We start from the raw sequence: 71,784 nt of genomic DNA, 5'->3' as shown, positions 1-71,784 counted from the left end.
CGAGGAAGGCTTCACAGAAATAGATGAAGATTGCGATATGGCAAATGGAATTCGGGTTGAGATGATGGAGCTCAAGCCCGTAGAAATAAAGAAGGCCACGGAAAAAAGAGCAAGAGGGGAGGGCCAGACCCCGTTCGGCAAAATGGTAAAATATGACGATTTCATCTACATTTTCCATAGAGAAAGGTTCGCGAAAAGAGGGGCGCCAGTTGACAAGACTCTTATCTTGGAGCAATCCCTTGGAAACAAGTTTATTGAGATTGTTGATGGAGCACTTACTGTGAGTCCACTCCCCAGACGGCGGTTGCGCCTCCTTCTTCTTCCCATCCTTCTCAGATCTCTTGGGCGCCATTTCTGGATCTGCTCGCCACGAGTTGCTCGGGGGCTGCGGGGAAAGGGGCGGGGAGATTTGGTTGGATTGGGGCTTTCCAAGAGGGTGAAGACGGAGTGCAGCTCTGTTTTGGGGGATTTGGAAAGTTCTTGGCGGATTGCAGATTGGAAGCACAGTTTTTACTCGGCGTTACCGCAGGGTTAAATAACCAGCGGCTGGATATAGTTTTACTGTTCCGAAGTTGAAGAGTCGTTTCAAGAAATATTCGGAAGATGAGGGATCATTTGGTGGATTGTTTAGATAAAATATTCGATTAATCATTTTTTCAGGGTTAATTATCCCCAAAAAAGGGGTTTTTCGAATTCCAAATCTAACTTCCATCATTTGTACCATCACACCAGTTATTTATTATGGGAATATTTTTTCACTGCATGCCACGACTTTTAGATCCTTATTTCCAAACCTGAGAGATTTGGATTCAAGACTCGGGGGCTGCAAGATATGTGGCATCGACTACTAATTTTTTGAATTTATTTGAAAAGTAAGTAAAGAAGATTCAAAACTAATGCGACCCTCAGCCTGATTCTCCGATTCAACCTAAGGCTCGGGGGCTACTCCATATGAAGTGCGATTTTTCAATTGCACACCATACCAAAGAAGTTATTCGGGGTATGAGCACCTCATAGCTTCGATGCAGCTAAGAAAGTACTCGAAAAAGAACTTCAAGACGGAGCTTCAAGAGAAGCCGAAGACTGCTTCGAAAGTATTCAAGAAGCCTGCAGTACTCAGCTACGAACAGCTCGGGGGCTTGTCAGACCCGGAGCCACGGGACTGTGTACATAACATAGTTTAAACAGGACTAAGAGATAAAGCCTGTCTTATCTCTTATTTATGTTATTTTCTATTCGTTTGAGTAGGAGATAAAACTAGTCGGTACAGAGGGAAACTACTCGAGTTATACCCGAGTACGATTCCTTGGCTAGTATTTGGCTAGGATCCATGTAACCCTGACCTCCCGGATATATAAGGGGGCAGGGACCCATTCAAAACAACAACATCAACACTCAAGGGAATACAAACCACCATACTGGACGTAGGGTATTACGCACCTCGCGGCCCGAACCTGTCTAAATCTTGTGTTCCTTGCACCTTCGAGTTCCTAATCTCGGCGTCTCCTCACCTAAATTTACCACCTTGGGTATACCCTTCGGTGGGCAGCCAGTAAAACACCGACATTTACGATAATAAAATAAATTTTCTGCAAGCAATTTGCATCAATATACATATATTAGTTTCAAGATAATACTTTTATTGTATGTTTTAGAGAGTGCTTATGCTATTCAAATACGGAAAATATAGGATATCTATCTACATCCACATTTACTTCGAATACGAATTCGGATGATAGGAAAATGAATTCTAATTTATCCACTTAGAGTACCACATTAGAAACGAATGCACATACAGATGTCCGCATTTCACACGAATTCAGATAACTGTACCACTTTCTGCACCTAGTAAGTAGGCTGCAATATCTTTTACAATTAATAGATGAATAATTTGTGTCTTCTGGGCTTCAATCCTTCAACAAAGAAATAACAACACGAATGAATGGAGGCTGCTGATGCGTAGACGCACGATTTTGGTAACCCTATATTTGCCCTTTTAGGAAAAAGGTCTTGTCCGAACAATTATCCAAAAAAATTATTGGTATGACTTATAAGAAAGAAATGTTAAAATAACTTCAAAGGAAAAATATTTTTCAAAGAACATTCAAACAATTTTTTTGCAAAGTTTCTAGTAGCACCTTTTTTGAAAAAGGAAAATTTTATGAGATAATTTTCTCCTTGTACACAATTTATTCTAAGAATCATTTTCACAATAATCTTGGAAAAATCATCCTATATTTTTTGGAGCATATTTATTTTTTGTCTGAATCCTTTTTAATGGCTTTATTGTGGGAAATTTCTCTTACATTCTTCAAACATTTTTATTCTCTGTTTAGAACAACTTTCTGTTTGAGGAAATATTTTTTATTGTTCTCTAGTATAATGGGCTCGCAGGTGGATCAGTTCTGCAACATTCTTAGAACATTTTTCATCTTAATTTCGATTTTTCAATGGAAAACATTTTTACTTTTCTTTGGCATACGTTTTGTAATTGATTGGAAGTGGAATAATTCTTACGAGATTCTTTAAATACTTTTATGTATTATTGGAATGTTCTAGTATCACTTTTATAAATTATTAAGGGAAAATATTTTTACAGATCCCTATCTCTTCCAATACAACTACCATAACGAACATATTGGGAGAGCATGAACTCATCCTTTTATTTAGAGAGAGTTACGGAGTTAGGGTAAAATATTGGGATAAACCAATTATTTCGGAGAAAAGTGAAAGCTTATTGATGAACGGTCTGAGTACAATTTTTTCCTAATAGTGATAGATTATTGGGGAATGGGGGCAGCTAGAGATACTTTAGGCATAGCAGGCATAAACTTCATGGGGCCTATTTATTCCAGCTTTGGATTATGTTTTGTGGATTTTACAACCCAAAGCTGAATGAAACAATCATGTAGCTTTTTTGTTCTCAGATTCCACAACCTTATGTTCAAAATTCACAATCCAACAATGTATCTCTAGACAGATTCCTTCATATTATGACATAAATATTTACCCGCCATGCCATAATAAACATAATACGAGTGGCCAGCTTTCTCGGTTCACTCCTCGCATGTCATTCGCACTCTAGCGTTGCTCTGTGCATCTCGCCTACCATGTGCCACTTGATCTCCTTGTACGAGCAAGAAATGGAAGGAGAAATAGAGAAAATTTATAAGAGAGGCCATTCATTCCAAAATATAAATTATTTTGACTTTTCTAGGTTCATAGCTTTTATTATGCATCTAGACATACGTTATATCTTGGTGCATAGTAAACAATAGGAATTTAGAAAATCAAAACGACTAGATTTTGGAACCGAAGTAGTTTGCTATTATGCTTGGGATACACCGAAACTGTAAGTAGAGAAGGGATCAGGATACCTACCCATAGCTATGTGTGCAGGTGGAGAATAAAAAAGAGGCAGGAGAAAGTAAGGTTACAGTGCTCCAGGTCCTTACGGTGCTTTTGTGAATTGGGGCAGTTGCATTCGTTTGATGCATCTTCGACTGTTCAGATGGAGCTATTGTTGGACTGAGCTCAATTCAATGAGAAGACATGGGCTAAAATGCAAAATGTGCATCAAGGTCATCCTACTGATGGAATCGGCATGGTGCACCGGCTACACCTTTCAATGTGCACCTAACGGGTGCAATTTTTTTAGAGCAAAGGTTCCCCGTTTCATTCCATGAACAAAATGTTCAGACAGTGAGTTCACTTATTCGAAGCGCGCCCGCTACAGGTTTGGAACAGCATGAATAACATCTGCATTAGCATTCTCGCTAGACACTAGAACTGCACCAGAAGTTGATGAAGAAGCCCCTTGGTCCATCCCCTGCGTTCCCTGCGGCTTTCTCTTGCCTTTTGCTTCAGCGCCTCCACAACCTCTTCCAACCGGACGCTTTCTGCCTCCTTGCAAAGAACTTTCCACCGCCGTAGCATCCCGGCCGCCTTGATCAGCACCATCTTGACATCCGACCACACACCTCCCTGAAAACACAAAGAATTCCTCAGTTTTCAAATACTCCAAATGATAGCAGAGGTGCACATGTTAGTAATGATGTGTTTTTTACGGCACAACCACCACTATTTGCCACTGATTCAAAGTCAGACAGCTGAACTTGCAGGATGTCCGAGCAAGTCAGCCAAGTAGCAATCAAAGAAAAGATAGGTAACTGATTCGGGTTCCACACAAAATAGGCACGATGTATCCTCCACGTTCCTCCTCTTCCCCAGGTTATCCCTGGTGAGAATTCTGTTGTTGCAGAGCAGCCACAAGAAAACTTGGACTCCAGGTGGAATCAGCAATTTCCACACCACCGGTGTGTGAACCTGTTGGACCCCTCTAAAACTGATTGCAGCATATAAAGATTGGACCGAGTAAATACCATTAGAGTTGAAATGCCAAATCACAGTCATTAGCACTAGTGAAGTGAATAGAGCTGGCAATACCTAGAATTTCCTCCCACATTTGCATCAGCTGGCAATACCTAGAATTTCCTGAAGGAGAACTTCAGTTCTACCCCGTCCCAAGACGTGGCAATCGTTTTCCCTTTTTCATTAGCAATGACATATAGAGGCCAATATTGAATGGCTAAACTAGTAGTGCCAAACCAGCGATCCTCCCAAAAACAGATCTGCTGGCCATTACCGACTCTCCAAGAATAACCCATTTGCGCTGCTTTACAAGCCCAAAGGACACCTTTCCAAAAAGGAGAGGAGCCGGTTTCGGGGCAGCAGAACAAATTAGGTTCATTAGTTTTATATTTGAAGTCTACTATCTTCCTCCAGAGAGCACTATCATTTAAATGATAACGGGAAACCCAAGAGGCAAGCAGGCACATATTGAAATGCTGCAGATTAGGGATACCCATACACTCAACTTCCTTCTTTTGTGCCACTATCTGCCAATTGGCCAAGTGGTATTCCCCCCCTCCCTCATGGTTATTCCATAGGAAGTGAGCCATTTGGGAGTCTATGGCCTCAATGGCCCATTTTGAGAACTTGATAACAGAGAGGAGGTAAGTAGGGATGCTGGATAAGCATGATTTAGGTAGGGTCAGCCTCCCCACATAAGACAGGAGCTTCCCCCTCCAGCCAGCAATTCTCTTGATGAATTTGTCCACTACAGGTTGGATATCTTCCTTTCTTAGCTTAGTGTAGTGCAAAGGCACCCCAAGGTAAGTGATTGGAAAGGCGCCAATCTTGAAACAAAATAGATTTGCAAAATGATTGACATCAGAGTCCTCAAAACCCACACCTATCATATCACTCTTTTAGTAGTTAATTTTCATTCCTGACAGCTGCTCAAAGCAAGCCAGGAGCCAGTTAAAGTTTTTGGCCTTGTCCAGATTGTTTTCAAGAAAGAGCAAGGTGTCATCCGCATATTGGAGGCTGATGACACCCCCAGGGCATATCTCTGGGATTAAGCCCGAGATCAGCCCTGCAGCTCCTGCCTTCATAAGCATTTTAGTGAAAACGTCTGCCACAAGATTAAACAGCAGGGGCGACAAGGGATCTCCCTAGCGAAGCCCTTTACCAGTTTTGAAATAATTACTATCCTCATCATTGACTCTAATACACAGGGAGCCTCCCCTCACCACACTTCTTACCCAACTAATTACGATGGTATGCCATTCTAATTAATTTCTTCTTCTAAATTAATTACGCACAATACTATTCTGGTTCATTTTATAAGTTTTCTGTCGACACAACGATCCAAAATAAATATAACTCGCATCTCTAGTGGCCGGAGTTCGCCGCCTTGCACGGCCTCACCGGCGGGGGGTGGTTCATGGTGCTCCGGCACCACGGCGGCGGCGTGCTCACTGTCAAGGCGTTCGACGCCAGCTGCTGCCTGTGGGAGTTCGGCGCTCCGGCTGCAGGTAAAAGTTTGTGATCTTTCCATGCAGTCAGGTAAAATCAACGGTGATGCTGAATCGAGACTTTAGCTGGATAATATCATGCGCTGTTACTTGTATTTTCCCCTTTAGTACTTCTACAAGATAAAGGAAATTATTTTGGTCTATTGAAAATAAATGCCTATCGCAGTGCGTAAGTTTTCTCAAATGTTATTAAAACATATAGTTTCCTGCAAAATCCATATGACATTCATGTGTTTCAGATCCGTCACAAATGCAAATTATGTTTCATTTCAGTGTTGGTGATCTGCTCTGATTCTGAAATTATGATTGTAAAGTACTGCGAGTCCTTGCAATGTAAGGCTGATTCAATAAACAGTACAAAGCTGGGAAACTTGCAAAAGTATTTTGTTACCATGTTTTTTACATGGACCAAGAGACCTGTACCAAATTGTGATCTTGTTAGTTTCTAATTTTCCAAGACTATTTAGATGTAATCACTTAATTAGTTGTTTTTTCAGTTTACTAATTATTGATAGCCGTATTTTCTCCGGTTGAAGCAACAAGGATCAGCAAAGTCGCTTCACATAAGCCACAGTTCATCAGTTTGCTTCAGCGGGATAATTTCACGGAAAAGGTGGTTTGGGATTTCTTCATGCTAATATGTTTCCACACTTTGTTTTCTCAATGGAATGATCAGACTTCACCTTTTTTTTGTTCCTAGTGTATTCTGCAGCCAATACCTGCTAATTTGCGCAACGCTACATCCCCGAAGAGCACTTAAACAATCAAATCGCTGTCGTTGTCAGCCCACTTGGCAAATTTTGGCGCATTGGGCTTGAGGTGAACCAGTCAGGCATGTCCCCCGCAGGTGGTTGGTCAGAGTTTCTCTCGTTTCATGGCATCATTGAAGGAAATGTTCTTCTGTTAAAGTATCAGAGTAACATGGTGTTCACTGTCAAAGTTTTTGGGCCGGATGGATGCCAGATGCAATCCAAACGCAAGGACACAAGAATTCAACAAAGTCAGCAAAAGCTAAATCAGATTTTTCTCTATATTTATGCATCTGTTAAAAACCTGATTGAATGTGTAGCTAAATAATGATATGCACTGGCTTTTGTTTGTCTTATGAAGCTCCAACACTACCGGATATTGAAAAGCAACGGGAGTCACTATCAGCTTCTGCAAAGAAACGTAAGAGCAAGAATGAAAGGTCAAGCGGTGAAAGACTGAAGAGACCAAAAGGCTCCATGACTTCTTTGGATAAGGCATCATTGCGGAGGAAATCTGTCTATGAGATTGGGCCACAGTCATGGATAAAGAAGGAGATAAATAAGAATACACTTGAAAAACATCTTGTAAGCACAATATTTCCATATCGAGTAAGATAAACCTTTTTGAAACTTTAAAAGAATATGAGCTGACAATTTGCTAGGCTACAGCGTACCAGATTTATTTCAACAAGCTTGCTTTGCATTATGGGAAACAGAAACAAACATGCTCATTTAGTGCTCTAAGTAATTATAATATGTGCTTGATAACAAGAATAAAAAAAATGAAGCATTGAAGTACTGGTTTTCATATAATCAGTCTTGTATATTGTCCCAGAAGAAACAGATTTATGATCTAGCACTCAGAATTTATCCGGTGTGGAAAACTGAAAACGTGTCGTTGACTGCTTACTGAAACCAATGTGATTGCAAGTAGTCTTTGGCATCCACTATGAAAAAACTGAAAATGAGTCTTTCGACTGCTTACCGTAACCAATATGATTGCAATTTTTGCAGTCTTTGTCAGCAGCCTTCTGCAATGTGATTGGGCTACGGGAACCTTGCATGATCATGCTAAAAAACTCAATGAACAGCACCAGGTCTTGGCAGGTGCGTTGTAACCCGTACAAGCATTGCAGCTACCAGATTGGGTCGGGTTGGAAGAGGTTTTGCCAGGATAACAGACTCAAGCAAGGTGATGTCTGCACCTTCAATGTCATCGAAACCACTCTGTGGCATGTTGATATCATGCGCGGTAAGTAATAGATAAATCAGTTGTAGCATTTGGTGTTAAAAGAGATTGATTAATGCGAATTAAATGCTGAATCACCCAAATAAGTATTGCTTTTGTCTTATCAAAAATCAACATTAACAGATGTTCAAAATCAGCAAGAGTCACATTGTTTTCCAGCATGAAGAGTAAGTGCAAGAACAACAGTTCAAGTTATGAAGGACAAAAGTGGCCAAAAGGATCCATGAATTCTTTGAGCAAGGCATCATTACGACCGAGATGTGCCTACGAGATTGGCCCGCCGTCTTGGATAAAGAAGGAGATCAACACCAGCACACATGATAACGGTCTCGTAAGCGTAACCAGTTACTTATTGTTTTTTTATAAGTACCCAGCTACCTATTATTATGACTTAGGAGCAAGTTTAGGATTTGGGTGAACTTGTTAACTTTCTGCGAGAATGTGAACTGAAAAGTTCAGGATAGAACATGACATCTAAGACTTTTTCCACGCATGCATCTAAGACTTTTTTCAAGCTTGCCTCTCATTTTGGACAACTGACACTACCGGAAACCAGCACTTTGCCGAGTGCAAAATAACGGGCACTCGGCAAAGAGACTGTTTGCCGAGTGCCGCACTCGGCAAAGACAAACACACGGTGAACTCATCCTTTACCGAGCGTCGGGAACTCGGCAAAGAACGTTTTGCCGAGTGCCGTGCACTCGGCAAAGGATGACACTCGGCAAACAGGCGCCAGGAAGTAACAGTAGTTCACGCCGTGACTCTTTGCCGAGTGTCTGGTCCAAGACACTCGGCAAAGAGAACTTTTGCCGAGTGCTGCGGCCAGACACTCGGCAAAATATACAAATTTTTTTCTTTAATTTCTCTAAAATTTTTTCTATTATCTTCCTACAGTCTCCTGAACAAGATATGTAATTTAGGTTCTTTTATCGAAGTGTTTTCTATATTTCGATAATTTATTTCATTGTACTGAATTTCTTGAATAATTCAAAATTGAACTGCGTGGTCATTTGAATAGTGGAAAAAATGTATGAAAAATTGTTATTCATGTTAATGAGCATGCTTTGAGGCCTTAACGAAGAAAGGACCATAAATTTCAAACCTACTATTCACGAAACATGGCGACTAAATTATGTTCAAGTCGTGTTTAAATTGTATAAAAGATAAATTTGGTCGGAAAATTATGAAACTTGTCGAGATATCATGTTATCATGTGAGGACATTGTGATAAAATTTGTATAAGATTTCGTGAAAGTTTGACATCTACGATGCTTAACACCTAATCGGATCTCACATAAAATCATACATCTCTTTGAACAACTTTCAATTTATAAGCATCGTATGTTTTAACTTCCACGAAACCTCATCATATTTTTATCATAGCTTCCCCATATGATATCATTACATCTCGACAATTTTCATAATTTTCCGATCATATTTGCTTTTTATACATTTTAAAAATAACTGGATATGAAGTTCCTCGTCATGTTTCGTGGACAACAAGTTTGAAATTTCTGATTTTTTTCTTGATAAGGTCTCAACGCATCCTTCAATAACGTGAATATAATTTTTTCATTCATTATTTTTCATTTTTCGAGTGACTTCTAGCTCAAATTTCAATAAATACAAGAAATTAAATAAATTGGCAAAAGGGGTCTGAAAAAATGTGACCTCTTTGCCGAGTGCCGCCCGTCTGGCACTCGGCAAAGAGGGGACTTTGCCGAGAGCCGCCCGTCTGGCACTCGGCAAAGCTATTGAATATACGGCCCGGCGCCGCTCCCTCGCTCCCAGCACCTTATCCGCCTGTACGCACTTACAAAAATTTTGCTCCCACCCCCGACCCTGCCTGCTCCGCGCACCCACCCCCGCCGCCGCCCCCGGCCCCGCCGCCGCCCCCGGCCCCGCCGCCGACCGCGCCCCCGCGCGCCACCGGCCCGCGCCCCCAGCCGCCGCAGGTACTGCATCGTTCATGTTCCACCAGATGATGCATGTGTACTTGCGAATATGTTTGCTATGGTATTTGCGAGAATAAACTAGGAAATTTTAGTTGTCAATGCAGCCATGGCGCGCAGGTACTGCTATGTTTGCTATGGTTTGTGGCATTTGCGAATATGTTTGCTATGGTTTTTGGCATGGACAATAACGAATGTATGTGTGTGAATGTCAGTGCGAGAAATGGTACTGAAGTAGAGACAGGTACCATTTTGGACCATTAAATATATTAACATAGCGTAGGAGCCTAGGAGATCGCAATGTTTATAACTTTAGTCCCTTAGTCATCTTTTAGGCTAAAGAGTGTGAATGCATTGTGATATACAAAATGCTAGAGAGTGTGTCATGGCATTGTGATGAAAACTTTTGTCATATGAAATTGATATTACTTTCCAATGCATATGTTAGAAGATGGAAGACCGTGACTGGATGTACACTGGCCACTTAAGTCGGGGTCAAGTCACCGATGAGTGGATCAACAAGACCGAGTCCTTCTTGGAACGGGTGTTTAGCGAAGCTGCTAAAGGAGCGAGTAGAATTTTCTGTCCATGCAGCAAATGTGCAAACAGGAAAAGACAAACGAAGAAGGTCATGGGTGAACATCTTTGTTTGAATGGATTTACGGCAGGCTATACTGGAGTTTTTACTCCTGGCCTTGATGGGATCGAGTATTATGGAAGAATTGAAGAAATATACGAAGTCAGTTTTTATGGTTGCAAACCTCTTAATCCTCTCATATTCAAATGTCATTGGTTTGATCCTGAAGTAACGAGACGGACATATTTTAATCTTGGGCTAGTGGAAATTCGACAGGATTCTGTCTTCCCTGGAGACGATGTGTATATTGTGGCCCAACAGGCCAGACAAGTTTATTATCTACCATATGCGTGCCAAACCAAAGAGCATCTTAAGGGTTGGTATGTTGTGCACAAGGTATCACCGCACGGTAAAGTACCTGTTCCAAACGATGAAGACTACAATTTAGACCCAAACACATATGACGGAGAGTTCTTTCAAGAAGAGGGGCTAGAAGGGCGATTTGAGATAGACTTAACCAAAGCGGACAGAATGGATGTTGAAACGGTTGTTGATGAGGAGGAGGATGAGGTCCAATATGTGAAAGACTTACAAATGCTAGAACGATTATATTTAGGCAATGCCAATGACGACGTTGATCCTTCGGATACTGTTGATTATGATTTGATTGATAGTGATGATGAGACTTATGATCCAGCTAATCCCGATTATGAAGATTATTTTTAATCAATATAATACTATATTATTATGCATTTATGTTTAATTTATTTTGCATCTCTTTCTAAGTACGTCTTGTTTATCTGTACTTATTACTTTACTCTTCTTAATTGCAGGTGATTGAACAAAGATGGTAGGTAGTGGGTTGAGGAGCGTTAGGTCGCTTTACCAGAGGGCTAGGTCAGCTACATCTGGGTCGTCTGAGAGGAGGAGGGGGAGGAGGAGGGGGACGCCGCAGGTGCCCCCGCAGGAGGCAGAGGAGGAGGAGGTGCAGGTGGGGCAGCAAGACGCTACGGAGGAGGAGGTGCATGTGGCGCAGGAGGAGGAGGAGGAGGAGGTGCAGGAGGAGGACGAGGCGCAGCAGACCGCCTCTAGTTCTGGTGCCTCTGGTTCGTCGAGCGTCTACTTGCGAGGTAAGAACCTTTATATGTTTTCATTGCTTCTTTATGTTATACGTTCATAGATAAAGTTGAAACTAATAATTTTTCTTAATCACATGTACAGGTCCCGCCAGTGTCCCTAAGCGACCGATACCTCGTGAGAGGCGCCCGTTGATTCGACCCAAAGGGGAAAAGTAAGTAACTTTTCATATTTTCATTTCTTCTTCTTGTTATATGTTCAAATTCAAAGTTGAAACTATTAAGAGGTCTTAATCATTTGTGCAGGTCCTGGACGATTGTGCAGAGTGCAGGTGCTGCTCACAAACGCTCCGTCAATGGCATCCTCGGTCTTCTGTGCAGGGAACACTTCCCTGGCTTGGTTGAGTACGGTGGAGTGACGGAGCCGGCCTATACGTTCGACCACTACGCCGCCGCCTCTGATGCTGAAGATCGGGATGGCAGGGTATTCAACGACAAGACGGAGCGGGTGAAACAAGAGCTGTGGGTAAGTGCTAAATACATTGCATTCATTTCACATTCTTAAAAAAATAAATGGTATACATCGTGTTTCCATGCAGGATTTCTTCAGATGTGAGGATAGATTTGAGGACAAAGCTGATGTGGTGGCCACCAAAGTCTGTAAGAAACGAGTCGTGGATATGCACTATGAGGCGCGTATCCAGGCCATTATTAGTTTTCACGGCAACGTTCCTGGGGAGAAGGTCACCAAAACGGAAGCAAGAACCATATCTTTGACTGAGGAGCAGTACTTGCAGGTAAATAAAGAAAATTAATATGCATTCTGTTTTACATTAAGCAGGCTTAATTTCATCTTCGAATATTTCAAATACTTGATGCCCTGTAGACGACTCCTTATTGGTGCCTCGGGCATCAAGAGTGCTGGCGACAGATGGTGCAGAAGTGGTGCTCCGACGAGTGGGAGGAGTCGCACAACGCTTGTCGGGAGCGACGTTTGATGATGCCAGGTGCAACACACCATCAAGGCAGTCGCAGCCTCAGCGGATACGCAGAAGCATGGGTACGCGAATGAATTTATTTAATGTAACACTCAATTATGCATGATTTTTAATCGTCTTGCTTGTTTTCTTGCAGTCATCGTCACATGGTGGCCAGCCTTGCTCCCTCTTGAAGGCATATGCTATGTCCCATAAGGGCAAGGCGACGTCTGACGTCAACTACAATCCGGAGGACGGGCCTGAGGCATACAGCAACCCCATGGTCCATACCCGCCTCAATGCGTACACAACGATGGCAAGGGAGGTCCATGGTCCAGAGTTTGATCCGGCCACCGAGGACCTTGACGGAGAAGTCGTCATGAGGGTTGGAGGAGGTAAGAATCATGGACGGTATTGGATTGCCGACAGCGCAATCGACTCGTCCTCTACTCCTACTCTATCTCAGATTAGAGCAAGGAGCACGAGTGCGAGCCCAGGCATACGACCTCGGCAAGACACTTCACAGTACCGGATACAGGCACTCCAGGTCATTTCTTCTTTATTCGTCGTTCATTGATTATTGTATACCATTTCTTTGTATTATCATAACATTGGAGTGAAAATTTTGCAGGCCGAATTAGAAGAAGAGAGGAGGCTACGTGTGGAGAACGAGCACAGGATGAGGGATATGTTTGCCTACATGCAGACTCTTGGTGCCGCAACGGGTGTAGCTCCACCACCTTCGTTGTTCGCTTCACCTCGACCTCCTGCGAGTATGGATAAGTTTTAGCCATGTCTAACCTTTACTTATCTTGTCTTACACATGCGATCGCTTCTCCTCTTTGCAGAATCAATCGGCGGGCCTCAAATGACCCTCATGTTTCTCCAACTACGCCGGTATGGAGGTCGCCGGGTTGGAGGTCTTGATCATGATTCTTATCACTTATCCTGTTTCTGTAGACTTCTCATGTTTTTGGACATCTATGGACTATATTGTGAGACATGCATATTTATGGTCTGTAATGATAATATGTGTGTGAACCGATTTGGGATATGTATGTGAATCAATTGTGTTTGTAGTATAGATGTGATGTTTGTGATATAGATGTGATATTGGTGGTCTTTGTGATGATATAATGTTTTTCTAATATATATGTATATGTGTGGATGAAATCGAAAAAATTGGGAAATTCTGGTCACTTTGCCGAGTGTTTACACTCGGCAAAATCAGAAGAATCTTTGCCGAGTGTAAACACTCGGCAAAGACTGAAGAATCTTTGCCGAGTGCCGCGAATCTGGCGCTCGGCAAAGTAACGATCTTTGCCGAGTGCCAGGCATCTGACACTCGGCAAAGTAACCATCTTTGCCGAGCGCCAGGTTCACGGCACTCAGCAAAAAAAAAGTCTTTGCCGAGTGCCGGATCCTGGCACTCGGCAAAGCGTCCGTTATATGCCCTGTTTCATCACGGCGCTTAAAGTTTGCCGAGCGCGGCACTTTGTGCTCGGCAAAGGGTTTGCCGAGTGCCCGACGAAATGCACTCGGCAAAGTCCCCTTTGCCGACAATCTCTCTTCCGTGTGTCCTTTGCCGAGTGCAACACTCGGCAAAGCCTTTGCCGAGTGTTTTTGGAGCTTTGCCGAGTGTTTTTGACACTCGGCAAAGTAGCCGTTTCCCGTAGTGTGAAACCAACAGGTCAATTTGATTCTTCAATTACTATCATGTGAATGCTATGGGAGACAACAACTTAATAATTTAAAGTACATTAGACATAGTGTTTGATATGCACTCAAAGGACATGTTATCAAACAAGTAGGAGTACTTAATTCTGGGTGCTTTGTCCATTTGGAATCACCGAAATCGTTTTTTCTTTGATGGTGCCTTGCCTAATCTACACCATTGAAAAATCAATGTTATGGGGTCTGGCTGGGGCCAAGGTTATCTCATACCCGATGACACTACCACTGGATGTCAGTTAATTCTGGGTCTGGTCGTGGTAGTTTTTCTAGATTTAGCATGGACGCGAATGTAATTTGTGAAACCTGGGTGTGTGCGCGTGTGGCCTTGGTGCTGTAAGGGTTCTCTACCCTTTTTCTTCTTAATATAAAGATATTCAGCTCTCCCGTGTGTATGAGAAAAAAAAAGTAAGTATTTAGATCTAGGCATTTGGCAAGTCAGTATTAAATAGATGGGTCATGGGTCATGAATTGCTTACAAAAGTTTTCTTGAGGAAATTCAATAAGATCTAAGGATCAGCTGTGTAACAAATGCTACCACAATTATTGCAGTCTTTGGCGCCAGCATTCTGTGATGCAATTGGGTTCCGAAAACCTTGCACAATCACGCTCAAGAGTTCAACAAACAGCACCAAGTCTTGGCAGGTTTGTGGTTTCCCATACAATAATAGCAGCCATAAGCTTAGGTCAGGCTGGAAGAGGTTCTGCAAGGATAATAAGCTGAAGAAAGGAGATGTACGCACCTTCAACGTCATCAAAACCTTGCTGTGGCATGTTGACATCTCACGGTGTAAGCAAAATAAAAACTCAGTTCCTCATATTTTTGAACTTCCGACAAATGGATTGAATGTGAAACTAGTGCTGATGTAAATTTCCCTTCTATCTTTCACGTATCAACGTCTTCAACATTTTTCTTTACTGAAACAATTATTGACTGACCAGATACTCAAAAGCAACAGGAAGCATCTTCTTCTAGTAGGAAGTGTAAGAAAAAGAATGACCAGCCAAGTTGTGAAGGACAGAAGAGGCCAAAAGTTTCCACGACTTTGAACAGGGTATCATCATCCACGAAACCTGTCTATGACATTGGGCCACCCTCGTGGATAAAGAAGGAGATCAGCATCTATGCACTTCAAAAGCATCTTGTAAGCACAATCACTACCTACTGATCTTACCAAATTATGCATAATAGGACAATCTCATTTCAACTTTTAGAATGACTATGGTCTGAAAAGTAGTAGGATATAGGATGCTATCTGAGACCTATTAACAAGTTTTCCGTATACAGAAACAGAAACCAATATGTCCTTTTGATGCTTTAATCACTGATCATATGTATATGTGCATGCTATCCTTTTCCCCCACTTTGAGGAAAATAGATTAGCTATTCACCATTGGAGAGGATAATGACTTCACGAGTTATACACAGTTAGGTTATTACAAGTTTTTTGCATGAACACTGAGTAACAGTGCCAAGGCAACAAAGACAATCGCACCCCAGAAAAAAGGGCTGACCGTAACAACTAATGACATGCTCTGAGATCATTAAGCCGGAATCGCTAGTCTTTTCTGATTGAACTTATCTTTGGTTCAAAGCCGCTTGTGGGGCATCCGTTTCTTGCTGTTGGAAAATCCATCCAAATGTTCCACCAAATAAATATAGATCGTCATAACTGAAATCTGTGCTTTGTATCCTCTGTAATGTTCCACCAACTAATGACTCTACTAATCATGTATTTTGTGGAACTCCTATTGCATGGAATTACACTTGCATCCCATCCAGATAATGTCCTTATCGAAAAAAAATTCAAGGTTGATGTGGAGTCCCTCCTTTGTGAGGGGCGTGTCATTACAGATATGGACAGGGCTCTAGTTTTAACTCCAGCAAAGCTAAAAACATGGGCATGCTACCATGAGAAGAAATGATTCAACATATGTATTACTTATTTTGACAAAGTATCAGCTCCATATAGCATCTGTAATGTCAATGCAATTCAACTCATCAAACAAAAATGAACAGGAGTTTAGATCCAGCATTCTAGCAGTCAGTACTCTTCCGCATACGGAAACTGATGTGCAATTAATGTGATTAGAGTCTTTGGCGCCAACATTCTGCAACGCAACTGGGTTTTGAGGACATTGTACGATCACATTTAAGACGTCACTGGATAGCACCAAGTCTTGGCAGGTTCGTAGTCTCCTGTACAAACACAACTGCCAGATTGGATTGGGCTGGAAGAAGTTCTGCCAGGAGAACAGGCTTAAGGTAGGCGACATCTGCACCTTCAATGTCATCAAAACCACACTGTGGCATGTCGTCATAGCTCGTCGATGAGCTTGGACCATATAGCACATCTGATTTTCTGTTGCTTTTGTTAAAAGCACTGGATGTTATTTTCATATTAGGTTGTATACAAGATTTTCTGTAAGTTGACTTGCACTGTTGTGTGTCTAACTTGAACACTTGAGGTGCATTTACATGTTTCAATGTTATCTTCTTTTTCTGTGAGTATTTAAAGTTATCTGCTTAATAGAATGAAATCAGTGTCTATTAATTATTTACATGGTGGTGCGGAACAGACGGACTGCACAGGATGTTTGTAGTCCCGTTGTCGGTTCCAGAAATGGCTGGCAGCTAAACCTACACGAAGCATATCGCGCATCGTGATCAGATGTGGTCTAGCACGCAATGACTCAAGATTTATACTGGTTCAGACGATTCTGCCCTACGTCCAGTCGGGGTTAGTTGGATATATTGCTTGAGCCCAGGTGCTCGTGAGAGTTGGGGAATTACAAGCTCTCGAGTGGAAGCTATAAGGTTTGAAAGTCTATGGTCCAAATGTGGTGCCCTGTTTTCCTAGGTAGATGACCCTCCCTTTTATAGTCCGAAGCGGGCCATCATTACAGGGGAGCTAAGGGTGTAGAGATAGAAAGATAGAAATCCCGACTCCGCCAGTTGGGGTCATCGGTCACGTCAGTCGGGTCCGCCTAACTCGCCAGTCGGAGCCTTCTGTCGACCACCGTTCAAGTCCTGCGCCATGGAATGGTCGACTTGTCTCGTCCCTGTGCGTCATGCTCCGTTGATCGGAGATCGTGGGGGCGCTGATAAGTACGGTACGGCTATCACTCCCCGTCATTGGTGCTTCGCCCAGTCGCTTTGTCGTGATGGGGGCGTGCTAGCCGTATCATGATGATGTTTTGCTCCGTCCTATCAGGAGGACAGGCAGGTAGAATAGTGTCACCTTGCTGCCATCGCAGAGGGGACTATAACCCCCGTGGAGGGAGTGGTTGGTCGTGTACAACAAGATGATCCTGAGGCTCATCCTTATCCTCTATACCTATCCCTGGGGCCCGCTAAAGAGCCGGGCCTTGCTTCCCAATTAGGTTGTTGGTTGAGGAGACAGGCGCGTGTCCGCCAAAGCCCAGTCTAAGTACCTAGTCGGGGCGGATCCAACCTCTAACCTTTCTCTCGTCGGGGATATGGGCCTTAGTCATCCCGACCAGGATGTCAGTTAGGGACCTGGGCCGAGGCGGCTCGGATGAAACTGTCACCTTATGCGGACGGGCGCTCATCCCAGCCGCAGCCTTTGGCCTGGTCAGCGAGAAGTGGGCCCGTTGGGACCCTCGGGTCCCTGAATCCGTCAGAGGCCCCCGAGCAGCTTCACGATTTGTTTAATCATGAATGCGCTATTTCATACTGTGCAGTTCCTTCGCCCGGGGCGAAGGGTCGTATCACTCTGTCCCATCTGTAGAGGGAAGTGAAGTTTCAAGGGATCCCCACTTGTGACCACGGGTCAACTAGGATTCCCCTGGTCGGTTCGCATAATAAGTGCGCCACTGCGGCGCCAGCTGCGTGTCTTCTGTGCGGGATATCAAGGGTTGCGTGACCCGTCACATCTACCTGCTACGGTGGTGCATCCCTGCTCCTTTCATGAAAGTTTCCCTCCTTTTGAGGCAGAGCTGTGCGCCAAGCGATGGATCCGGCTCGCCGGACAGGAGGGCATCTGAGTGGCTATAAATGGAGGCCTCTAGCCTTGTTTTGAACTCACCCCCAACCTAAGTCGTGAGAAAGCCTTGCCTTGAGTAATGGAGTTATGTTTGCCACTTGTGTGTGTTCGCCTGATGGAGCTAGCAATTCCTTCAACATCCGATGCTAGAAGAATGCTTGTGAGCAGCAAGAGACAGCACGCGGATGAGGCCGTCCATTCAGGCCATTCCTAAGCTCGATCCCCCGAGCGTTCTGTTCGGGTGATCGGGCTAAGCGGGTGCGTAGGCAGGGCATCTTCTCTGTCAGGTAGGTGGCTCGGCCCTCCCAAGCGCCTTGGGTGGTCGAGGGGGAGGCGTCAGCTCCCGACAGAGAATGTGTCAGTGCTTCCACCGGCCGGGCACGTGTACAAGGAGGAACTCTTTGATCTTTCCCGGCGTGGCACGTGCTCGCGGGAGTTCCCTAGGCCCCGAGTGGGTTCAGCTTCCTCGCGTGCCTCAGCCTCACCTCGCATCGTCGGAAGGCTCATTCTTCCGGGATGGCTGGGGCTGGGAAAGAGCTCCTCGCTATTGTCTGAGACGGTGGGAGAGTTCAGCCAGTGGCGGCGGCAGATGGACTGCTCGCCGTTATCCCTTGCGGGGTTGTCCTCGAGGAAGGGGATGCAAAAAGAAGGCTTGCAAGGAAGATGTTCCCGCCAAGCTTCCCGCACTTGTAGCAGCCCTTCCTGAGGTCCCCAGTGTTACCATCCTTATGGTGGTAGCGGGTTTTGTACTCTGTAACGGCCATTGGCCGAATGTACTTTGTAACACTTCGTTGCTAGGAATACGGTGCCTTTATTCTGGAGTGTTTTGAATCTGCCGCACCCGACCGGGGGTCCGGTCGAGGGTTGGCATTTTTGTTATTCTTCTCAAGTGGAAAGCAGGGTCCCCCGACACGTAACGGCCCTTGCCGTGGAGGGGGGGCGGTCGGGTTGATGACATTTACAAGCGTGCACGCATAAAGGTGGCCTCATCCGCGGTCTCTATAACCAAAGGGGTTGAGCTGGCGTCATTTCCCTCGATGGCCCGAGTGACGTGCCCGATGAGCTCCTAACGGGTGTGCCCGGATAAAGTTCCGAGAGTCCGAGTGGAATCCGAATCCTTCGTTTGTGACAGGGTCAGCATAGCCCGCAGGTGGCATTCAGCTACTCCATGACCCGCCTCCTGGCAGATGCCCGAGTCATCCGAACGGCTCAGGTGGCCCGCTGGCCTCTCCTCGATGGAGATTCTGTGGGTATGGCTCAAGGTCCGGATCGGACGAGAAGGTCGAGATGACCCAAATTGCTGCCTAAGCAGGTCGGGCAAAGGCCACTAGGGCTCATCTATGTTTTTTCCCGTTGCTCTGTTTAACGCGAGGCGGTCTCGAGTCCTCCGTGAACCGGCCTTGGAACCTCAGTCAGTCAGATTCCCGAGTCAGGATCCGACGGCGTGCTCTCGGGGTTTTGCATATTTCAAAAATTTTGTAATTAAATGCGCGTATTGAACGGGAACGTAGTCTTCCGAGGCTTACCCGGGGAGTTGGAGCAACAGTGCAGTTTCTTCAGGGGTGACCCCGCCATGTCACGGGCGGGAGACGACGGGGCGCCTAGCCCGCTATGATTTCCGAGGCTGGTGGAGTACGAACGCGCCCATTGCCTTTTCCTATCACAGTTTAATTTGAACAGGAGGGGAGATGGTTGGTACCTTTTCCTCTTCCTGCGGAAGTTGAGGCATTGTGCGCCACGTGGTACCAAGGCTCCTCTATAAAACTCCACTACCCTGGCCAAACGTCCTCACCGGCGAGAGCTCATTTTTCTACTTAGAAGAAAGAAAGAGAGAGAGAGAGAGAGTATTTCCCGTCTCCCTCGTCCCTTACCAAGATGGTGGGAGAGAAACGCCCGGTGGATGAGGGCTCCAGCGCCCCGCCTCGGGGGCCTCCGTCCCTTCAAGAGGCCCTGCGCTGTCAAGGGTAAACGTTGCTTACCCTGCTGTCGCAAACCTTGGTTGCGGCTGGTGATGACCCGGTTTCTCGTATTTGTAGGGCTATCTCCATGGGTCCCCAAGATTTCATCGCTGCGCAAGGGTCGGCTGGGGGTCCTTATGCAGCCGTGGCATCAGTGTCGTCGGGGTCGCGTTCCTCGTTCGAGTCGAACGTAAGCCGTTGCAGGGAGGTGCGGGACCTCATCCGCGAGGCGTCCGAGGCAAGGGGCCGATACTCGGATGCGACGCGCGAAGTGGGCAGGCTGGAAGCTGACCTTGCCGCCGTCCAGGCCGTCCTTCGCGCCTTGGAGGAGGAAACGACCTTGGCCCGAGCCGAGACCACGGACGTCCACGCCCAGGCGGCCGGTGCGTTCCTTACACCAAGTGCTTTCGCTTGTTTTCCTCCCGTTTCCGTTTTGGAGGTGATCCGAGGTGCTGAACTCCCCGTGTCCTAGGTTGGGAGGAGGAGGCAACCGCCTCCCACCTCGAGGCAAATGAACTGCTCCGCTGCCTGAACGATCTGGAGGATTGCCACGAGAAACTGACCTGCGTGGCGCTCGACGCGTTGGGGGTGGTGAGGCCGGAGGGGCCCTCGCTGCCCAACCATCTCCGTTCCCTGCCGCGCCAGGTCAGGGACACCATGGCGCAAGGCGTTCACCGGGGGGCCATCAGCGCACTGGCCTCAGTGCGGGTTCATTCTGGCTGGGATCTGACCCGGCTGGAGCCAAGGTTCCCCGCAACGACCAGCCCCTAGGAGTGGAGGGCGCTCATGAACGTGTTCGCTGGAGCCGCCACCGTCATCGCCGCGGAGGTCGATGTCAACGACATCCTCACAAGGGGCGCCGACCCAGGCGAAGATGGCGTCTAGGGGGCCCTTGCGGTTGATGTGGCGGCGGTTGCGTCGACGTGGGCCTTGCCTTTATTTTTCGTCTCTCTTTTCTGAAACAATGTGTACAGGAGACCTACCCCCGAGTGGACAATTTAATCAATCGCTCTTAATTTTAATGAAGTTTAAGGGTCTCGTCCCACCTTTCATTAGATGCTAGTCAGGCGTGTGGCCAAAGGGGATTTGCATGGGAAGTCAGAGAGTCACGTGTTTTTCGTACCCACGCCGTGGTCGTGGTGGGCCCCCGGGCCACGCTCTGCAGCCCATCCGTTGGGCTTCCATGAGTATCGCTGTTTAAAAGGGGAGGACCAGGGTCATCATCGCCCTTATCTTTTCCCCCTGTCATGTTCCATTCGCCGCCGCCAGCCTTCTTCTCCCCCGCCTCCCAATTGCCACTGCTCCTCCCTCTCTGCCCCTGTCCCGCTTGTGGAAGAATCGGAAGAGAGAGAGAGGAGAGGAGAGAGAAGCCGTTCCACCTCCTCTCCCCCAATTGTGATGTCATATTGGAGGCCGTCGACTATGGAGGAGTCACGGCTAGAGAACCTTGCGATGAAAGGATTGTTGCCGGTGAAGGCAGTGATGCGCTGGAGGGCCCCCCGGTGGAGCACGAGGAGCTGCACCCTGATCCCGACAAGGTCGTGAGCTTTCTCGCATTCCACGAGCGCGGCCTTGGGTACCCAACGCACCCATTCCTGCTCAGCCTGCTAAACAGGTGGGAGGTGGAGCTGCAGCACCTTAATCCGAATAGGGTGCTGCACATCGCGGGTTTCATCACGCTCTGCGAAGGTTTTCTCGGGATAGATCCGTATGCCGGTCTATTCCGGGCCTTCTTCCTCGGCCGAAGCCTGAATGTGAAGAGGGATCCTCTGCCCGTGACGTTCGGGGGCTTCAGGCTGCAAAAGAGGTCCCTCTCGGTGGGGGATTACTCAGCGTACACCCCTACGGATTCGAACCGGGGGTGGCGCGAGAAGTGGTTCTACATCAGGAACTCGGCGGGGGTGCCATTCCCGGTGTTCACAGGGGCGCGTCCCGTGAGGTAGAACAGCTAGACCTGGGGATCCCCAACTCTGGAGAAGGGGCGAGTGGCCCTGCTCAAAGGGGTGCTGTGGAAGGACGTCGTGGAGGAGGGATTCGATGGGGTGTGGCTCTTTAGCACCATCCGGGAGCGCCGCGTCATCCCCCTAGCCGTGAGGACAACCAGGATGTGGGAGTACGCCGGCCCCATGGATCCCGACCGAGTGTCGCCGAAGGAGGTGCCCGACGATGAGGTATCGTCTTGGATGGAGCTGGTCCTCAAGGTGGGCACCCAGCAGACCGTTGGTGGCCCGAACACTTTTGACAAGGAGCACCCATCGAATCTGGTGAGCTTTTTCCCCCTTTATTTTTCCTAGTTGGTTTTCATGTGCCCGATTGACTCTTAGATCCTTCCTGATGTTCCAGGGACTCAGCCATCCTCAATCCCATCCTCACCTGCACAAGGGGGCCGCAGGCGTGGCCACGTCGGCCGCCAAGGTGGAGGCTTCCGTGGCCAAGAAGAGGAAGAGGCTGAGAAGGCCAAGAGGAGGCAAGCGAGGGAGATGGAGATCACGCGTGGGGTCCGGATGGGACAAGATCGCAACACTGTACAGGAAAAATACGAGCCGGAGCCCTCGACGCCTCTAATGACGGCAACTGCTTGGAGGAGCGAGGGTCGGAGTTAGGGGAGGCCGACTCGTTCGAGGTGAGGTCTCGCGGCACCATGGGGTCGGAGGTCCCAGAGGAGGCCGACACATCTGCTGGTGTCCTAGAGGTTAAGAAACGCGCCACTGAAGATGACATGGCATCAACGGGAGAGGCAAAGCGGGCCCGAGCGGAAGAACACTCGGAGGTGCCGCAGACACCGCTTCCCTTGGGGCGGCGCGAGGATGAGTCGGGGCAACACATCGGCCCGAAGGCGCGCCCGACGGTGATGGACGTAGTCAACCTGCCCTGCGGTCTGCAAGATGTCGCACCTCGGAAGTCAGCAGGGTCACCTCTGGGCTCAGATCGTGCGATGGGGGGTGGTCCTCAGTCCCCGTCGGGTGCCCGGCGATTCGAAAGGTTTGGACCTCCCCCGATTGGGCAGGCGTCGAGGTAAGGGGACCGTTTTAGTGATTTTGGCTCTTGTTTCGGGGCGTCATTGGCTTGATTTGCTTTCTTTTGTAGCGACTCGGTGACGATCAGCATCGGCGCCTACTCGTGCTACTCCTCTGGTCAATGGGTCTCGGCCACGCCCGCGGCGGCGTGGCCAACATCGACGCCCCGGCGGGCGAGTTGCTGCGGGTGGATGGCGCTGCGTGCGTCGTAGTTGGGTCCAAGCCGACCGCATACCGGGGGGCGCAGCGCAGCTGGCGCTGAGTTGGGACGTGGTGCGGCCGCGGCATCGTGACCCGCCTGGGGTGGAAGCGCTTCCTGCAAGTGGACCGAGGGGTTTGGCTGCTGCGAGCCTGCCCCAGCGATTGGGCAGGAGGCCGCGTGCCGGTGGCGCGACATGGAACTTTCCACCTGCTACACGGTGGCACGCTCCACCAACGTCCGGATGTTGCGGTGGAGTTCCCGCTGCTGGGGGTCCGCAGGCTCGGGCAGGTTGCGTAAGAGCATCGCAGCGGCGGCAATGTTTTGGCCGGCCCGCGCGAACTATGGAGGGTCGTGAGCGTCCGTGACAATGTCCCGCTGGACCTGATAGGCACATGCTCACGCGCCGCCCGCATTGTTACGAGCATTCAGCTCGGAGTTGCATCGGGGGTGAACCGACACGGGTGGCGGCTGGTGCTGCCGCCATTGGCGTAGGTCTTCACCGTGCGCCTGGGCGTTAGCCAAGGCCAATGCGCGTGGATCTGGTGGGCTGTGCGTGTCCTCAGCTTCCACCAGGACCGCCTGTGGCCCTTGCACATCCGCCATGGCGCATTCCCATAGCGCGGGGCAGCCGAACGACATCGCCTCCCCGACGCTGGAGCCCTCCGTAAGGAGGTTATCATCGGAGAGGAGACTGTGGAACGATGTGGGGGTCGTACCCCGTCATGCCCACGAGTTTGGTCGCGGGCGAGGGTTGCGGCATGGCCCTCGGGAGCTCCCTGGCGTATATGCATGCGGCTTTTGTGAAGCCGAAGGAGAACTGGCCGAGCGGTGAGCGTAGCGGGGACAGCGGGGTCCCTCCGGAGAGTTGGTGGAAAAAGTTGTGCAGCGAGAATAGGACCAGGTCCACGTCGCTCGCTGAGGGGTCGGCACCGAGCATAAGCTCGCTGCGCTACGCCAGCGCCTCGGTGTCGAGGTCGGCCAGCGGGCCGTTCGAGGGAGTATCTCCCTCGAGCAATGTCAGAGGAGTGGGGTCCTTGCGGAGGTGGAGCGTGCCGAGATGATCGGCGATGAAGTCCAAGCTTCTGAAGTGGAAAGCCTGGAAGGGCGCAAAGGCGGGGGGCTCCCACAGCCCAACGCGCGAGGCCGTGGGAAACTCCAGCGAGCCAAAGCAAATCGCACCACCCAGGCTCGCAAGGTTGGAGATGCTGGAGATGGAAGCCATCTGATCGCCGAGACGGTGGACGCACGATGTCATCTCCCCACGAACGGCGCCAAACTGTCGGTTCCAGAAATGGCCAGCAGCTAAACCTACTCAAAGCGTATATCACGTGTCGTGATCAGATATGGCCTAGCACGCAATGACTCAAGATTGATACTGGTTTAGACGATCGTACCCTACATCCAGTCAGGGTCAGTTGGATGTATTGCTTGAGCCCAGGCGCTCATGAGAGTTGGGGAGTTACAAGGTCTCAAGTGGAAGATGTAAGGTTTGAAAGTCTATGGTCACGATGTGGTGTCCTGTTTTCCTAGATGGATTCCTAGATGGATGACCCTCCCTTTTATAGTCTGAAGGGGGTATCGTTACAGGGGAACTAAGAGAAATCCCGACTCTGCTAGTTGGGGTCATCGGTCGCGCCAGTCGAGTCCGCCTAACTCGCCAGTCGGAGCCTTCCGTCGACCACCATCTAAGCCCTACCCCGTGGGGCGGTCGACTTGTCTCGTCCCTGTGCATCATGCTCCGTTGATCGGAGATCGTGGGGGCGCTGATAAGTACGGTACGACTATCACTCCCCATCACTGGTGCTTCGCCCAGTCGGTTCGTCATGATGGGGGCGTGCTGGCTGTATCATGATGATGTTTCTCTCCGTCCTCTCGAAAAGACGAGCAGGTAGAATAGCGTCACCCTGCTGCCATCGCAGAAGGGACTATAACCCCCTCGTGGAGGGAATGGTTGGTCGTGTACGACAAGATGATCCTGGGGCTCATCCTTATCCTCCGTACCTATACCTGGGGCCCGCCGGAGAGCTTGTTTCCCGATTAGGTTGTCGGTCAGGGAGGCGGGCGCGTCGGACCTGGCCTCTGACCTTTCTCTCGGTGGAGATATAGGCCTTAGTCATCCCAACCACGATGTCAGTTGGGGACTTTAGGATGAGGCGGCCCAAATGAAACTGTCACCTTATACGGATGCGCGCTCGTCCGAGGCGCAACCTTTGGCCTTGTCAGCGAGAAGTGGGCCTGCTGGGACCCCTAGGTCCCAGGATCCTTCACCTCATGCTCTCAGATTAAAATTCATTTAATTATGTAATGGTCTGCAATTCATTCCTGCCCCTTATGCAAAAATGAATCTGACTGTTCGTGTGGTTGCAATTTTTCCAGCACTTATATGCACAAATAATCCACAAAAAGGTATGTTTTTTACTTTTTTCTATTAGGACATAGAAAATTCTTTATAAGTGTATCACTAATTACTACAAAGTTAGTATTGTATTAAAAGAATTGTTAAATATTAACCAATTGTTGTAGTTTCCACATACGAAGCGCATTGGTATACATATAAATAGCTCATTAAGGGTTAACAAATTGTTAGTAAAATTTTGTAAAACTTGATTATTCCAAATAGTTTCACCGCAAGTTTATGATATATCATATTTACATGTTAGAAAACATATGAGTATGTTCCGTAGTAATTGCTACTGCAGCTCTGCAGCTACACTTGCCCAGCAATCTGCTACTGCGATTGCCGCCGCGCACGCTGAATCTAATATTGTTAGTGGTATGACACTAAATGTGTTTTCACATACAGATTAGTGGTATAAAACCATTAGTTTCAAATGTTTTGCGAGACCATAGAAATTAAACCATAACCAACTTTTGATACGACTTTTTTTCCTTGAGCGAATAAACTTTCGTATGAATTGTATATATCCGCTCATGTACATTTTCTTTATATGCTTATACGCTTTTATATAAGAATTCTAAAAAGACAATACATGTATTTTAGTCTAATTTTTATTCCCATAAAAATCGAAGAGAAACATTTTTCTCGTGTTCTAACAGAACTAGAATAAAAAAATCTCCAAAAATAGAATTTCTCACTATAATCATCTCCCTCCTGCCGCACAAACTTAGAATTCCAAAAACTAAGGATTTCTTATATACACATAAACTGCGTTCTATCAGAAACAGACGCCCGATCACTACAAACGCACAGGTTATAAAAGTTTCATTAAAATTTGAATCCAAACATTTATAGCAAAAGAAAAATGAAAAGCAGCTCTTCCTGGAAAACTGACGCACTGATCCCACGGACGGCCGAGATGAGCCGAGCACCCGGATGGACGCCTCAGATTCACCACCTCCACATATAAAGTATCCACCCTCCCGTCTCTGGAACCTCCTCTTCCAGCCCTAGCTCCCCTTTCTCCCCGCCGCCACCTCGCGCTCGCCTTCGCCCTCGCTCCCTCCCTTCGGTCGCAAGAGCTCTCAAGGCGTCGACCGCATCTCCAAGATGGTACGCTGTTTGATTCGACCGTGTTGTTTGTTGTTTCCTTTCCATTTCGGTCTCGTTTGTCCGCTGGGGTTGATTGCGCTCCCGATCTGATGCTGTTCGTGGTGGTTTCTTGGGGGAATCGGAGCAGGTCCTCCAGAATGACATCGACCTGCTCAACCCGCCGGCGGAGCTCGAGAAGCTCAAGCACAAGAAGAAGCGCCTCGTCCAGTCCCCCAACTCCTTCTTCATGGTATGCGTTTATGACCTTTTCTCGCTTCCTGCGTGATGGAGCGGTGCAAGTCGCCTGTGATCTGTGGGCGGTGGCCCGTTCCTGCTTCGTCTGACTGGGGACCGGCTCTAATTGTATTTGCTGTGTTTTGTTTTCCATCTGTGCAGGATGTCAAGTGCCAGGGCTGTTTCAGCATGTAAGGCTTCTTGGTCCTTACTCCCTTCGTTTTCTTTTGTTACTCAATTGCAATTGAGAGGGTTACCTGCTTCTTGATTGATTCATGTGTAGAGCTTTTATAGATTGTGACGTGTGTGATCGATAGTTTGTCTGTGTTTGCTCTTGGACTGGTGCAGGAACCACGTCTATGCAAGCTATTTCACCCACTTGTAATTTTGTAGATGTTGAGAGATGGCATACCTCTTGCAAATTGTCTATTCATCTTGGTTGATGTGTTCTGCTAAGCCTGTGATATTAATATTCCATCATTACATCTTTTCCTGGAGTTCTAGTGTACTGTAGTTAGCAAGTAGGGTTCCAAATTTGCAATGTTAAGATTGTGTGGAACTAATTGATCTAAGGATACATCTTGATTTGGTAGAATTTCATATTTTCTGTAAGGGTCTAGCAAAAGTTTTGTAGGTTATCACATTGTGCAGGAAGAAAAATTGTTGATAGGTACAGAAGTGGAAACTGCTATTGGCACACTCCATATTTCTGTTAGTTTCTTGGACGGATACAAATGCCTTCTTTTGTGTGTTTATTGTTAGGTGACTTTATTGATAGTGCAAGTAGTACTTTTAGAATTCCACAGCGTAATTCCTTGTTGCTTGATATGTTGCAACTTGCAAGTGCATCTGCCTTGATTGTAGACTGTAGTATGTACTATGGATTGATTCCAGTGAATTTATATTCTTGTCATCTCCAAGCTTAGGGCCTGTTTAGATCCCCTCCAAATTCCAACTTTTTACACTCTCTCTCCATCACATCAATTTTGGGACACATGCATGGTATGTAAAAAAATAACTAATTGCACAGTTTAATTGTACATCACGAGACGAATCTTTTAAGCCTAGTTAGTCCATGATTAGATAAAATTTGTCAAATACAAACGAAAGCGCTACAGTACTCCGGTTTATAACATTTGCAATTTGGGGTGCATCTAAACAAGGCCTTAATTTATATTATTGTCATCTCCAAGCTTCATTGCACTTGTGTCTGTCTTTTGGGTGTTATCCTTGTTGTGGGACTTCTGTTCCTTCATTGCACTATGCGCATAAATTGATTCCAATGGTTTAGGATTTAGATGGACAGACAAAATCTTGAACTTGAAACCTAAGTTAAGCTTCAGTGAAACATGTTTGTGTCTGTTTTTATGGGTTTGTTAACAGTATTTAACTCTCTGTTAATGTGATTGCAGAACCACTGTGTTCAGCCACTCCCAGACCGTGGTGGTGTGTCCTGGCTGCCAGACGGTGCTCTGCCAACCTACCGGTGGAAAGGCCAGGCTCACCGAGGGCTGCTCCTTCCGCCGCAAGGGCGACTAGTCTGCTGGTGTTGGCAACAGGGAGGAAAACGAACGATGTCCTGCTGAGCAACTCCTGTTTACCTTTCCCAGGATATGTAATTGTGGAGGATTTTGTTAATTATGCCTGTTTAGCGCCTGTGATGTAAACCTGCACTTTGTTTGAGTGAAAGCTGCTAAGTGTTGTGGTTAGCGCTGTGATGCCTCGGTCAAATTTCTCTTGGCTAGCGATGCTTTTGTGTAGCTTGCATGTTCTTATCCTCTTGTTGCTATATGCTCTGAGATTTATGCCGTGGCAACGTTCGCGGCCATCTTGATCAGAAGTCCCAATTTTGACGCCCTGGTTGGTGGTTGGCCCCTGTTGCCCCCGTGTTGCACAAGTGTTTTGGCCTTATAAAATCGGTTGCCTGCATTTGTGTACAAATGGTAGTAGTAACATTGTTACATAAGGACAATTTTTGAATTAAAAGATTATAAAGATTATCAGAGTTATACAGCTTATCCTGCAAATGAAGATTTCAAACTTCACAAGCAATCGATCGGGGGTTGCGTAGGTTTAGAACTCAGCATCATCTTCAAAATACTTCGTATCACTTATCCTGTAAACGAAGACTCCAAATTTCACAAGTAATCGATCGGGGGTTGCGTAGGTCTAAGAACTCAACATCATCTTCAAAATACTTCGTATCACTTTCTTCTCTGAGTAGCAATTATAACAAGCGTGAGTACACTTATGTTTGTTACTTAACAAGCGTTGGAAATTATATGACATGAAGGTCAAAATCAAGGAAAGGCTGACCGACTTACTGCGATAAGCAATTTTAGTTGGTCAAATTTTATTAGCACCTGATTACTAAGGTATAAGTTTATACCAAAACCCACATTAAAAGAAATAGAAGAGATATAACAGAAGCGTAACCAAAACCATATACATGGTTCACGATTTAATTCATCTTCAAGTTCAATTATCATGTGAGGGTCCAAGCCGCTCTTAATCGTGAGCACGGCTGATATATCAGTTTTCACTCTGTAGAGATTGTATACTTTACCTACAATTCATGTTTCCCTTAATGTCCGGGTTTGCAAGGCTTTTAAATACTTTCGAGGTGAGTGGCAGGGATTCACTATGAGGCCTTTACAAAGATTCCCTAACTTATAACAATCCGGTAAGATTTCAAGTTAAAGCGGTCATAACCCTCCCTAATGAGGTAGTGCATTAGCCAAGGACCACATATCATAAAGCCTCAAGAGGACCGAGCTATACCTCGTCGATGCAACCTCTCTTGCCCTTTTGGTAAGATTATCATAAGCTAAACTTTCTAATTAATTAGCCAAGATCGGAGCCATATAGTATTGTGGTTGCACTATTTTCCTGGGTGGTTCTCCATGTTCCGATTAAACAGATATGATCTTGTGATTAACAACAAAAATTATCCATGAATATGGATAAAACATGTGTAGCATCATCATTGTTGTTATCATGGTTATAAATTATTCACAAACCAGAACCAGTTATAGCAACTAAGCAGAAGCTACACAACAAGAAGATAAAACCCAAGTTGATAAGAAAATGATCGTAAAGGCTAGGCATATCCTTAATTAGGATCCATCAGGTTAAAACACATGCATACATAAAGAAATTTTTTATATTTATTGTGATTATTAGGGCAAAAGAATGATCAAGAAAACACTTACCTTTCTTTTAGAGAATTGCAGCTCAGAGTCTTCAACTCTTATTCTTGAAACTCTAAATCTTCAAAGCTCTTGGATCACGCTCCTTCCAACGTCACACAAGCATCGGACCGAAGCATACAAGCAAACAAACAAACAAGAACAACTAAGAACAGATACAACAAACAAAAGGAAAATTTTAAAAGAACGTAATAAAGGATAAGGCTCGTTGCTACGGTCAAAAGGGCGCAAGAAACGCGGAAAATGGAATTAGGGTTGAAACGAAACAACTATCGGAAGATTTGTGTTATAAAAGAAATAAAAGAACTATAGGCTTTCATTTACTTTAATTTAGAAAAGTAATGTAAAAGATATTCAAAAGAGAATATCCCTAATTATAATTAACTCATACTATATTTGCATTTATAAAGATAAAGTATAACTTAATCAAATTTTATATATAATTATCTATGTACAAATTATCCTAATTAAACAATTAATTAGAAAAGAAACCGGTGAGAGCATCTAAACGTCAAACTTTATGATTCGAGTTGAACCAAACAAATTATAACTAAAACACATTTGAGTTGATATTAATCAAGTTAATATTAATTAAGAATACCGGAGTAAAGACTTAATTGGATTTTAATTGGAACAACTAGATGAGAGGATATTAATGAAATTAAATCTATATTTAATTTTAAAAACAGGAACTACGGTACAACAACACTACTAAACGATAGCTTAGGGTTTTAGAAGACTAACGCAAAAAGAACTGGTGGCGGCTGAAAGGATCGATGGACCAAGAGGGGGGGTGAATTGGGCCTTTTTCAATTTCTAAACCAGGATAAAGCAACCTTAACCTATGCAAAACTAGAAAGGCACCAATTCACCAACCGGGTAACTAAACTACTTGCGCAAGCTAGGAAGGATAAAAAGAGATAAAGCCTAGCAATTTAGAGCTAACTAGTGATCCCTAAATCAAGCACATGAATGAATTGCATGAAAGATAATGCTTGAATAAGTAAAGTGGACAAGGGACAACCGGATTTTTCCCGTGGTATCGATGTGTTGGCACACACCCCTAATCCACGTTGTGACACTCACAAAGAGTATTGTCACCTCCCAAGTCACCAAGACGAGGGCGCTCACTAAGAGTCTCCGTTCACCATCCCGGTGTGGTGGAGATCAAGCCACGTACAATCTTCTTCTCCGGGCTTCCACAATCCTTGGCAAGCTCCGCGAGAATCACCTCGATCACCAAGATCGCCTAGGTGATGCCAATCACCAAGAGTAACAAGCTAAGGCCTTCACTTGAGCAAGAACCAATCACTAAGAATGGATGCACACAAGCTTCTCTCTACTCAAGTCCTTAATCTTGCTTCTTGAATGATTTAATGACCAAGTGTATGAAAAGATGAAGCTCAAGGTGGCTCTTGACTGTAGTATAAGTGTTTGAATGTTGCCTGGTGTCAAGAGTAGTAGAATGACCCATTGGAGGGGTATATATAGGCAGCTCACATGAATAGAGCCGTTGGAGAAAAAGCTGCCAGAAAACTGCGTAGCGCCGGTTAATCCGACGTCCCTCCAATAGTCACCATCGGTTTAACCGGTGAATGTAAACTACCCCTTCTGAAAACTAGCCGTTACAGCTTGGGCAGATTAACCGTCGAACCATCGGTTTAACCGGTGAGTGTAGTCATCCATTGATCAACTGAAATACCAAGTCTCTGGACAACTGCACCGACGTCCAATTTCAAATATCGTCGGTTTAACCGGTGAGTGTAGTTGTCCACTGATCAACTGAAAACCAAGTTTCTGGACAACTGCACCGACGTTAAATTTAAATATCGTCGGTTGAACCGGTGTATAGACTTGTCCAGACTCTGCTGACCTCGTTTAACCGACGTATAGAAAACGTGAGGCGTCGGTTAAACCGGTGTTAAGGATTATTCTGATTTTGCCTTTTCTGACTTGAGTCTTGAATGAAATCCAAATATTCTTGAGATATAAGTTGAGAACCACTTATTTGAGCTTCTAGAAATCTGAGTGACCATTGTGTGCATCCATTTTCAAATGACCATGTCCATGCTCAAGTTACTAAGCCTAAACCCCTCTTAATAGTGCGATCACTACAAAACTATAAAACCTATACTAACCTAAGTGTCCTTCTCAACCTTATGACACTTAGGACTAGAAAGATTCTTAGTCTTGACATATTATTGAGTTGAATGCCGAGATCGCCTTTTTGAATAATGAAAATTAGGGGCCTCTTTTGACATATAACCAAATGAGCGATAATGATCTATAAATCTGCACAAGCTCATTAGTCACAATAATGGTTGTCATTAATCACCGAAACATACCTTGAGGGCCTAGATGCTTACAATCTCCCCCTTTTTGGTGATTGATGACAACATAAACATAGATAACTAGAGAGCGTGAAAGATAAAGCACGAATAAACACAAGCAAACTCGAAAAGAGAGAATCAAAGAACTCAATGGCTCAAACGAAATCCATAGATATGTTACAAAAGCTCAGCATGCTCAAATGACAAATGTACATATCCATGAACTAACACCAAGAATATAGTACAATAAGAAAAATCAAGGTCCTGATCACGAGCTCTCTCTAATGCTAGCCTCCCCCTGACTCTCACTCCCTCTCCCCCTTTGGCATCAAAGCCCAAAAAGGAGCGATCTACGGATCCAGCTGACGAGGTACTGCAAGGAAGCGATCTGGGTCATCGTCGTCGTCGTCGTCGGACGGTGGATCCTCGGTGACGGATGGGAGCTGCTGATCTGAACTGCCGGCAGGCGCTGAGCTAACTGGAGGAGTAGCTGTCGTGGAGGCTCGTGTGCTGGCGCTGCCTGGAGGAAGGTCCGTCGAAGTAGTAGCCGGCTCAGCAGAAGATGTGTCAACATCTGAAGTAGTGAGTGCTGATGCTGCCGGCTGTGACGACTGCTGAACCAAAGAGACCTCTCCTCCTCCCCCTGAAGGTAGTGGCTGTGGGACGACGGGGAGGCTGGCAGACTGCACTGCTGAGGGTGACTCCTGGAAGAGTGAGGTCGCAGGCAGTGGAGAGAAGAGTGGACGACTCGCAGACCCAAGTAGTGCTGACAATGAGAACATGATCTCCGGGGTCGCGGAAGAAGCTGGAGCAGTGGAGGCCGGAGCTGGTGTAACTGCAAGTGGTGGTGCTCCGGCGCCCTGAAGGCCTGACTGTCCTGGCTGCTGTGGGGCGAGTCCGGTGTGAGAATATAGCTGTGAAATCATCCCGAACATCGCCATCATGCCCTGCTGCATCTGCTGAAACTGAGCGTCTGTCCTCTGAGATACTCTGTCAATGAGGCCGACAAAACGCTCCTCTGTAGCAGCTCGCTCTCGGGCGGCCTCTCTCTGTATCTCTGCAAGCTGGGCCTCATGGGCTCTCCTGGCCTCCTCCTGAGCACGGCGATCCTCCCTCTGCTGTGTGACCAGCTGCTGCAAAAGTGCGGTGAGCTCAGACGGCTGAGACACCTGAGACTCTGAAACTGTGGTAGCTGCAGCAGCTGACACTGGAGCTGGCTCTCCGGAACCTCCTGCCTCGTGATCATGACTCGCTGGAGCAGGTGCAGGGAAGTACTCCTCATCCTCGGAGGAGTCTGACTCTAGGTCTGACCAATGTATCACATCATCTCCTCCGGGAAGCTGTGCCTCTGCGGCCAGCAGTGCCTCATCCTCCTGGGCAACACGGGCCTGAACCTCAGGTGACAGCCGTGCCATGGCAGCTCGATCTGCCTGTCTCCCTCTCCTCCTGTCTGAGGGTGCTGTCGGACGGTAGACGGGAAACCAGGGGACCTCGTCCTGTCTGTAAACTGCACTGACGGGTGACTCAGCTGGCACAATCATAGAACAGATGAAGCTGATCCAGTGAGCATAAGGAAACTGTTGGACAACGCCCATCCCGTCAGTGATGACATCCTCAATCTCAGCCAGAAAAAAAATCAACAATATCGAACGGCTCGTGAGTGAGAATGTGAAGAAGTAGTAGCTACTGCAGACCTGTGAACCCCTCTGGGTAGCCACTCCTCGGGAGCAAAGTCCTTCGAAGTGCCATGTGAACAGCGTAAGCCTCTGGGGTCAGCAGGCTCGGTACTCTGGCGTAAGAAGCTGGAAAGGGCTGGCGGAAGCACTGTGAGATCGCCTCGTGAGAAGGTGCAATCCCGCCAATCATGGCCCTGCGAGGTGGATCTGCATCACCGTAGACCATCTCGTGCAGAGAGACGTCAACAAGGTCAACTCCAAGGATCCCAGCAAGTGTCGCTCTGGACAATCCAAATACCTGCCCTCCAAACATGAAGTGAACAGCTCTGCGCTCTGGGGCTATCCAAGCTGTGGCATAGAAAACCCTGACCCAATCCTCAATATATCTGTTCCTCTCAATCGAGAGCAACCTGGGCAGACCCCTGAAGTGAGCAAAGTGCTCCCTGATATCTGCTCCCCCTGCAGCTGTCCTCAGTGAAACCCAGTCAAGAACTCTGTGGGGGAAAGATCCTGTGGCCCCGCCTCTGATAGGTCTCGTAGAAACTGGCCTGAAGGAGTGTCCAGAATCTGCGATCGACCCTGCTGTCACGTGTCACCGGGAACCACTCCTCCTCCTGTACACTCCACCTGAGCCTCTTGACCTTCGCCGCATTGGCCTTGGTCAAGTTCTGGAGCAGCACACCTGGCTCTAGACGCACGACAGTGTCCATGCGGAACACTGCGCGCTCGGCCGCTAGGGCCTCGGCTCGACGAGCTGCTGCTGCTGCTGCGGTGGACCTGCGAGGCTCCTGTGGCTGGTGGCCTCCTCGCGTCCTAGGTCCGGTGCGACGCTCGGTCGCTGGTGAAGTCTCCTCTGCGGGGGACGTCTGCCGGGTGCGGCTAGAACGTCGTAGAGCTGGTGACTGCTGTGTATCCTGCCCCTGAGACTGCTCGGACTGCTCTGTCTCTGTATCTGAATCCGACTCTGCCGCTGAATGGGACTGATCTGACTCTGCTGCTGCTGCTGTCACGGCTCTGGTGGCCCTGGCCCCTCTGACTCGGCCCATCCCTCTGCCCCTGCCTCTGCCCCTGGCTGGCGAATCTCTGATCGCGAACGGACGAGCACGGCCTGATGCCTGCTCCTCGGCAGCCTTAGCCACCATCTCAGCCCTCTCGGCCTCTCTGGCTGCGCGAGTCCGCTTGCGAGCGGGCTCCTCGACCACGATCTCCTTCCCTTTCCTCTTGTCACGACCCATCCCGATCACCTGACAGAAACAAACACGCGGCACGGCGAAGGTTGTGCGTGGGCGGCACTAGGTGGCAGTGGCGATGGCGTGATGGCGATGCACGGAGTGCGAATGACGCAATGTGGTGCAGATGGCGCGCGGTGGAGCTGCAAGGTGGCGCTGTGGTGGAAGGCGGCGGCGCGAGGGAGAGTGGGCGCGTACGGGCGCCGGCGCGGGAATGCGGCGGGCGGCGATGAGCGGACGGCGGTTGCACGTGGGAGGCAGACAGCGGCGGCGCGGAAGGCAGTGGCGGCGGCGCAGGGGCGGCGCAGGGTGGCGCAGAATGGGGCGGCGCGTGGGTGGTGGCGTGAGGCGCGTGCAGGCGGCGGTGCGGTGAGCGGCGTTGGAAATGCGCGGGCGGTGGCGCGACGGGCGGCAGAGCGACGGCCGGCGGCGCGACGGGCGGTGCAAGGCGCGCGGGCGGCGAGGTGGCGTGTGGGAAGCGGGAGATGAACAGACGGTGAAACGAGCGGCGGCTCGAGGGCAAGAAAGTTATATGACATGTGGACCCCGCAATTTTTCTTATCGCCGGTTGATCCGACGCTTAGGTTTTTAACGCCGGTTGATTGCGTTGGTGTAGTTTACCAGAAACACTGCCAAATCTGCATCTGTACGCCGGTTGAACCGATGCTTCCACAAATGAACACGTCGGTTGAACGATGCAAATAATCAGTTGATTTTCAGGTCAAATTTGTGATCTGTTCACCGGTTGATCCGATGCTGCGAACTTTGTATACACCGGTTGAACGCCTGAAATGACTGAGCTGAAGCTGACACTTAGTAACGCCGGTTGAACCGATGGGTATAGATCCATTGAACGTCGGTTTAACCGGTGAACCCAAAAACCCTCTCTCAGCTCACTTTTCTATGCTAAGTCCAATGAACTTATAAGATCCAACTAAACTCAAGTTAATGGACTTGCATAGGCGACTTTACCCCTCAAAGTAAATAGGATAGCTTAATAGCTTGAATAATTTTTATTTTCAAAATCAAGGAAAAAGTCACAAGAGAGACAAAGTGCCAAATTAAAATGTATGAGCTATGTCGTAGGAATATTGAAGAAGGGAAGCTTCATACTCATCACGACATTGCTCACTAGGCAATAACGCACCTAACACTTTACTCTTTTCACTTCTCATGAATTAAGATCTTGCACGTAAAACAAGTCTCATTTTCATCAAGTGGTCTCCTTTGTGACCTTTACGCATGCAATGATAGTGCAAACTACAATCACATGCGAAAGAAAGGTAAACATGAGGTGCACAACTATATGACAAGAAATGCATAGCGAGAATTTAAATTCTACTTGTCAAGTTTGATCCCACGGAAAGCTTCTTCATGATGAGCCTTTCTACAAGCCTAGAGGAAAACAAGTGGACCACCACCTCTAGCTAAACCCTTGCTCATCACTATCTTGCCATGGTTAGACAAGTGTCCTATATGTATGCATTTTTCTATATGACATGGCAATTTACATGACGTTTGCCGCATCTAATACATTAAGCTCATTTCTTAGCCTAACAAAGGTACTCTCGTCTAAAGGTTTTGTGAAAATATCCGCCAATTGCTCCTCGGATCTCACACCTTGAAGGGAAATGTCCCCCTTGGCTTCGTGATCACGCAAGAAGTGATGGCGAATATCAATGTGCTTTGTGCGAGAGTGTTGAACCGGATTCTTGGCAATTTTTACGGCACTTTCATTGTCACAAAGGAGTGGTATTCTTCCTAGTTTCACACCAAAGTCCAAAAGGGTTTGCTTCATATATAGAATTTGGGCACAACATGCACCGGCTGCTATATATTCCGCTTCCGCGGTGGACAAAGCCACGGAATTTTGCTTCTTACTCGACCAAGAAACTAGAGAACGCCCAAGCAAGTGGCAACCCCCGGAGGTACTCTTGCGATCCACACGGCTTCCGGCAAAATCCGAATCCGAGTATCCCAAGAGATCTAAGCTAGCGCCTTTGGGGTACCACAAGCCTATGCTAAGGGTGTGCTTGAGATACCGAAGGATCCTATTCACAGCTGAAAGATGTGATTCTTTAGGGTTAGCTTGAAAACGGGCACACAAGCACACACTAAACATTATATCGGGCCTAGATGCGGTAAGATAAAGCAAAGACCCTATCATTGAATGATAGAGGGATTGATCAACAGGTTTACCGTCCACATCCAAGTCGAGATGCCCATTTGTAGCCATAGGAGTCTTAATTGGCTTGCATTCATCCATCTTGAACTTCTTCAAGATATCTCTAGTATATTTTTCTTGATAGATGAATGTCCCTTCCTTCATTTGTTTGACTTGAAAACCAAGGAAGAAAGTCAATTCGCCAATCATGGACATCTCGAATTCCCTAGACATCATGGTAGCAAACTCATGGCTTAGTAAATCATTAGTTGAGCCGAAGATAATATCGTCAACATAAATTTGACAAATGAAAAGATCCCCGTTGACGTCTTTTGTGAACAAAGTGGTGTCCACCCTCCCGATCTTGAAACCTTGCATGATTAGGAAGTCACGAAGCCTCTCATACCAAGCCCTTGGAGCTTGTTTGAGTCCATAGAGTGCCTTGTGCAACCTATAAACATGGTTAGGATTCCTCGGATCTTCAAACCCGGGAGGTTGCTCAACATAAACAAGTTCGTTAATAAAGCCATTTAAGAAAGTACTTTTCACATCCATTTGATATAACTTGATATTATGATGTGAAGAGTAAGCAAGAAGAATAAGGATAGCTTCAAGTCTTGCGACCGGAGCAAAAGTTTCACCAAAATCCAAACCTTCGACTTGAGAAAACCCTTTTGCCACAAGTCTTGCTTTGTTGCGTACCACCACCCCATGTTCATCTTGCTTGTTTCGAAAGACCCACTTTGTGCCGATGATGTTCTTGTCTTTCGGAGGAGCTTCGAGGACCCATACTTCATTGCGGGTGAAATTGTTCAACTCTTCTTGCATGGCCATCACCCAATCCGAGTCCTCAAGTGCTTCCTCTATGCTAGTGGGTTCAATACAAGAAACAAACGAGTGATGTTCGCAAAATGAAGCATACTTAGAGCGAGTTCTTACTCCTTTGGAAGGACTACCAATGATTTGATCAATTGGATGATCCTTGGAGATGCGACCATGCTTCACTAGCGGTATTTGCGTGGATGCTTGTTGGGGTGGATCATGAGTGACTTGTGCTTGTTGTGGAACATTTTGCTCTTCTTGTTCTTGGACTTGGGGTGTTGGTGTTGACACATTTTCTTGAGGTAGTGGATCAACTTTATCTTGATCTTCATCCACTTGGGGTGCCGTGGAGGTGTTTGGCAAAGATGAGGAAGTTCCTCCCCCTTGATCATTGTCTTCATGCACCTCCTCCGGCTTGATATCCCCAATGGACATCTTCTTTAAGACTTCTTCAATCTCTTCATCCCCTACATTTTCATAGCCAACAACCTCCTCTTGGGAGCCATTAGATTCATCAAACTCCACATCACATGTTTTTTCAACTAACCCGGAGGTTTGATTGAATACTCTATATGCTTTGGAGTTTGATGCATAACCAAGAAAGAAACCTTCATCACATCTACTTTCAAACTTACCGAGCCTTTTCTTCTTATAAATGAAGCATTTGCAACCAAAGATTCGAAAGTATGATATATTTGGTTTCCTCCCGGTGATGAGCTCATATGGAGTTTTCTTGAGGAGTCGGTGAGGATACACTCGGTTGGATGCATGACACGCCGTGTTGATTGCTTCCGCCCAAAACTTCTCGGACGTGCCATAATCATCCAACATTGCTCTTGCTAGGGTGATGAGTGTCTTGTTCTTTCTTTCCACCACTCCATTTTGTTGAGGCGTGTAGGTGGCGGAAAACTCATGTTTTACTCCTTCTTCATCGCACCATTCTTCAATCTTCATATTTTTGAACTCGGTGCCGTTGTCACTCCGAATCTTCACAATTGGGGAATTGTATTCCCTTTGAGCTTTTCTTGCAAATGACTTGAAGATTTCCGGAGTTTCACCCTTATCGCCTAGAAACATAACCCAAGTGTAACGTGAAAAATCATCAACAATTACTAGGCAATAGAGGTTACCACCAATGCTCTTGTATGAAGTTGGACCAAAGAGATCCATGTGTAGTAGCTCGAGCGGCTTGGAGGTAGACAACATCGTCTTGATAGGATGATGAGTTGCAACTTGCTTCCCGGCTTGACATGCTTTGCATAACTTGTTCTTGTCAAATGTGACGTCCTTTATGCCGGTGATCATTCCTTTCTTGTGAGCTTTCTTGAGGTTGCTCATGCCAATATGAGCAATTCTTCTATGCCAAAGCCACCCAAGAGACGACTTGGTGAAGAGGCAAGTCATGGTGCTTGTTTGCTTTGAAGAGAAATCCACCAAATAGATATTGCCATGCCTAAACCCCGTGAATACCAATGACTTGTCTTTTTCATGAGTCACTACAACACCATTCTTGTCAAAGGCACACGTTAGTCCAAGATCACATAATTGTGCAATAGAGATGAGATTAAAACTAAGTGCTTCTACAAACAAAACATTTGAAATGGATAAATCTTTTGAAATTGCAATTCTACCCAAACCTAAGACTTTCCCCTTTGAGTTATCACCATAGGTGACATGTTCATGATCGCCGGGGTCTTCAAGTGAGGTGAACATGCTATCATTGCCGGTCATGTGTTGAGAGCAACCGCTATCAAGTACCCAATGTTTTCCACCGGCTTTGTAGTTCACCTACACACATGAGAATTTATTTTTGAGTTTTCGGAACCCAAACAAGCTTTGGGCCTTGCACATGTGTGACAAGAGCTTTTGGGATCCAAAGTTGCTTGGGGAGCTTCTTCTTCGACTTCTTAGCAATTTTGCCAATGAACTTGGCCTTCACCTTGCCCTTCACTTTACTCAAGAGAAAATAATTATTTTGGAACATTGATGAGTAATTCTTGGGTAATTTAGGAAGAGGACGTGATGGTAAAGTGCACTCTCTAGTGTGGTGCCCGGTGACTTGGCAATGTTGGCAATATGAGCCCACTTCCTTGATGAAGCTTGTCTTGATCTCCGGAGAAGGAGTTGTAGCCATGTTTGGCTCCGGAAATGAACCAAGACCTCTCTTGCCATAGTCACGGGCATTGTTGAAGAGAATCTCCTTGTGGATGTATTCTCCTCTTGAGAGTTTCTCCACACTACTCTTGAGGCTTGCCACTTGATCCATCAATTCCTTTTCCCTAGAAGGAGCAAGCTTGGGCACAACATTAGTGGCATATGCATCAATGAGTAGGTCATCACATGAAGTAGAAGCATTGACCTTTTCATGAACAACTTTCTCAAGACTTGGGTCAATAACTTCATAGGCAAATTCAAGTTCTTGATACTTGTGAGCCAACTCCCTATGCTCTTGTTTGAGCTTTTTGTGGCTCTCTTCAACTTGCTTAGCAAGTACAAGTGACTCATTGTGCTTGTTGAGCAAGTCATTGTACTTACCAAGTAAGTCGGAGTGGGCAAGCTCTAACTTGGCATGAGTGCTCTCAAGAATTTTGACTTTGCCCTTTTCCCTCTTGATGACGGATGTATACTCATTGATGAGGTTAGTGAATTCATTAGGATCAAGCTCTTCATCACTATCATCTTTATTATCTACCTCACATACCTTGGTGTTACCTTTTGCCATGAGACACATAGGAGGCGGAGGTAGAGATGGTTCTTCATTGGTGAGGGCGATGGTGACGATGTCTTCTTCATCACTTGAGTCTTTGCTTGATGAGACATCGGTCACCCACTCTTGTTTTTCCACCAAGAAACTTTTCTTGGTGTGCCCTTTCTTCTTTGGGAAGAGCTTGGTCTTCTTGTCATGGGTCTTCTTCTTTCCAAATCTCTTGTTTTTGTTCTTCCTCTCCTCTTCTTCATCATCGCTTGAATCATGGCGATGCTTACTCTTGTTGTCCTTGCTTCTTTTGTCCGGCTTGGGGCAATTTGGACGGATGTGCCCTTTTTCGCCACAATTGTAGCAAATCTTGTTCTTGACATCCATTGGCCGGAACATTCCTTTCTTGGAGTCAAAGTTGAAACCCTTCTTATTGATCTTCTCATTCAAGCGTGTGAACTTTCTCATCATGAGAGCAAGTTCTCCATCATCTTCAACATCGGATGAGCTCTCATGATGATCATCTTCTTCATTGCTTGAGCTTGAGTCTTGTTTGACCATCTTGAGCTTGCGGGATTTGTTTGTCTTGGTCTTTAGAGCAATTGACTTGCTTGATGTTGGCTCTTCGGACATACCAAGAATGCTCATTTCATGAGCGCGAATTTCGCCCACAAGTTCTCCTACTTCCATTGTGGCGAGATCCTCCTTTTGAAGCATAGCATTGATAATGTTATACTTGGGCTTCGGGAGGAGCATGAGGATCTTGCGATTGATGGATGCACTGTCAATTTTGGATATTTCAAGTGCATTAATGTCCTTAACAATGACATTCAAGCGAGAATACATATCATTGCAATTTTCATGAGCTAGCATTTTAAAGGAATCATACTTAGCTCTAAACAAGTGATATTTTTGCTCACGAACTTTGGTGGAACCTTCATGAATTTCAATGAGTTCCTTCCAAATATCACTTGCTAGGTCCATGCCATTTACTCTAGCAAAGACCTCCTCACTAATAGCTTCGAAAATTGCATTTCTAGTTTTAGCATTCCATTTTAATTTTCGGGGGTGGGAGTTCCGGTGAACCCGACTTTAGTTGCCGACCACACTTCGGGAGCAATCGCATCAAGATATGCGGCCATGCGAACTTTCCAATAGCCAAAGTTCTTGCCCTCAAAGTGAGGCGGCGAACCACCCATCTTGGCCATAGCTCTAGGCGGTGAAGCCTAATGATCCAAATGAGCAACGGGGCTCTGATACCAATTGAAAGGATCGATGGACCAAGAGGGGGGGTGAATTGGGCCTTTTTCAATTTCTAAACCAGGATAAAGCAACCTTAACCTATGCAAAACTAGAAAGGCACCAATTCACCAACCGGGTAACTAAACTACTTACGCAAGCTAGGAAGGATAAAAAGAGATAAACCCTAGCAATTTAGAGCTAACTAGTGATCCCTAAATCAAGCACATGAATGAATTGCATGAAAGATAATGCTTGAATAAGTAAAGTGGACAAGGGACAACCGGATTTTTTCCCGTGGTATCGATGTGTTGGCACACACCCCTAATCCACGTTGTGACACTCACAAAGAGTATTGTCACCTCCCAAGTCACCAAGACGAGGGCGCTCACTAAGAGTCTCCGTTCACCATCCCGGTGTGGTGGAGATCAAGCCACGTACAATCTTCTTCTCCGGGCTTCCACAATCCTTGGCAAGCTCCGCGAGAATCACCTCGATCACCAAGATCGCCTAGGTGATGCCAATCACCAAGAGTAACAAGCTAAGGCCTTCACTTGAGCAAGAACCAATCACTAAGAATGGATGCACACAAGCTTCTCTCTACTCAAGTCCTTAATCTTGCTTCTTGAATGATTTAATGACCAAGTGTATGAAAAGATGAAGCTCAAGGTGGCTCTTGACTGTAGTATAAGTGTTTGAATGTTGCCTGGTGTCAAGAGTAGTAGAATGACCCATTGGAGGGGTATATATAGGCAGCTCACATGAATAGAGCCGTTGGAGAAAAAGCTGCCAGAAAACTGCGTAGCGCCGGTTAATCCGACGTCCCTCCAATAGTCACCATCGGTTTAACCGGTGAATGTAAACTACCCCTTCTGAAAACTAGCCGTTACAGCTTGGGCAGATTAACCGTCGAACCATCGGTTTAACCGGTGAGTGTAGTCATCCATTGATCAACTGAAATACCAAGTCTCTGGACAACTGCACCGACGTCCAATTTCAAATATCGTCGGTTTAACCGGTGAGTGTAGTTGTCCACTGATCAACTGAAAACCAAGTTTCTGGACAACTGCACCGACGTTAAATTTAAATATCGTCGGTTGAACCGGTGTATAGACTTGTCCAGACTCTGCTGACCTCGTTTAACCGACGTATAGAAAACGTGAGGCGTCGGTTAAACCGGTGTTAAGGATTATTCTGATTTTGCCTTTTCTGACTTGAGTCTTGAATGAAATCCAAATATTCTTGAGATATAAGTTGAGAACCACTTATTTGAGCTTCTAGAAATCTGAGTGACCATTGTGTGCATCCATTTTCAAATGACCATGTCCATGCTCAAGTTACTAAGCCTAAACCCCTCTTAATAGTGCGATCACTACAAAACTATAAAACCTATACTAACCTAAGTGTCCTTCTCAACCTTATGACACTTAGGACTAGAAAGATTCTTAGTCTTGACATATTATTGAGTTGAATGCCGAGATCGCCTTTTTGAATAATGAAAATTAGGGGCCTCTTTTGACATATAACCAAATGAGCGATAATGATCTATAAATCTGCACAAGCTCATTAGTCACAATAATGGTTGTCATTAATCACCGAAACATACCTTGAGGGCCTAGATGCTTACAGCGGCGCACAAGCACACGAGCATGCGCGGGGGGGGGGGGGGGGGAGGGGGGGCTGGGAGGCGATAGCAGCAGGAGGAAGGCACGGCTGTAGGGCAAGGTAGGGCGCAAGGTGATGCAGGACCTCGGGCGTGCAGGGGCTCGGCACTCGAGCTGGAGGCGCAGCCGCACAGGGGCCAGGGCGACGACGCTTGCTCGCGCTGCAGGGACGGTGCAGCAGGAGATCGTGCTGCGGCAGGGTAGGGCGCAGGCCTGAGGGTTTGCTCGCCCCTTTGTAGGAGTGCTGTGCGGGGAGTCCGAGCTATCCCCGTGCACGGGTTGGGCCTAAACAGAAAACGAAAGGGGAAAAAAAGAAGATGGCTGCAGGAACTCGAGGGGATGCAGAAGGAGGTCGCAGGGGCGCAAGCAGCAGGGAGTCACCTCCAGTCGTGGGGGAGGCTAGGGCCGGCGACGTGCGGCGCTGGTTTCTCAGGGGGAAAGCGTGAGCATGGGGTGTAGGCCGCAGGGCTCGCGGGAGGGCTCGGGCCTCACGATTTATAGGCACAACGTCCTGGCTGCAGGGGCGCGAGGGTTCGGGTGCTCGGCCTTGCGAGCAGGAGGGTCGCACGGTCTCGGCGCTCGAGACTTCTATCGTGGACGTACAGCCTCGCAGGCAGCGGCGGCGCCGCTAGCGCGAGCTCGGGTGGCGGCTGAGCAAGAGGCGAGCAGAGAAGGGGAATGCATGGGGCAGCAGGGACGACGGCTGCGCAGGGGGCGAGGCTGAGGGCGTGCGACATGCAGGTGGGCGTGAGGTTGAGGGGTTCGGTTATGGGCCGAAACATGTTCGGGTGAGGGCCGAACATGAAAACGAGCTGACAGAGCTGGTTGAACGTGAACGAGTTATTCAGGAGCGCGGAAAAGAGAAGGAAGGGATCAGGCCGAGTCGTTGGTAGTTACGATAGCGGAGCACATTCGAAAAAGAATGCTGAAATTAAGCTACAGTCCCGTTTCGAACAAGGTTTGATCGAGAAGAAAGATTAGAGAATGAAAAACTCGAATGAAAATTATAGGGTGTTAGATTTGACAGAGTAAAAAGGAAGAATGGTGATATAACGGATCGGTCCGACTACGATGAGGATTTGATATCAAAATAGAAATATTTTCCAGAACATATTTTAAGCTTAAAATAAATCTAGAAAAGTCCAGATAAATATTTTAAACCATGAAAAAATATATCCAGAAAGATCCCAAAAATTTTGAGAAAAACTCGGGAGGTAATTTAGGACGCGAGGAATCCAAATAAAATATTTTGGGATTTGAGAAAAGATTTTAGAACTTTCCAATGAATGGATTTAGCTCTATGGAAAAAGAGAATAATTTCAAGAAAAATCTGAAAAATTCTCGAAAAATCTTATTGATAGATGAATATATTCTAAAAGATACTTATATCTTAAAATTAAATATTTTAGAGTGTGACAGTTTGTTTTTGAGTATTGCTGTTATCAGTCTCTGAAATGTAGCTTCGATCGTATCCCAGAAAATTCTAGCTTGACGACTGGTCGTGAAATCTGTTATTATTAGCAGAGGCTGATGTAGCATCATATTTGCAAGTCCACTATCATCTTCTGTACAATTACCATCTCTAATATTTCCCTTTACAATGCGTCTATGCTAGTACTCCTATATGGAAGATTAGACTGACTGACAGTTTTTTATTGAGCAGCAGTGACAGAATTCATGAGAACGTCCGAACATGTCAAGACATCGACTGTGTAAAATGTGCGCTTTCCTCGATCAATTGGTGGGCCATTCGTCGAAGCCAGCATAAGGCCCACGGGCCTTGGTCCAAGCCCAACCCGAAGGGGGAGAAATCCGCACGCTTTCCTCGCCTTCTGTTCTGTGTCCTCCTCCTCCAGTCCCCGCCGCTATAAAAGCCAAGACCTTTCTGACCTGGGCTCCTCATCTTCCGTTTCTCTCTTCCCAGCCAGATACTCAGATCAGTCAGACAGAGATGGACGGCGGCGGGAAGCAGGCGGTGTCGGCGGCGGGCAAGGGCGTCGGCGAAGCGGCGCCGGCGGTCACGCTGGAGGACTTGAGGAAGCGGATGGCCGACTTCGCCAAGGAGCGGGACTGGGACCAGTTCCACAGCCCCAGGAACCTCCTCCTCGCCATGGTACGCCGCTCATCCCTCCTGCTGTCGTCTCCGCCTCTCTCGTGAACGCGTATTTCGATCCTCTGCGCGCGCGTATGAGAGAAATCCTCCATGTTCATCATCAGACGCGTTACGTTCTTGCAGATTTCGCGCGAAGGAGAATAAATTTATTTGTTCGTCCTGTACTAGTTTTGTGCGTGATCCTTGGCTTTTTCCCTGCCATGATTGTGTCTCTTGTCGAGTTCTTGTCTCTTGTCCAGAATAGATGGGGGCTCGTTTCCTTTCTCGTGCACGCAAGAAAACAGTGATTTGTACTCTTTGCCTTCTTTTAATTTATTTCCTTATTTCTATTGAATTCATGATGGCATATTTTCCCATTTATTGTCTTCTTAATTTAGTAGCACATAATTAATGGTGTGATCCTGCTGTTGATTAGTATTACATGGCAAGTTTGGTAGAAAATAGAAAGATATGTGTGACGGGAAGAAACGTTCCTGTTTTGATTTCACGCCTACCAAAATTTTTCGTCTTCCTTTTCTCATATATATTTACAAATGCTGATCTGAGAGGATCTTCTTGCTTGTTTGTTTGCGAATGGACTTCCGAGTTATTTTAGTTTTTTAACAAGATGTGCATACTACTAGAACTGAAAAGTCGTTGTTGGGTCTAGTTTTAGAGAAAAAAGTTGGAAACTGGAACTGAAAGGAACACATGGGAGGACCCGGTTGATTGTACGTCTAGTCTTTGGATGCGTACGTAAAACATGATCTAACTAGTCATGAGTTGTGACGTCCATCAACATTATTGTAGAGAACTGTATCCAGGAACAGGAAAACCAACTCCGAAAGAAACAAGAAAACACCGCACCTACTAATAATTTGCGCTGCATGAATTTACCTGTGTTTGTTATTACGTTTTCCATTGGTGTAGCTAGTTATGATTTGTCGGCGCCTTATCATTCTTGCATATGCTTGCCCTCCCGGTTCGGTAAATGAAGTGTCATGTAGATCTGAATCATCTGATCCTCTCTGCTCGTCGTGTACTACTTGAAGCTGCACAGCTGCAGAAACTAAATTTAAGCAGCAGAAGCCTGCACAAGGCAGGAGTGACCACCACCGTACCATGCATGCATGTATTGTCGTTATCAAATTTTGCGAGCCTGGCGTTGGCCATAAACAGCAAGCATTCAGGTGACCACAGAGCCTGACCAGCAAGCTGCCAACTCTTTGGACCAGCACCTGGTGCTGACTGCTCACCAACATTATTTACGCATGTGTTTAATACAGCAGTGCCTGCAATTCTGGCTGCTGCTGTTGACGGTATCTATCTGGTGCTGGTGCGTTGCAGGTGGGCGAGGTGGGGGAGCTCTCGGAAATCTTCCAGTGGAAGGGCGAGGTGCCCCGGGGCCTGCCGGGGTGGGAGGCCCGGGAGACGGAGCACCTCGGGGAGGAGCTCGCCGACGTGCTCCTCTACCTCGTCCGCCTCTCGGACATGTGCGGCGTCGACCTGGGGAAGGCCGCGCTGCGCAAGATCGGGCTCAACGCCATCAAGCACCCGATCGGGAAGCGCCACGACACCTCGTCCAAGAAGTTCGCACGCCGCTCCGGCGACGATGACGTCGTCGGTGGTGCCGGCCGCGATGACAAGGATGGTGTTGCCAGGGAGGGTGACAAACTCTAGGCTTGCTAGCTGTAGCAAGGGATCGTGAGGCGTCGTCGAGCTACTTCCAGAATGGTAGCCTGCAGGTTTTGTGACACTTGATTATTATGACAGCTGCGTGCTGATGGAGATCATAATATATATGCGGTTGTGAGCTAGGTCATACATAGTTATGCTTTTTCCGGAAGGAAATGATGAAATGTTTAAACCAGTTTGTTTTTAAGTTTTGAGAAATGCGGAAATGATGCGCTTTTTCGGAAGGTTGGCTTGACGATGGAGGTGGTTCAGCATGGCCCAGGGCGCGCGTTGCTGCTGCTGATGGGCGGCGTGGATGTCGTGCTAGCTGCGGTTGGTCTTGGAGCATGCTTGCTTGCAATTGCTTGGACCAGCTCTTAGCTGGAAGATCGAGCTCCAGTCTGTCCAGTCGTCGCTTCAGACTCTGTACATACTCTGTATGCATATCTTTAGCCTGTACACTAAATAAGGGCATGTATGATTCGCAAAAATAAAAAAAACGAGCTGAAGGCACCTATCTCCAGTGATGAAGAACAGCGTGTAGGAGTGCTTGGTTAGAGCTCGCCACGTCATCCAAGCATCCGTATTAAAAAAAAAGATTATACCCGTATTGGATTGGACTACTGGTCACTGCTGGAGTAGGGAGGGAGAAGACAGCAAAGAATTCAGGTAGGCAGCAAGAGGAATGAATGCAGCAACACTGCGCGCCTACATGCAATTCATGACGTTGGGCTTCCTGGGCCGAGAATTTCACCCGCGCCGAGGCCCATGCAGCAACATCATTCGGCTGCTCTTCATCCGCTTCAGACAAAGAAAGAACACCCTTAAATAATTACTAACCAGCCCAAATTAAAAGCTCTCGATGCTTGCTTAGTTATTAAACAATATCAACTACTAGTGGGTGTTATAGTATGAGCCGTGTAATCTCAGGGAGAATTCTGAATATTTTGAATGAGAGACTTGGTCTCGGGGTTCAGGGTTCTCTGCCCTCCCCTCTGGAATCCGATCTCGCTTGCTGTTCTCACGTCGTCGGTGATTCATCGACGGCCATTGGTGTATCAAGTGCTACCAGATTCAGCGTATCCTCGGCGCGCGCTGTCGCGTGATCACAGAATTCTGTAGGCTTGAGATCGCAAACTGCGCAGGTTGGGGGGAACTGGATTGTGTGCCGCGCAGAACCGCTGCGATCTTCGATTTCTCCTATCATTCCTGTGTGCGTGATCTCGGTTTGCGTGTGATCCGAAACAACGTCGTTTCCGGCGGTGATTTGGGTGTTGGGTCGATCGGTGGCGCAGGCGGCAGTAGACTGGCGGAGAACAAGGGCGCGGCGGTGAACAACTTCGTCGTCCGTTTGAGAGATCCGGTGAGTGATTGCTGTACCCCTTCGGTCTAGCTTCCCTACAGTCGTACCTCGGTTGAGTGGTCGAGATTGGATCAAATCGTGCTGTAGTAGCGGGACTTGAGGTGCGATCACCACGGCTCTTCCTAAGCCTTCGGTGCAGACGCAGTTCATTCTGCAAAAGATGGATGAGGTGGGAAGTAAGGATGGTGCGGATTGGGCGAGTGTGATGGATAGTTTAGATCTGTTGTTTGCCAAAGTTGGGGAGATTGATGCCAATCAGCGCAAGATGGAGGATAGGTTTGATGTGTCGGCAAAGGTCATGGAGCAGATGCTGATGGATCAACAAACCCTGGCTAAGCAGATGGAAGCAACAGGACAGGCAGTGGACAAATTGACCATCAATCATATGGGTTCTAGGCAGGAGGAACCATAGAGTCCTACATCTTCGCCGCCACACTTCTGAAATGGCGCACCATACTCGTCAGCGATTCCATGATAGAAGGGGGGATAACAGCACACTGAGTAGAGAGTTCATGCCCAAGATGGTTTTTTCCCAGATTTGATGGCACTAACCCCTGCATTTGGAAGGACAAATGTCAGGACTACTTCAAACTGCTACGCATTCCAGAGGGTATGTGGACTACTATGGCTTCTTTGCATATGGATAGCAAGGCATCAATGTGGTTTCATGTCTACAAACTGAAACATGGCTTGGGGGATTGGGAAACTTTCATAAAGTCTGTGGAGGATGCCTTAGCTTAGCTGAGGATTTTTGCCAACTGTCCCTAAATGCCCTGGCAGGGACTGATAGAGGAGAAGCTATGAAGTTGAGAGCACTGGTCGAGAATCAGGTCATCCTGATTTTAATTGACAGTGGCAGCTCACATAGCTTTGTGAGTAGCTCTTTTCTGAAGAAGGTGGGACTCAAGGCTCAACCCACTGAAGCTAGACAGGTCAAGCTGGCTAATGGACAGGTTCTGATCACAGATTATTGGATTCCTAACATGTCCTAGTGGACAAATGGGCACACTTTAACATCAGACGTGAAGTACTAGATCTGGGAGTGTATGATGCCATACTTGGGTACGACTGGCTCAAACATTACAGTCCAATGGTATGCCACTGGGAGAACAAGAACTTTGGAATTCCAACAGCATGGTAAATAAATATTGCTCAAAGGGATCCAACCTCAAGACCAGCATTTCAGAGGTAACAGTCAATAAGGTGATGAAATGGGCCAAGGCATCCCTGTACCACCACCTACCCCACAGCTAACAACTGTCCAGAAACTCATCAAACAGTTTGAGGATGTTTTTCAGGAACCCAAGACACTACCACCAACCAGATTTTATGATCACCATATATATACCACTACTACCTGGTGCTGCTACAGTCAACTGCAAACCATATAGATACTCCCCACACCACAAGGATGAAATTGAGAGGCACGTCAAGGATCTTCTAGCAGCAGGGCTGATCACTCAAAGTACTAATCCTTTTGCAAGTCCTGTGTTGTTGGTTCTTAAGAAAGATGGAACCTGTTGCTTTTGCATTGACTATAGGAAATTGAACTCTATCACAGTCAAGAACAGGTTCCCTATGCCCTTGATTGAGGAGATACTAGATGAATTAGCTGGGACTACATATTTTACAAAACTCGATATGAGGTCAGGTTACCACCAGATAAGAAGGAAAGAAGAGGATGAATATAATAGTGCCTTCAAAACCCACCAAGGCCATTATCAGTTCAAAGTGATGCCATTTGGGCTCATTAATGCTCCAGCAACATTCTAGTGCATCATGAATGGCATTTTGTCTACTTTTCTTTACAAGTTTGTGATGGTCTTCTTAGATGACATCCTCATATACAGTCCCACACTAGAGGATCATATTCGACACCTGACCTTAGTATTGGAGAAGTTGAGGGAGCACAAATTGTAAATGAAGCAAAGCAAGTGCTCATTTGCCCCGAACAAGTTGGAATACTTGGGCCATATTATATCTTCTGAGGGTGTCTACTGACCCGTCCAAGACAGATGCTATGCTGAATTAGCCCACACGTACAACAGTGACAACACTCAGAGGATACTTGGGGTTAGCTGGGTACTATAGGAAGTTTGTGAAACATTATGGGATCATTGCCAAGCTATTAAACCAATTGCTGAAGAAGAAGCAGTTCTTATGGAGTGAGGAGGCCCAAGTGGCTTTTAATCAACTTAAACAAGCCATGTCCAGTACACCTATCTTGGCTTTACCTGATTTTCAGCAAACCTTCATCATTGAAACAGATGCCTGTGACATAGGTATTGGGGCTGTGCTGATGCAAAGAGAAACCTATAGCTTTTCTGAGTAAGGCTCTTGCAGCTCAGCATAAGCAGTTGTTCATTTATGCAAAGAAAGTTCTTGCACTCATCATGGCAGTGGAGAAGTGGAGGCAGTACTTGCAGGGGCAAGAATTTATCATAAGGACCGACCACAAGAGTCCACTTGACTGAGCAAAATTTGCATTCAGAGATGCAGAGAAAAGCTATGACCAGACTCACGTGCATGCAATTCAAGGTGGTATACAGAAAAGGTAAAGAAAATGTGGCTGCTGATGCATTATCTAGAATGGGCCATCTACATGCTATACAAGCAGTGTCTTCAGTTCAGCCACTTTGGCTTCAAGGATTGGTGAATTCTTATGTGACTGAACCTTAAGCTCTGAAGCTGCTGGCCCAATTGGCTGTACACCGTCCTGATGATAAGGATAAATTGTGGTTAGTCCAGAATTCAGCCGTCCAAACTAAGTTAATCAATGCTTTTCATGCAAGTGCAATAGGGGGTCACTCAGGGGTACAAGCTACCTACCAAAGGATCAAGAGGTTGTTTCACTAGAAGGGCTTGAAGCAGTGCGTGGAGGATTTTATCAAACAGTGCCCCATATGCCAGCAAGCCAAACACACCAATACACTACCAGCAGGGTTGCTTCAACCATTGCCAATTCTTGAAGGAGCCTGGAAAGACTTGTCTATGGACTTTATTGAGGGTTTACCCAAATCTGAAGGCTTTAGTATAATCTTGGTAATGGTGGATAGATTCACTAAAATGCCCATTTTATGCCTCTCAAACACCCTTTTACAGCTCAGATGGTGGCAAGAGCAGTTTTTAACAATGTAGTCAAGCTCCATGGGGTACCCCAAACAATAGTCTCTGATAGAGACAAGGTTGTTTACAAGTAACTTCTGGAAAGAGTTGTTCAAATTGGTGGGAACTCAGTTGATCTTCAGTTCAGCTTAACATCCCCAGACAGATAGCCAAGTAGAGAGGGTTAACCAATGTATAGAGATGCACTTGAGGTGTGCAGTTTATGATGCCCCAAAATAGTGGAAGTCGTGGCTCTCCCAAGCTGAATTATGGTATAATTCTTCCTATCATACTTCACTGGGTTGTTCTACATTCTTTGCACTCTATGGATATGATCCTAACACTGGGGCAGTACCATCTGTGTCTACAACCACCACCCCATCTGTGGCTAAGATGATTACTGGGCTACAGAACCATGCAGCAGTGCTCAAAGATCACTTAGCTAAGGCACAGAACAAAATGAAGACCAATGCTGACAAGACAGGTGGCCAGTGGGTGTGTGAGGTCCAACCAGTGTTAAGTCTCAGCCGTGTAATTAGGGATGTAAATGGTATGGATATCAATTTGTATAGTTTTTTTTTCAGATACCCGGGTACTATTTCAGATATCGGATCGAATATTGGATATTTAAATCGGATATCCGATTCAGATACAATATGACCAATATCCGGCGGATATCGGATATCCGGTCGGATAATCCGGATAGTCGATTCAGATACTAGATTCCGATAGTTGTATCATTCCCAATATATACATTAATAAAAATATAATTTAATCTCTTAAAATTTATAATAAATTCTAATTCATTTCTAATCAGAAATATATAAAATTAGGGCCAAAAGTTTTCTAAAAATATAATCTTTCTATTGGTACTATATTAGAGTTGAATCTTGTTTATTCCTAGTTCGAGAATTAAACTCGAACTCTGGTAATAATTCAACAATAAAAAATAGACTTATTCCATCTTTTTAAAAGCATTCAATATCGTATAATAACTCGAACTCTAGCAATAATTTGACTGCTTCTATTTATTTATGCATGTATGTCAATATCGTGTAATTAAGTGCCCAAAATGGTATATCTTCTTTTGTTAATTTAGTTAATCAAGCATGATTTTAGTTTGAATCAAGCCTCCTTGAACAGATAAATTGATTCGAGTGCTTGTGAAGTATCATCAATGTAATAAGTTATAATGCTGTTGATTGAGTGTCTCCAATCTAAACTATATTGCAAGTTAGAATATCATGTAATCGAATATCTCTCATGTACATAGTAAGTTAGAAATGTCATGCAACTGTTTGAGCTTGAGCTAGCTTTATTCTTTTTTCTCCCCACCTATGCCTGTGCTTGAGTTTGAGCTTGAGTAACTTGTGTGTCACACTACCTTATTATCCATATATTGGATATATATTATCTTACCCCTGTTTATGCAATTGAATATTCAACCAAGATTTGATCATCAACTTACCTATTCTATAACCGCCGCCTTCCCTGTGGAAATATAAATACGACACCTAAGATTACTCATGGGTAAAATGCTACAACGGTATTCCGTGCGCTTGCGGATTTATCTGTGACGTAAGAAATACCATACGGCATTTCCGGCACCATTGCTAGGGAATGATGATCCTAGTGATGATGCTAACCATAATCCTCCACGTCAAGGTACATCGTAGTGCCGAAGTACTGCAGCAGCCAGATTTTTACTAGGAAGAAGCCAGTAGCCCGAAGTAAGCAATTAGCATAGTTCTTTGTTACCTTTAGATTCTTGGTTGTAGAAATAGTCTCACCCCTTAACTCAAATCTCATGTGGTGATCTTGTATGGTGTTCTTGAACGAACCTGAACTTTAGAAAATATACACTTACATTTTCTAGTGAAATATAATATCATAAATATTCTCGGATGAAAGCTACAACGGTATCTGTACGCTTGTAGATTTATCTGTGATCGTTAAAAATACCAATAGTTAGGTATTATTGACACACACTACAACACATGTGACTTTCTGTGATGAATGCCTTGTGATATTGGAGCTATTCTTTGTTATGGTATTCTAATTTATGACGTTGTATACCGAGCACTACGATTAATTGACAAAGATATGGTGTGTGTCACTATAAACTACTTTAATGACATATTGCGACGAATATTATTTTATCATAAAATTCAAATGTAAAAATCATAAGTTTTACGACTATATTGACTTGTCATGGATATATTTTTCCGAAAAAAGTAGAGTGGGTCCCATCGCCACCGAAACAGGTGGATTCCACTGGGACATGGCTGCTTCCACGTCATTCATATAGTTTTTATTAAAAGAAATCTAAATTACTCCCCTCAGCTTCCCCTCAACTATAGACAAAATCTGGATAACTCTCTAAACTAACATTTGGTTCATTTTATCCCTCCTTCCCAAACTATGCCCTTTGATTTAAATTACCCCTAATATAATTTATCTTTTTCATTTCTCCATATATAGGTGGAGTTTTAAGTTGAAATTTAACAATACGATAGTACACATCATAACACATGTTAGAAAAAAATACATCATAATTTTATCACTATTTTGATAGGTTAGGATATTTAATAATAAATTAATCATTGGAGTTCAAAATTATATGAAAAATAACGATGAACAAACTATAATAATTTTTTAAAATATGCATTGTGATGTCCACTACTACCCGGCAAAATCCAAAATTAAAATTCAACCGGTGATGGAGAAATAAAAAAGATAAATAGTATTATTGGGTAAAATGAACTAAATGGTATAGTTTAGGGAGTAAATTGAATCATATTATAGTTTTTAGGGGGTTATTCAGATTTGGCTATACTTGAAGGGAGTAAATCGAACTTTTTCCTAGTTTTTTTTCTCATTTTCACTTTTATTCTTTTAATTTATAGACTTTTTGTTCATAGGCTTGAAGTGTTTGTCAATTCGGCCCAGCCATCTTCTGATGTGGGCTATGAGTTCTTCTAAAAGTCTAGCCTTCATCTTCCGTCCAAAGTGGACCACGGCTTGTTAGCCAGAGCCCAGCACTGAGTCCAGCCATGGCTTGTTAGCCAAAGCCCAGCACTGAGTCCAGCCTCACCAGCCAGCAAAAAATAATGAAAAATATGGAGGGCACTAGATCCAAACCCGTGCTTCTTCCACTAGACTAGTAATGTAGTTGTGGAATATGAGAATTTTCTTTCTACATATACAGAACCAAGACCCCTCTCCCAAGATAGAAAAAGAGAAATAAAAAAGTGCCTCCTACAGTGTTGAACCTAAGAGAGTTCTTGAGCAAAGGGCAACCAACTCTTTTACCACTAGATCGGGCATGTGCTAACATTAGTGCAGAACCCTTCATTAGTCCCGGTTTTCCAACCAGAATCGGCTATCTGAAACTAATGTGCCTGATATTTTTGTCTCGATGCCTATTCAACCGGAACTAATGTAGTTTTTCAAAAATAAAAAAAATCGGCCCGCCGGCTCCTGTACACGGGCTAGCTTCCAAATATTTCTCCAAATTGCAATCAAAAAATCAATTACAATCACAAATCTGTGGCAGAACTGCGTGAATTATTCTGGCTCAAGTGCGCTAATCATCGCTGTCCAGCCGATATTAACTCAACGCACTTCAAACGGAACAATCCATTGGTCTGTCGGGTCTCCGCCCGATGCAACCACGGTTTAACAGGATCGAAGCAGGTTTACCTCACCCGAAGGTGAGTTTACAATCACAGCACAACTCATCAACTTCAAATTACAGAAACACACATATTATTACAAATCTTTTTCAAACATAAAGTGGATTTATACAAACAGTGTTTATCACGACAAGCTACACGACTTGTCCAAGTTCACAGCGGAAGAAAAGTAAACTCACGACTACACGCGTCGCGAAGGTTGACACCATGCTCAGCCCAAGGGCTGGTGTCACTCAGGAGGTCACTGCTAGCCGGGGACGGATCCCATTCCACGGACCAGCCAAATGGAATCGAAGTTGGCCATGTGGAACTATCCGTGGGATTCTCGAAGGTCACACCTGAAAATGATACTAGCAAGACTGAGTATACTAATACTCAGCAAGGCTCACCCGGGGTTGGGTATACTTAGCCCGTATTTAGACTCATGAAGGCATTACAAAGGTTCTGGGTTTATTTTCAGCTGAAAAGCAACAAAGAGTATGGTCTACTTCGAGATTTTAGCTTTCAAGATTCTAGTTGATTATCCATTCTAGGTAAGCACCTATACTAAACAAGCAAGTTAGTGATTAACATCCATCAAGATTATCCCAACAATAGTTACAGTTCTTACTCTATGTGGCAGAAGGAATAAGCAGTCTCAATCTCCGCGAGAAACTGACGATTCTGAATCGAATTTCACCCTTGCAAGGTAAACCTAACCCACACGCTTGGAACATCCAACGATAGTTCCAAAGCAACCGTTTGCCTCTCATCCCGGGTCGTGGAACAGGGCCACCACAAGCGACTGTAGGACCGTACGCACACCAATTGTGCAGGACATACGCCTGTAGCGCGACTACATGACCGTACTCCTGTCCGCTATGCGGAACGTACTCCCGCATGTCGGTGCGTGAGAAAAACCAAATTACGAGTGGTGGGAGGTATGTCCACTTGCCGGGCCGATTGGTTACTTGGCTTACCGTTTTACCATATTTCGCGGCATGTGGCTAGTACTTTTAAACGCTTAGCCACCACTACCACACACTGCGATCTAATCAACTTTTATCAACATAGACGGGGTAAACTTCCAGGTCATGTCATTGTACATGACCCCATCCATGATTCTTACAATGACCCCGTCCATGATTCTTACAGTGATTGCAGAGTAATAAACATTCAACTCCTATATCGCGCGAGTGATAGGAAATCACTCGACTTTTACCGGTCCTATTTAGCAGAGCGTCTATGCGATAAGGACTCGGGTTCAATACATTGGTTCCTAAGATTCATGCATCTAGAGTTTCATTACAACTCCTAGACTTAGTGCAAGATATATATATATATATATATAGGTATAGAATCATAGTAAAATTTAAATACTGGGTTATGCACCGGGGCTTGCCTTCTTGCGTGGGATTGGGGGCAGGAGTGTTAGCGACCTCCGAACTTTGGTTTGGAGCTTGAGTTAGATCCTCGACGACGGTGGTCAGGTCTTCAGAAAACCCTTGGTCTTGTTCCAGGACTAGCTCGTAGTCTCCGTCGTCGAGTGTCGTTGATTCTACATGATATGCAATAATTTAAGTGAGACGGTGTTTGAGTTTAAGATTTTATTTCACGATACAAATTAACACACATGAACTCATGAAACAGGAGAGGGGGGGGTTTACTTTTAAGTTACTATTTATACTTAAGTTATGGTCATAGTATTGAATTTGCTGAAAACAGAAACTTAAAATATTTGAATTTGAGTTCAAACTTCAAGTTCAAATTCAAATCTTAGGTAAATAAAATTATAAAATCTTGAAAACTTAATTACGAACTAATTATCAACATATGAGATTATGGTAAAAAGATCTAAATAACTAAGCTTTAGAAATATGCTTAACTAAAATTCAAACCATTTCAAATTGAATTGCCCAAGTTCAAAAGAAATTAAACTACAAAATAATACTAGGCTTGTAACTCTTACACAAGCTTATACAGTACCTAAGGATACTATCTACCAAAAATCTTAAGAAGCTAAGTTTGTATGCAAGAGTTATGTACAAAATACCCCTTTTACTTAGATTTAAAATAGATTCAAAATTATTTAGTTTCAAATCAAACTTCATTAATAAAAGTTGTAGAGTTTGAAATCTAGTTTCTAACAAAACTAGTTTGGCAATTTTTAGATTTTTCTACAATTTCCTATCAATTTTACAAGCCGGTAACCTTGCTCACATAAAATAACAAAAGGGTTTTGCACTGGGGTCCTCGGGTTTTAGCACTTAGGCCCTTAGAACCGAAAAAGCTATCACAGATATGCCCTTGCCGGCTCTCGATGGCGTCCGGCGTCTCTGTCCCCGGCGTTCTCACCGGCGGCGAGGTCCTGACCGGAGATGATCTGGTCCTATGTGACCTACCAGACCTACGGTGTCCACAGGTGGGTGATGTGCATCAAGATCAGCGACGGGGCACAGTCGGCGGCGAGGGGTGGCGGCGGCCGTGTCGGGGCGTCGTCGTCCCCGGCGAGGGACCGGCGAACATGGGAAAGCAAGGCGCGCATGAGCACCGGGGAGTGCGGGGATGCTTTCCCCCAACTTAATTTGGCTGAAGATAGGGCGGAGGGCAGTGCTCGACGATGGAGTGGACGTTGGTTTCTTACCGGCGGCAATGGCGATCGGCGTTCTACGGGTTAGGGCGACGGAGGTCGGTGAAGAAGGGGTGGGATCGCTTCAGGGGGATGATGTGGTGCTGTTGACGCCCTGGGTCGGGGTGGAGAGGCTCTACACCGGCTGGTCGACGGAAGGCCAAGCGGCGGCGGAGGAAGGAGCTTGTCGGAGCTGCGGGGAATGGTGCTGGGGTGCTCGAAACCGAAATTGGCGGGGCTAAGGAGCACCAGCAGGTCACGGCGGAGCTCAGGTTGCACTGGATCAGGGCTCGGGGGTGATGTGGGTTGTTGTCGACAATGGCCAGAGACGGCGGCAGAGGCCGGTGAAGGAAGGTGATCGGAGTAGAGAAAATTGAGTGGAAAAGTGTGTGTGCAACGTAAAAGCAAGGGTGCTAGGGACTCCAAGACGTGCTCGGGATCAAGAAGAAGACGCGACCGAGCAGAAGCAGGAGCTGGCGCACCGGTGGCGCGCGTGGCGGCACGGCGAGGCTCTGATGGCGGCAGTGCGACGTGGGGGACGCGGGGGCGAGACAACACAAGGTCAGGAGGGCGGCGGCGAGGCAAGGGAGCGACGCGTGGCATCGCCGGAAGCAGGAGGTGGTGCTGGAGTCGCTGCGACGGCGATCAGCGGCGAAGCACGGCTCGGGCAGACCGCGGACGACGTGGCGAGGGCAGGGGGTGGCCAGCGCGAAGTCGGGGAAGGCGGCGGTGGAGCGGGGAAGGGCACGTGGACGGGCGCAGAGCGACGCAGAGGCGGCGCACATGGCAGGGACAACGGCGGTGGCGCGCGGCAGAGGAAAACAGAGGAGAGGGAGAGGTAGACGAAGAGGGACCCGGTTGTAATTTCCTGAAAAGACAGGGACTCCACTGTAATATTTAAATAACTTTCAAACCAAAGCTCAAATGGAAATGGGCCCAAAAGCAAAAGTGTATGGTTTTTCAAAATGTACAACTTTGATTTAAGACTTATTTGCATAAGAGCTAAGGATTTGTAATTAATTTAAAACCTAACAAGATTTCCAAATTTTACATAAATCCTATTTTAAAACCACACTACAAATACATCCTAGGTGTAGTTTCATCTACATTTACGATTTAAACACATTTTTGACTTTTGCAAAACAACCCTCATACATTTGAATTCTACCCTCCATGCTTACCCATTTAGCACTAAAGAACCTTCATGAAAATATAACTATATAAATAACCCTTTTCCCTTAGTATTTAATTTTTTTAAACACCCTTTTACCACATTTTGCACATACATCACACTAAAATTTAGGGTGTGACACTGCTAAGTACCTGAGCGTCACAAAATCAATCCTTCACAAGATCAATTACTACGACAAAATCATTCACAAATCAATCCAGCCACATATACATATTTAAAAAAAAACAATCCATCCACGCCGCCGCTCGTCGGGGCCAAGCCGAGCAGGATCTGCCTGCGCCGCCTGCGCAGGGCCTGGCCAGGCCACCCGCGCTGCCGCCCACCAAGGCCAGGCCGAGCAGGGTCTGGCCGTGTAGCCCGCCGCTGCTCCCTTGAGGAGGAAGAAGCGAGGAGATGGGCGGTTCCTCCCGCGCCTCGGCCGCAACTGCTCCCTCCCGCCACCACTCCCGTGCGCGAGGAAGAAGGGAGGGGAGGGGGCAGCGGAGGAAGGGAGGAGAGGGGGCGGCGGGGGAAGGCCCCACGCGCTGGCCGCTAGGGTCCCGTACGCCTACCGCGTGCTGGCCACCGTGCCCCCCGCGCCGCTGCTCCCGTGTGCCTGCCGCCGCTCCCGTGCACGAGGAAGAAGGGAGGGGAGGGGGCAGCGGAGGAAGGGAGGAGAGGGGGTGGCGGGGGAAGGCTCCACGCGCCGGCCACCGGGGTCCCACACGCCCGCCGCGCGCCAGCCGTCGTGGCCCCGCACCGCTGCTCCCATATGCCCCCCGCTGCTCCTGTGTGCAAGGAAGAAGGGAAGGGAGGCGGTGGTGGAGGAAGAAAAGGAAGGGGCGGAGGAGATGAGGAGAGCAGCCAGAGGATAAAGGTGGGGAGAGAGGAGAGGATAAGTGTGGGGAGAGTGACGGAGGGAGAGAGAGAGGGAGTTGGAGAATCATGCGTTGGCGGCTCATCTTTTGTTCCGGCTGTAGACTTCGTCCGGGACTAAAAGGTATCACAATCTTTTATCCCGGTTGGAGCCTCCAACAGGGATTAAAGATAGGTTCCAACCGGGATAACTCCAACCGGGATTAAAGATAGGTTCCAACCGGGATAAAAGACCCTCTGGCCTCTAGCTGTTGAATTCAGGACTAAAGTCTTCGTTAGTCTCGGACCCAATAGTAGCCAGGATAAATATCAAAGACGAATGAGGGAATCTGTAGCAGTATAATGCAATGGTAAGACAATTTTTCAATGTAAAACACGCACTCTGCAGCCCACCGCAGCAGCAAAATAAAATAAATAATCAGCAACGCTTATACGAAACTACTGTTCTTATGAACCGTAAGGTCAGGGACTAATCTCTTTCACATTTCCAATCTTGACCGAGTGGCACAGGTACAAATCACCGCAGAGCTTGAGCGCCCTTGACCTTATGGCGTGGCTGGGTGCCGGGGCCCGTGCCCCATATGGAATGTTCTACTGATTAATCATGTTATCTTTATCTCATTGAATTCTCAGTGTACTACAACTTCTTTTAATAATCATGTTATTTTCATATGTTGTAGAATATGCTTTAGACAAGCATTGCATTATGGGGCTTTAGTGTAATTATTCTATCTCAAGCCATTGAGATGTTCGGTATTGTTCGAATGTTGGTACAGTGGAGTGTTTGAATGCACTATAGATATGACAAGTTGCACGACCATATCAAGTTTCATGTGGATCCATACTCTACAGTCTACAACAGTGTTTACCATCTATGGAAAAGCACTTGTTTATCATTTGGAAGCTAGAGAGAGTGCATGTATTCATGGTCTAGTCTACAAAATTAGAGATGTTAACTATATCTGATATCAAATGAAGTTTAGCGAGATATGACTTAAGTATTGATGTATGGACTAGTAATTCTTATAATATATATTTAGTTTGAGTATTTGGTGATATATAAACTTTGAGTATATCAATATTGGCAAGAATCAAAATTTCAAAAATTTTGGCGTGAAGAAAACTAAAATATGACGGGAAATGTGCATGTGCATTGAGCGGTTAATTTTTATCCAAAGATTAAAGACCACTGTATGCGTTGAGTAATGTGTGTTTTACTCTAGGAACGAAATCAAGAAAATAGAGTTTTGTAACGGGATAGCGTATGAATGGTTAGAATGATGCTGAGATCAACTCCAGCAGTCTTTTACTAAATATTTTTCAATAATATAACTATAGAAAATATTTATGGGAGCGGGTGTTCAGCCCATCCCTACTTTCTCGCAGCTATAAATAGAGTATTTCAAGGAACGGGCGAGGCCACCACTTGCCTTTAAAAATATATTTCCCGGGGCGTCCAAGCCTTCACCTACCCCTGCAAATATATTTTCAGATGCAGCTAGGGGTGGTAACGGATCACGGCACTAGTGCTCTCTTCACAATCCAATTTAGCCCTTATATATTTTTAGCTCAAAATTGAATAAGAATAGAGCCCGGCCCTTTTAGGACCCGACCCTTAGATTATTTAGGCTAAAATTTAAGACCCTTTACCACCTCTAGGTGCATCCAATAACAAAGAACGCCCCTGGAAGTTTGTGACGGGAAGGGCCTCTAAATTTTGATTCTTGCTGATATTGGAAAATACATTTTTAGGGGTGGGTGGTGGCCTGCCCGCCTCTAGAAATGCATTTCAATGGGCAGTTTTTCTCTACCCTGCAAATGCTCTATTTCTAGAAGCGAAAAGTAGGGACAGGCTGACTAGCTGCCCCTATAGACATTTTCTATACAATATAGACATTTTCTATACAATAAGTATTATAATAGTCTATTGCTAATAACAAAGACAACTTAATTTGTTACTCAAGACAAACTGTTCTTTTTCAGATTTTGAGTTGGCATATGATCCATTTACTCTGACATTGTCATTGTTATGTAGAAATTAAAATATCATTTATGTATAAAATATTTTATCTAGAAACACCCACAGAAATATCCAGCTTTATAGTAACAATTATATATATCTATTTCGTTTGAATAACATCCTAGAAAATTCCTTAGCAGTGTAACGATTTTTATAAGCCAAATTGGCATGCTATATTAAGGTAGTGATGAACCTCTCATTAATACAGTCAATTGAATATGTCCTAATAGGAGTAGAAATAATAAGCTACTCCTTATGTTACAAAATTTGTACCTTACTCCTTAATCACATCCCTGATTTAGCATTTGCATATGGGATAACATCAAAATCACGCCCCTGCCTAAGTGTCACATTACATAGCATGAATGTGCTACACAGCAAGGCAAGAACAATACATCACGATATTCATAATAGAAGAACCATACAACTAACACAAACACGACGACGAATCCAATAACTAGAGACCAAATGCATTCCACCACTTCAGAAGGAGGGGGCGAGGATTGTAGCCTGTCCTCCGAATCCCTGCAGGTCGACTCCGGCGAACCCCGGAGGCGGCTGCATGCGAACGCCGAACGCAACAACGTCGAAGGCCGCGCCTCCGGTGAGCTGGGCCGGCTGCCGCCCCCTGCGCCCGACCAGCAGCGCGTCACGCAGCAGCTGGTCCGCGCTCGCCGCCACCGCGGCCTGCACGCCTATCAGCGCGCCCCAGAACGCGATCAGGTCGTCGTGGCCCATGGCGCTCAGGTCCGCGTCGACCCACACCATCGCCTGGCTACTCGCAGCGCGCTCCTTACGGATGGTCTCGTCTGCGCGCTCCTGCCGCGCCTTCTCGGCGTCCAGCTGCGCGCGCAGCTCGCCGTACTGGCGGTTCAGCTCGGAGACAGCACGGTCGCCCGCGGAGGAGAGGCCAGGCCCCGCCACGGGCGAGCTGTCGAGGAAGCGGTCGAGGATGGACTCGACGGAGGGGTGGCCGAAGGAGAAGGCCTTGCCGGCGGGGGAGAAGACGATGGCGGCGACGTCGGCGCTGCAGAGGATGGAGAGCTCGCTGGCCTTCTTGAAAAGCCCTGCGCGGCGTTTGGAGAAGCACACCTGACGTGCCTCATCGCTCTCAATGCGCCGGATCTCGATTTTCTGCCGCCCCAAGCTCGGCCGGCGTGGAGGCGCCATCGCTGCTGGTTACCTATGCACGTTGCCGATCGATTGGTCGTCGTAGAAATGTAGTCTTACCATTGCATTGGAGGTTACTTTTATATAGCAATAAGAGAGATGAGGTTAAATAGTATTTGATGCTATGAGTTGTCATTTGTTAGGATTCTAGTGAATTAAGTTGCTAGCTAGCTAATTCTTTAGGTGTAATTTAAACTGAATTATCTAGTTACTAGGTGGCTTGGAGAGGTGAGATTATGAGAGTTCGATGGCATGAGTTGTCGCTTGTGAGCATCCAACAAATACTGTGAGTTAACTTGCTAGCTAGTACTACTATATGTGTAATTTAAGTAGGTATTAATAATTTCGTAATATAGGAAGTAACTTAATATTACTAGTGGTGTATAAATCGACTGTGTGTATGGGATTCCCATTCCGGAGCTTCTTATCTGGAGGTAAACGGCTGCTGCAGCATTCATGCTGGCTGGCTCGGCGATTATTGCTCAGGTATGAATATCCATCCAGGAAAAGAGAGGAGATTATTGCTCGGCGACCAGCCCCTAGCAAAGCTGATCCTGTTCCCAAGCTTGGAAGAGACTTTTGCTGGGCTCATCTCATCAATTTTCAAACTGTCATGCACATCGCCAAATTAAAGGTGTACAATTGCATCTCTATCAGTTAGTGTACGTGGAAAAGGTAAAGTTACATCTCTATCACACTTTAGGTGCAAACACGCAACGAACAAATAAAGCACGCCCTTTGGTAAAGAAAAGGAAAATGGAATAGATCGATACCAACAACAGAATCAGAACAACTGATAAAGATGATCAGCAAGTGGAGCTAATCATGCATCATGCCACACACGCTGTAGATCTGCGGCCTCTCGTGGTTCGCATCGATCCATCCATGGATCTCAGCACATGAAACCAAAGGAACCACTGCACGCGGTGCCATGAGCCTGTGTGTGCTGGCTCATATATGTATGCAAGGGGCCAGCAGTCGACCAAAGCAGCTAGATATATAGTATCCATGACAAACTCTTCAAGCTTGTAATAGTCTAATACGCAGTTTAGAACAATGGATTTCCTCAACAGCAGCAATTATTGCCCATGGTTCCTGACCTTGTACACTGCCAACCCCACAGCATCCTACACAGAGACGAGGAATGAGCTCACTACGGTTCCCGCCTCCCTGATCATGTTCATCCTCACTGGCCTCTTCTTCACCCTCAACCTCTTCAGTGGAATCTCTGGTGTGAGCGCCATCCTCGACCCCAAAGTCCGCCTCTTCCTCTCCTCAGTGCTTTCCCTCTTCCTCCCCGTCATGTCCTACCTCTTCTCCGAGGCCAAGAACATAGGGGGCCGGGGCTCGGAAAGTTCCACCGTTACTGGCCTCTCGCCTAGGGCCAGGCTTATCCTAACATGGATGCTTCTCGTCGAGCTCCTCCGCAGGAAGGTGGACGAGATCCGTGTGCGAGGGTACTCGAGCACCATCCAGCGTGCTGGCCGTGTTGTGTGGCTGGGGAGCCTTGTCTTCTTCAACATCAACGTCGTGTTCAGCATCCTTTGGATCCTTTGTGTCACCAGACTGTTGCAAAGAATCGTCTTCACTGAGGTCGAGAAGCGTTCATACGCCCATGGCAAGAATCCTGGTCTTATTAACTCCTACATGGCTCAGATGTTACAAGATCATAAACACCCTCATCAACGCTTGGGAGACCAAGAAGTTATCCAGGGTGGACACGAGATGTTAAAGAGATGCAAGTACATTGTCATGGGCGAAGAGAAGTTGGTGAAGAAGGTCACCGCATATGGCTACGAACTGAATGCTATAACCCCAAGTGATAGCATCATCACTGTCGGTAAGGTATGGGAACTTGCCGAGAGTGACCGTCTCTTCACCGTATTCGACCAGAACCAACGCCTCAGGAGACTCTGCCTCTCGTTTGCTCTGTTCAAGTTGCTCCGCCGAAGGTTTGAGCACCTGCGAGCAGTGACGAGCGCTGAAGAAGAAGCCCGTGACAGCCGGGACCTCATCCTGAAAGGTCTTCACGGCAGTGGTGAAAGCACGGCGGAGGCACTGTTCCAAGTGATGAATGATGAGGTCAATTTCCTATGTGAGTACAATCACTCAGTCGCTCCTGTCGTTCTGGCAAGCCCCTTCTTCCTCCTAGTGAACTACTTTCTTATCCACGTAGCTGTCTTTGGCTTTTGCCTCATGGCCATTATTCTCTGTGGCAACGGAGATGTGAGATTCTCACTTTTTAGTGTCATCATTTTCAACACTGGTATTTCCCGAGTAGGTATATGTTTTCTATGGCCTTCAGCCGTCTTTGTAGCATTAGATTTCTTTATCACCATCATTCTACTTATCATCTTCTTCTACGAGGAAATATGGGAGTTCTTCATCTTCCTACTCTCCAACTGGTTCATGGTGTCCTTGCTTTGCAACTACATGACCAAACCCCAGTGGCGTGAGAGCCTCATCTTTACTCATGCCTTTCGTTTTCTGATGCTGCTACGGAGCAAGACTAGAAACACCAACCTTCACTTGAAGCAGTTCTCCGTGCTGGATCTCAGTTGGCCTCCTATCTTAACACTGCCAGCCACACTCTCTCTGAAGGTGAAAACCGCGCTGGTGCCGAACAATTTGAAACAATCCATCATGGAATACATGGTGGAACATGACCATGGTACCAACCACTATACCCCTCTTACCAACGGCAAGTCCGCATTGCGAAGGAACAACCTTTTTGGTCAGCTCTCGTGGGCCTGCAACAGCAACAGTGTTGCTGAGGTCGCCCTCACTTGGCACATTGCTACCTGCTTGCTGGAGGTGGAGTGCCCCCCTAGGAGAGCTGAAGAAGCCTCGCCGTGGAAGGTGGCGATGAGGCTGTCCAAATATTGTGGTTACCTGGTGCTATTTCACCCGGAGCTATTGCCTGACAACCAGGAAAATCTGGAGCTCATTCCTGAGGATATAAGCGAGGAGTTGAAGAACATACTGGGGTGTTGGGATTACTACTTCTCGTCGAGGCGATCACGTGTGAAGAAAATCATGGAGAGCATACGGGGTGGTGACACAACAACTGAAACTACTACAGGCTGGACGGAGATTCAAGTAGAAGCTACAGGCAAGGGTGATCAAAACAAAGTTGTTACAAGTGGAGCGAAGCTGGGGAAGTTGCTAATGAACGAAGCCAATAGTAGTAATCTGGAAACAGTGTGGAACGTTTTAGCCGACGTGTGGACGGAACTCATAATCTACATTGCCGTGTCAAGCGACAAGGAGCGTGTGAAGGATGTGTTGGTGCATGGAGATGAGTTGGTTACTTTGCTTTGGGTGTTGACCATGCACACCGGCATCTCTTCCTGCTAGCGATGGTTAAGTTCGAGACATACTATTGAAGATTAAGGAGTCTGTGCTTGAATGGTGTGCTTTAACCTCCAGTTATTATTAGCTTGATTTGTTAGTTGTTTGCTTGAGTCCATGGGATTTTCTAGATTCCTAGATTTTTGGGTCTGGAGTGTTGATTCCTAGATTTTGTGTTACGCATGCTAGAGGTTTTGTAACGTTGCAAATGGTGATCATGCATCAATTTACAGTGAGAGATCGTGTCAAATTCCGAGAGATGGAGTCAAGGAGTATAAAGGTATGCATATAAACAAGATAAACTACTCTCTAGCATTAGTAGCGGGTCTGATGCCTACCAGTATTTTTAGGGAGGATGGAAAGGCACGGGGCCTTCAGTATGGTTGGTAACACCAACCGGTACAACAACCTACACATCGGTACTGGTTGGTGTTACCATCCAGTGCCTCCACCCACATTAGTACCGGTTGTACTAATGCCTAGTTTTAGTACCAGTTTGTTTTATTATTCGGTAATAAAGGATCCTTTACGGGTTGCTTAAAAAAAGTATCTTTAAAGTACAAGTGTTGTGCAGATAAGATAGTAATTAATAAGGAGGGATTGCGTGAGGTAAGAGGTTCCAAGTTCGAATCCTCGCACCAAGCGCATGCGCGTATTTCGCTTGTGCGCGCCTCTCAGGTTTAAAATATTTTTTTACTGGTACTAATGACCTCCTCGTTTCAGTACCGGTATTAATGTACGAGACTCGGCTGTGCAATACCGGTCGCAAAACCGGTACTAATAGTTTTCTTACCCGGTACTTATGGCCTTTTCTCTAATAGTGTAAGCAGCCTAAGCTAAGGTGATCAGCAAATTCGTTCCACTACTTGCGGTATTTTAATTAGTTTGTTCGTCGAATCACAGCTTCCATTCATGGATCGCTTAGTAGTAGTAGTTTAATTTTTTTTGAGGAAACTAGTAGTAGTTTAACTATTAATTAACTAATCGTTCCGCTAGCTTCTCGATCGGTTACTTAATAATCTGTACGTGCTTGTACACGGATGATCTGCTACTAGCAGGAACTAACGCGTGATCCATGGCGGCCGTCCTGAATGCTTTGGCACCTTACGTGAAGAAGCTAACCACGGACATGACACAAGAAGAGGTGTTTATCTTGCTGGGCGAGCACGTAGGCTGACCCGAGCACGGAAGGCCTGCTAAGGCCCGGGAGCCGGGAGCCCGGGAGTCTATATCACTGCTAAAAAATGTTTGCAGAGACAGATAAAAATATACTTTTAGGGGCGGGTGCGGTACCCACTCCTACTCGCAGTTAAAAATATAATTTATAGGGGCGGAACCCGCCCCTATGATTGATTTCTAGGAGCGGATCACGGCATGACCTGCCATTACAAATCAATTTCCAGAAAATAAAAAAATAAAAAAATTGAAAACAACAAAATAAAAAAGAAAAAATATTGCAGCGAACCGATCATCACCACAAGCCTCTGTGCTATCGAGTTATAATTTTTTTGACGAAATATACACAGTTGCATCACCCGATGTTCGAACCGCATACCTCAAACTTCGCGTGTACCTTCCTCTCCACCACACTACATAGTCACTTGTGACTCTTTGGGGTATGTTATTCTTTTATGTTAACTCTAAAAGTAATTTGTAGGGGCGGTTGACGTCACCCGCCCTATAAATCGTTTCTTGGGGCGGGTGACACCACTACCCACCCCTAAAAATATTTTTCAATTTTATTCCGAAAATTCATTTAAATCTTTACATATAGCAAAACAAATCAAAAAAGTAAAACTTCTACACTATGATTATTGTTAACTACAGATAAAAAATATACCAAGTATATTTTAGTGTATATGAAGGTTAAGATTGTTGAAACCTCAAAGTATGACTTGAGTTGTATGAGATATTATACAGTCATAGCCATATGTAGGTTCATAATAACTTTTTGGACAATTAAATGACCTTAAATGAAAAAGTTATCAGCTACAAAGTTTGAGATCTAGTCATTCTTTACAATTTTGATGTAAAGTTTGACTTCATCTGAGATTATATGAAAAATTTATGAATTTTTTTGTATGGAACCATTTTTAGGGGCGGGTCATGCCATTACCCGCCCCTAAAAATACATTTTTAGGGACGGGTGATGCCATCACCCGCTCCTAGAAATGCCACCATTTTCAGGGGCGGGTGGTGGCGTTATCCGCCCCTAGAAATGTTATTTTTAGGTGCGCGTAATGCCATAACCCGCCCCGAAACATGATGCCCTTTTGCATGGGCGGGTGATGGCGTAATCCGCCTCTAAAAATGCTTTTCTAGGGGCGGGTCGGATGCTACAGTTTTCTTGCTCTATTTGTTGGAGCGGGTTACCTTTTGACCCGCGCCAGTTGCTACAAATTATTTTTTAGTAGTGTGTGTATATGTATGTTTGAATGTGTATGTGTGAATGAAAGTGTTTGAATTTGAGAATGTGTTAAGATTTCAATAAATTTCTTATCAAATTTGAAATTTTGAGACAATTCTGGATTAAAGAAGGGGTTAATGGCTACACCGGCTCACGGGCCGGCCCAGCACGGATAACAGGCCTTTGTGCCGTGCCGGGCCTGAAGCCTCGGCACGTGGGCTGGCTCGGCCCGGCACGAATAATTAATCGGGCCGGGCCGAGTCGGGCCCGCGCCGTGCTGTGCCATGCCGTGCCGGGCGGCTCGAATGACCAACTATACTGGGTGTCCCAGTGAGATCACAAGGTTGGAACACAATATGGAGAGCCTCAAAGCCTTCCTCGCCGATGCCGAGAGGAGGTGTATCACCAACCAAAGCGTGCAGAGATGGACGAGGAAGGTCAAGAACGCCATGTATGAAGCTACCGACATCATAGTCTTGTGTCAAATCGAGGCTGACAAGCGGAGGGACTCCTCCTATTGACACCTTTTTTGGCACGTTTTTGGCCGATGCTGGGGCAAGGCAGATAGCCGATAGAAGGCAAGGAGCAAATCAGCCGATATGGCATCGCAGCCGATGGGTTGGGATTGACGCTGATGGATTACGTCAGCAAGTTATCATGTGGAGTAAAGGTTTTGCATGAGTCGTTATGTGGTGTCGTAATCAACTAGCACTTTTTGTTTAGGCTATAAATATTGGCCCACGGCTTGTAATCAAACACACAATCAATACAACCATTATTCTCTTTTGTCGTCAGTTTCGCCAAACCCAAGTTTCGTAGCTATTTTTGTTCTTTCGACGAGTTCTTCTGGTTAGCAGGGCTACATCGCTTCGACCTCCGGCTTGCTAGTAAGTTCCGAGTTCTCTCGTGTAAATTAGATCTTTGATTGATGGCACATCGCTTCTTTCTCAATATGTTTATTCACCAATTATCGATATTAGCTTTTCTTCGCAAGATTAATTCGCTTAGTCTTGTTTAGTCTAGTTTTTATCACGGTTATCCAGCTTGAATTTAGATTATGCATCAGCTTTCTACCGTAATTTTACTATTTCAATTTGCCATATTAAGTATAGCCGATGAGATCTAAATGTAAGTTTTGCCAGTAGAGTACTATCAAGCAAAATTAACACCGCAAAATCGGCTGATCCTAGCCGATTGTTTATTGATTCGTATTGGACTTTTGGCCGATACTCATTGGGGAACGATTCGGAACATTAGCCGATACGTTCTAGTATTTGACGTTGTCTTATCCCTTATCAATTGCAGGTTAAATTGACTGGCACGCCTTGCACCTACGCGAAGCTATTTTGGAGTTTGCGCTGGAGGAAGCAAATTTCCCAGGTCCTCATGTGGGGTCACGCCGGAAGCCGATTGTTGGTTTTTTGCGTCAATACACTTTTAGCACGCTTGGTGTGACCCAACAACAACCTCACCATGAGCATCCCCAAGCCTAGCGAAGGGAACACGGACAACATCATCAATGTCACCATGGAAGACCTTAATGACACCCAGAAACAACTTTTGGAGAAGGCGATGGATGAGTACAAGCAAGCCTGCCTCAGGTCTTTCAGCTCTACTAGAAAGGGGGAGGTTACATAGAAGACCGCCTTTCCAAAGCCTGGAGAGATCACGGTCACTAAAGACACGGCCAAGTTTCAAGAGATGTTCGATCAAGCCATGCACCACGCAATGATCAACCAGTCAAGCGTCTTGATGAATTCGGTTCAAAACGCCATCACGGAAATTATGGCTAGCAACATGCAGATGTGTTACAAAGGACCGTGTTACTTTTAACCGGAGTCATCGGCTGCAGCAGGAGCTAGAGCTGGAAGCACTGCTATGATGGGAATCGGCACCCAGCCGCCACAATCCAATGCAGTACAGTTGGGCGCTGGGGGGTATCCGATACCACCTTATTTGCTTCAAACTCAGTTGTGCCAGCTGATGGGAACTCCGATCCGGACAACCCCGGTATTCACTCCTAGTTCGCCTGTAATGGCATCATCGGCACATGAAGGCCTCTTCAACACCCTAGCTGGTTTCGTCCACACATCTCTGGGAATGCCTCCTAAATACATGATCACGAC

General features: G+C 46.2%; 4 protein-coding genes across 4 annotated transcripts; 3 read left to right on the top strand and 1 right to left on the bottom strand.

The window, feature by feature from the left end:
- Window positions 1-26,747: 26,747 nt before the first annotated feature.
- Window positions 26,748-28,829, top strand: LOC112899925 (40S ribosomal protein S27). The gene is made up of 4 exons (XM_025968585.1): window positions 26,748-26,885; window positions 27,013-27,114; window positions 27,261-27,289; window positions 28,511-28,829. The coding sequence occupies exons 1-4, from the start codon at window positions 26,883-26,885 to the stop codon at window positions 28,635-28,637; spliced, it is 261 nt and encodes an 86-aa protein (XP_025824370.1). The 5' UTR covers window positions 26,748-26,882; the 3' UTR covers window positions 28,638-28,829.
- A 17,205-nt stretch (window positions 28,830-46,034) lies between these two features.
- Window positions 46,035-48,107, top strand: LOC112900283 (dCTP pyrophosphatase 1-like). Its single transcript, XM_025969089.1, has 2 exons — window positions 46,035-46,239; window positions 47,566-48,107. Exons 1-2 carry the CDS (start codon window positions 46,078-46,080, stop codon window positions 47,896-47,898), a joined length of 495 nt encoding a protein of 164 aa, XP_025824874.1. The 5' UTR covers window positions 46,035-46,077; the 3' UTR covers window positions 47,899-48,107.
- Window positions 48,108-62,912: 14,805 nt separating this feature from the next.
- Window positions 62,913-64,191, bottom strand: LOC112900441 (agamous-like MADS-box protein AGL29). The gene has a single exon (XM_025969302.1). It carries the CDS (start codon window positions 63,898-63,900, stop codon window positions 63,214-63,216), a length of 687 nt encoding a protein of 228 aa, XP_025825087.1. The 5' UTR covers window positions 63,901-64,191; the 3' UTR covers window positions 62,913-63,213.
- A 503-nt stretch (window positions 64,192-64,694) lies between these two features.
- On the top strand, window positions 64,695-67,486 carry LOC112898716. Its single transcript, XM_025966991.1, has one exon. The coding sequence runs from the start codon at window positions 64,957-64,959 to the stop codon at window positions 67,255-67,257; it is 2,301 nt and encodes a 766-aa protein (XP_025822776.1). The 5' UTR covers window positions 64,695-64,956; the 3' UTR covers window positions 67,258-67,486.
- Window positions 67,487-71,784: the final 4,298 nt, after the last annotated feature.

The sequence above is a fragment of the Panicum hallii genome, chromosome 7 (assembly GCF_002211085.1).
Source record: "Panicum hallii strain FIL2 chromosome 7, PHallii_v3.1, whole genome shotgun sequence".
NCBI lineage: Eukaryota > Viridiplantae > Streptophyta > Magnoliopsida > Poales > Poaceae > Panicum > Panicum hallii.
The sequence above is the reverse complement of the archived record's forward strand: the minus strand, read 5'-3'. Positions and strand labels throughout refer to the sequence as shown.

Bases quoted from the DNA above. Each gene is read 5' to 3' on its own strand.
- LOC112898716 (XM_025966991.1), top strand. From the start codon at position 64,957: ATGGATTTCCTCAACAGCAGCAATTATTGCCCATGGTTCCTGACCTTG.
- LOC112900283 (XM_025969089.1), top strand. From the start codon at position 46,078: ATGGACGGCGGCGGGAAGCAGGCGGTGTCGGCGGCGGGCAAGGGCGTC. The intron at 46,240-47,565 runs GTACGCCGCTCA...GGTGCGTTGCAG, and splicing joins GGAACCTCCTCCTCGCCATG to GTGGGCGAGGTGGGGGAGCT.
- LOC112899925 (XM_025968585.1), top strand. The intron at 27,115-27,260 runs GTATGCGTTTAT...CCATCTGTGCAG, and splicing joins CCCCCAACTCCTTCTTCATG to GATGTCAAGTGCCAGGGCTG. The intron at 27,290-28,510 runs GTAAGGCTTCTT...ATGTGATTGCAG, and splicing joins TGCCAGGGCTGTTTCAGCAT to AACCACTGTGTTCAGCCACT.
- LOC112900441 (XM_025969302.1), bottom strand. From the start codon at position 63,900: ATGGCGCCTCCACGCCGGCCGAGCTTGGGGCGGCAGAAAATCGAGATC.